General features: G+C 38.3%; 1 protein-coding gene across 1 annotated transcript; it reads left to right on the forward strand.

Annotated features, from left to right (window-relative positions):
• The first annotated feature begins 16,308 nt into the window (after window positions 1-16,308).
• Window positions 16,309-48,444, forward strand: LOC145773988 (uncharacterized). The gene is made up of 10 exons (XM_082585117.1): window positions 16,309-16,443; window positions 22,966-23,018; window positions 23,351-23,501; window positions 27,505-27,594; window positions 29,316-30,641; window positions 31,187-31,273; window positions 32,713-32,781; window positions 47,564-47,826; window positions 48,058-48,243; window positions 48,332-48,444. Exons 1-10 carry the CDS (start codon window positions 16,368-16,370, stop codon window positions 48,392-48,394), a joined length of 2,364 nt encoding a protein of 787 aa, XP_082441243.1. The 5' UTR covers window positions 16,309-16,367; the 3' UTR covers window positions 48,395-48,444.
• The last annotated feature ends 23,645 nt before the right edge of the window (window positions 48,445-72,089 follow it).

A 72,089-nucleotide genomic window follows, 5' to 3' on the forward strand; every position in this document is an offset into this window, starting at 1 on the left:
TAAAAGGTTAGATTTAAAAGGCCAAAAGCGTTAAGGTCAAAGCTATAATCTATAAAACTTAATTTACAACTACATGAATACAGCACGACAACCTGTCCTATTGGTCACAGCGGTAAACCATAATCTCTTCTTGGGAAAATTTTAACATAAAGTTCCCGAATCCGTTCGTCTGTATATAATGACCGAAGAAACACACACTTGAACTTCTTTTCAAACAGTGTATTTCTGTAAAATTAGCCCACGGCTACCGAAAACGAGGGGGTGCAACGCCTTACACCACTGAAAAACTGTCACTACAGAACAGATTACTTGGATAAAAGACGGAACCTTTGTCCAGCTAGCAAGCACTAAGCCAACAGTTAAAAGTGCGGCCAACTTTCAAACAATCATTTTACGAATGACCAGAATAGATAGCAATATCTCAAATTCACGTATGCAGTACTGTGACGCAATAATGAAAGACAATTATGAAGTCATTCCAACAGGTGTTTAAAGCTGATGTAATATTTCCTGTTTAAACAGGCCCAAACAGGCCCAAACAGGTTTGACACAATTCTTATGAACGCTGGTGCAATTTTGGCATATGTTTTAGAAATTTCCATGACGTAATATTCAGTAGACTTGAACGGTTTTTATATGACGTTTGATTTGGTGAAAATTGTCGGGAACATAGCGGCCCCTAGTTATGACAGTCTGACATGGCATAACTAAAAAAGAATTGACGACAATTGTGAGCCAATGAATAAAAACACATGATACACAAATTGTTTGAATCACTCACGTTTAAGTTAATACGCAAATACAAAGGGCATGCAAAGAATGAACAACAACACGGAATAATACACGACGATACATGAAATTGGTACCATAGGTACACGCTAAAATGACGCTATATACAATTGTTGCGATAATAACCGACTGTTCTGGGCTCAGACAAGTATCGGCCACCGCAGACAAAACCAGGCTCAAACCCTAACACTTAGGTGTTCTTTACGGGGGCGAGGCACGAAATATCCCTCAACACGTAGTCTACTTTTACTTTCCCCGTACTCTCATCATAGTTGCAGACGGCAACTTTGGCTCTACGAACCACAGGCTTCCCTTTCCTAATTTGTGGAACTACCTCATGCACCCTCCCAAGTTGATACTTCCCACGTTTACCAATGTCTTGGAGAGAACCTACCACTACAAGTTGACCAGGCTCCAAATTCTCGGCCATTTTTAGCCATTTTTTCCGGCCCTGAAGACCTGGCAAGTAAAAATCGATCCATTTACTCCAAAACTGCTGAGAAAGTGACAAATTGAACCGATAATCCCTTCTTAATTGGTCACGATCATGTGGTTGCCCAACAGCACAGTATGGGTCTAAGTATGGGGTCAAAAGTGAGGCAGGGGTGATGACAGTAAAATCCCTAGGGTCGTCACTCAAAGGTACCAAAGGGCGTTCGTTCACGATCCGAACGGCACTGCCTGTGTACGTAAGCAGTTCAATAAAATTGGGCTTACGAATCGAAGAGTCCAAAATGTGAAAAAAGTACTTGGTCATATCGGCCACGAAACCAAATCTACCAAGCCGAAATCTTGCCAAGACATCTACAAGAGAGTTAACAAATCAGGACCCGAAAACATTACATCATTAACACAAGTTCCTCGAAATTCAGATTGTTTTAAAGCCTTGTTCCTTAAAGCAGCAGCTCTATCTGACGCCAACACAAAATTGTTAGGTAGATCAATATCTTCCTTCAACGGAACAGGCATCTCAAATCGACCATCCCCCAACCCAATATTCGGTTCGACAAGTTCTCTAGCCAAAATATCATTGCGAGACAATTCACAGGTTTCATTTTGCAAAGTCAAATCCTGAATGACTTTATTCAGGTCTGCTATTTCCATATCACGAGACTCAATTTTACGCTGAAATCCAGAGATGACATCCGACTCTGAAGACGTCTGCACTCTGCACACTTTAGCAACGCTTTCAACTAAGGGTGACTTACCACCACAAGCCAACCAACCGAGAGGAGTGAGTAAAGCATGCGGTTCACTGCGATTTTCACCAACACGTTCTTCTTTTGCCCACATCAAATAAGCGTTGTCGTTGCCAATCAGTACATCTACAGTACTACAATCATTCAAATGAAACATATTCACGTCATGAAAATGACGGAAACCACTTAAATCTTGTTTATGGGGTAAAGTTTTAACATCGTCAGCCCAAGCTGGGTTAACCACCGAGGTTATATCACAAAACAGTTCATCAGTCTCTAACGACTGGATGTTGAGTTCAACAAGGTCAGCACAAGTAGGTTTCTGACCAGCCAGAGTATCCATTTTAAACGACGCTTTATCATACGGTTTAAGACCAAGTTCGCACACCAAGTCACTCGAAACAAAGGTCAACTGCGAACCAGGATCATGCTGACAATACACCAACTTCGATTTGCCAGTCATTGGATTCAAAACACGAGCAGCAGTAACGCGGTTAAAGGCTGCTTTAACATTTCCAATCTTAACATTACGCACAGGAACTCTGGCACCAGCCTCATCTTTACCGACCAAATCCAGAGAATCACGTGACGTCACATAAAAATCATGCAGAAGAAAATAGTGTTTCCTATCGTTGGTAGGTCCACACTTACGACAGTTATTTGCATGATTACAGTCTCTAACCATATGCTGGCGCAAACAATTCAAGCATTTGCCAGCTTTCACAATGACATCTCTCCGATCTTTAGGTGTCAAGCGCAAAAATTCTTTACAATTAGACAAAAAATGATATTCAACTTGACCACGTGACGAACAACAAAAACACGCCGGTATGTCACTATGTCTGGCCACACCGCCGCGCGGTGCGCCAACAGCAGTCGAGTACTGCGAACTCCCTGAAATCACATTATCATGGGGTTTTACCGACGTCTGCCTAACCGGACATGAAGGCAATTTTCCTTTGCCAAACTTTTTAAAATGCTGCGACTCACCAGAATCGCCCATTAGCATAATGCTAAAATCAGTCGACTTGCGCGTTTCCTCCCGTACTACAAAATCAAACAAACTCTGAAAAGTAGGTTCCTCAGTGCTACCATACTGATCACCTAAAAAGTCAAGATAACGCTGCTTAGCGTCAAACGGGAGTCGTTTAGCCAAATCCAAAACAAAACGTCCTTCTAATTTATCACGCTGACCATAAGCTTTCGCGTAAAGCAAACACTGCGACAATTCATCTTTAAACTCTTTCAAATCACTGGAAGAGATAGAAGTCAATTTGCTACCATAGCGATACTTTCTAATTTCTGGTTCTGCGAAAAGACCTCCACGAACTCCAAAACGTTGGGACAAGCGAGATAACGACATTTCTATCCTGTCTTCCTCTGACAAGCCAGGAGTGTCGGAAACCAAATTAGCAATCGTTTGTGCAGCTGTTCTAACACAAGCTGCTTGCAACAAAGTCAAACGAGTTCCCTTAAAGGGCGAAGCTGCCATCAAGGCCATAACACGATTTTTAAAGAAGACAAATGGCATATTATTACCATCGTAACCAATCAAGGCCGCCTTATCGAAGAACGTCCTACTATTTTGGTATTCAAAAAAGCAATCCTGCTGTTGAGAACTCGATTTAGCGGGAGAAGACAAGCTATATCCCTTAATGGGCTGAGTGGGCTCAGTCACATGCACAGCCCGATCACGATCCTCACATACGTTAAAATCAGGAGACACGATACGCCTCTCACAACCACCCAAATTACGTGTAGCTGGGCGATCAGCAACTAGCGGCGCAGAAAACTTTGAAGGGGGCAAAGCATTACTGCTAATGGCGGCCCCGTGACCTGTACGCTCTGGGGGAGGAGTTCGGTTGTAATTTGCAGACCTTGGCTCTACAGCCTTCGGAAGACCCTTAGCCGCGGCCCCGAGACCTCCTGAAACAGCTGGAAAACATGTGGATTGTACAGGTCCACTTACAGATTGAACAGGCGTCTGGAAAAGGTTAGGTAAATTAAACTGCGATTGATGTTCACTTCTGGAATGCCTAGAAGAGCCCTTCCTAGAGCTACGCCGGGAGCCCAACTCAGAACGATATTCAGCTAAAGCTACCTCCTTACGTTGTTCAGCCCTCAACTGTGCGTCTTTGAGTGCGAACTCAGCAGCTCTCGCTTCGGCTCTCGCGGCGGCCTCAGCAGCTCTCGCTTCGGCCTCAACTCGTATGGTCTCAGCTCTCGCGGCGGCCTCAGCAGCTCTCGCTTCGGCCTCAGCAGCTCTTGCTTCGGCCTCGGCTTGGATCTGGAGCTCTTCTCGTCTTAGCTGTAGGTTAATTTGTGCAACTATCCGTGACGAGCTCTCAGACATCCTAGTGCTTACATTTGAGGCGCTATCCTCAGGATGTATGTCAGCATCTAACCTATCTGAGAAATCACTTTCTTTTTGTTCGAAGTTATTTTTTAACGAGTTAAATTCGGGATCTACCCTATCACGAAGTTCTGCCAAGATTGCAGAGTTAACAATTTTACTCAAAAGAGCATGGAAATGCCTTAATTCCTCTTCTAAAGTAGATAAGTTAGATCTAAAAATTAACAGTTCCTGCTTATCACTCAAAGAACCTAGGGCCACAGAAAGTTTCCCAATTTGAGTCAAAATATCCCGTCTAAGATGCCGGGCCTCTCGAACTGACTTAGCCTCATCGTTAATGGGTCCCTCCCCAGAATGGCCTGCCCGACCGCAAAGAACATCATCAGGCTTAAACTCAGTCGAGTCGACGGCGGTCGAGTCCCTGTCACCACCGAGTGTAGACATATTAAATGTTAGGGCTAAATTTAACAATTAAAAAATTAAGTTACACAAACACACAAAATTACAGTAGTTATAAAAAACTTAACTGCAAAGACCGTAAAAATACAAAAAAGAATTTAAATGCACGATACCGTAGCTGTACGAGTAGGCTATGTGAAGTCCAAACGTCCACAAAACTTGCTTGGATTCTTCCACTTGAATCTTCAAGCACAGATGGATTGCCTTTAATCTTCTTTCTTGCCAATAAATGTCAAAGTTATTTTTCTTCTGTACCAAACTGAGAAGAAATGTCTTTACTTTTTAGCTTAAAGTTCTTCAGTTGCCTACCGAGAAGAAATGTCTTTAATTTCCTTTGCTTCTTTAGACTACCAACCAATAAGATCTTCTTTTATTATTTCTTTGCTTCTAAGTGCTTCTTAGCCTACCAACTACAAACTTCGTCTTTTATTTTTTTTGCTTCTAAGTGCTTCTGTGCCAAACACTAGACAGAGAATCGTCTTTTATTTTTTTGCTTCTAAGTGCTTCTGTGCCAAACACTAGACAGAGAATCGTCTTTTATTTTTTATGGTCACAGCGGTAAACCATAATCTCTTCTTGGGAAAATTTTAACATAAAGTTCCCGAATCCGTTCGTCTGTATATAATGACCGAAGAAACACACACTTGAACTTCTTTTCAAACAGTGTATTTCTGTAAAATTAGCCCACGGCTACCGAAAACGAGGGGGTGCAACGCCTTACACCACTGAAAAACTGTCACTACAGAACAGATTACTTGGATAAAAGACGGAACCTTTGTCCAGCTAGCAAGCACTAAGCCAACAGTTAAAAGTGCGGCCAACTTTCAAACAATCATTTTACGAATGACCAGAATAGATAGCAATATCTCAAATTCACGTATGCAGTACTGTGACGCAATAATGAAAGACAATTATGAAGTCATTCCAACAGGTGTTTAAAGCTGATGTAATATTTCCTGTTTAAACAGGCCCAAACAGGCCCAAACAGGTTTGACACAATTCTTATGAACGCTGGTGCAATTTTGGCATATGTTTTAGAAATTTCCATGACGTAATATTCAGTAGACTTGAACGGTTTTTATATGACGTTTGATTTGGTGAAAATTGTCGGGAACACCTATGCCATAACATCCACAGTCAAATGAAACATTTCAGCATCTAGGGTTAGGCCTACATTCAACTCAGAAAAAAAAGAAGCTAAAATACAATAACTTTTACAAGAACTGAAAATAAGGAGACATCTTGATCGATACTACAGGAAGGCCTACCATCTGCGCCGTATAAGAAATAACACTAAACAAAAATGCCATAACACCCAATAATACCTTGTGCCAAAATCTCACAAAAACTACAAAGAAATAACATTATAAACGAACACCTCAACTCAAACAAAACACTGTGTGCACTCTGCTTCTGTTCTAAGCAGAACAGTCAGAAGTCGCCAAAGACTTTGAATCTTTGTGCATTGATGCAAAAAAATTCTTTGCAGTTTTCATCTACGCTTAGCTCATCCAAATACACTTAATGGACATGGCACATGGCAATGAAATTGAGTCTTGAAGCAGTCATTGTGCTTCGGAGCCATGTTTTTAAGCGGCGGAGCGAGCTAAACGATCTTTCAGCTTCTGCAGAAGAAGGGCCATTGACCAATATCAAATTTACAAGTTTTTCCACACTGGCATAAAACTCTTTGACAATAATAGGCCTAAGTCCCATTAACTTGTTTGGAACATCGCACACATACTTGATCGGCCCAAATTTCTGATGGAAGTGGCTTAAATCTTGGCCTAAAATTTTCACGTCGAAGCCATATCGTTCCAACGCTGTAACAGCACTGTCGTTGACTGTGCCAGATACTAAAACTTCAAGCATTCGGTGACTTTTAATTCCTTCGCCATTGAAGCGGTGGGTGAGGCCTTGCTGCACTATGCTGTCAATAGATGCACAGAACTGCCTTCTGTAATGAGAAGCGAGGTCATGGGAAGCACTTTGCTCACAGCGCTTTCTTGAAATTTGGACTTTAGCTAAGCCTAAAGCTATCTACTTGCTGCTGAAATTCCTTGTATAACTGCATAAATTGTTCTTCATCTCTAAGATTCTGGTAATTAACTTTTGAGTTTTCAACCAGCTCCATCATGTCGCTGATGGTATAAGACTTATCTGCAACAGGCCAGTTATCTTTTCAAGTGGTTTGAATAAAACTTGGCAAAACTGCAATGCAAAGTATGTGTTGCCTTGCAATAATTGGGAATAATGGCCTAATGATTTCGCATTGTTGAAATTTTGAAGTGTGTTTAGCAATGCTCGTAGTTTGATAACACTGAAGAAATGGCCGGTACACGTGTCAGCCATCTTGTTTGGCACAAAGTGTGCAAGCCATGGTGGGATTCCTCCTGCAGGGCGATTTTGAACTTGCCAGACTGATTTTGCAAACTACTTAGCTCCTGAACAATTCCCATAGCATTATGCACATGCAGGTCTCTATTGCATATTTGCGTTGTCTTGCGAGTCGGAGTTTCCAAGCAAACAACTAAAAAGTTGTGCAAAAAAAAAAAATGAAAATAAAACACAAAAGTAGAAAAAATATAAAAATTAAATTTTTATCTCTACATTAGTGGGGGGGGGGGGTAATTTTGCATTAGTTACCCCCCACTCCAATTGGTGGGGGGTAATCACCCCCGCGGCCCCCCCTCTAACGGAGCTCATGATTTCCATATTGGCCAGTTCATAAAGCTCGCTAATATTGTTACCACATAAAAACAAACTGGATTCATCAGCAAACATTACAGATAATAATTAATCAATAATTTAATAATCAGCATGTCAATATCAAACACGCGCAGTCTACCCACAGTCTCTATATTACTAGTCTGGAAGGCTAACGAAAAAGGCAGTTGTCGTCGCTCGTGAAACAGCGCTCCTAGTGGTGGTAGGGTATATTATGAAAGCAAAGCACCAAAGGTATGCAAATACAAGCATATTGTCAACTATCAATGGTGAAATTGTGCAAGATATTGTGGTTGCAGACTTGTTTTTAACTAATGTAGAATGTTTAGGATGTTAGTTCCAGTATTTATCTAGAAAAATTCGTTTGGTTTACTTTTCTGAGGCTTAGGTTAGCATGATTACAAGTAGTTAAAAGATGATGTGAGTTCAAATTATTAAGGAATTGAATTTTGGCTTCTTCAGCAGAAGACCAAAACATAGGTTGTTGAAAGGCTGGTTAGTAGATAAACTTTTCTGCCAGGAATATTAGGCACTGGTTAGTTAAAAGGAAGGCACTTGTTGCCAATGGAAATTGACCTAGACTCAAGATGAAACAGTAGGCTACTTTTGTCTTATTCAAAGTCTATAAATATATATATATGTACTGTACACTGTACAGGTAATTAATACTGAAGAATTTTTAAAAGATATTAATTACATTATGTAAATATCAGACATGTGCAAATTATGATGCACTGGTCAAGTCTATACTTGTCACAATCAACAATTTTGCTGTTCATTAAGAATATGTGAAATACAGTCAAAATTTTTTCCCATTCTTGTGGCTAGTTTTCTAGGTTAATAGGCCCAATAAGTTTATTCTAACTTGCCATTGAATATTTATTGTTTGTCAGTTTACACTACAGACTGCAGATGTTTTGGCAAAAAACTTGTTTGTTTACTACTGATAAAAATATAAAGTTACGTATGTTATCTTCTTTCTTGTTCCACTTAAGATATTTTGCACCAAAATGAAGAAGTGCATTTGACATGACACATTTGTAGCCTATATATTATGAGCCTATATACTATGAGTATATTATGAGTGACTTTGTCGCTTTAAATTACTGAACCTGCATACTTACCAGTACCGTACTTAAAATTGTCTTGCTAATGCTCTTTGTTTACAAATTATTTTTGGGAGTGACTATTTTGAGTGCCACAGATTGAAACATATCAACTTTTTGTTGTAGGCCTATCACTAAATAAAACAACTTTATGCACTTTTTAAAAATAAGTGTCAACTGAATTAGTTGATCAATCAATGTTTTTGGAAATGATGCTGGCTAAGTAGCATCTGCCAATTACGGTACTAATTTCAAGCCTACTTCAGCTTAAAGCTTCCACAAATATTTAGTAATTATAAACCCTTCAATTATTAAGCTGCTGTATATACTTTAGGGTGGCCAAAAAAAATTGAATTTTTTATTTTTGTTTGCACACCCTCTCATTTGAGGAGGATTCATGAAAAAATGACTCTGTGAAAATTTGAAGTGAATCCGACAAGAGGAAGTGCTCTCCCACCGACCTCAAAGTTTGCTTTTATTGGCATAATTCGTCAAAATTCCTTGAATACCGTATGTGACGTAATTTTTTTTTGACTTATCTACATTGCAGTTGCAGCATTTTTGTTTTAACCATTGTTTTACTCTGAATTTATGATACAATAAGTGTTTCCACATGCAGAAAAACATAAATAATGCACAAAATAGATCACATTAACAAGCGTTTGGTATGAAATTAAATGCACTAAACTTTAGCAAAAACCGCATAAAAGTACGTTCACCAGTCACGATCGCAACGCTTTAGGTGACAACACATTGCCCAGAAATTGCAAGAGAAATGTTTGTAAAGAGTCAAGCTATTGGTTGACTTTATTACACTTGTTGGAAGCAGCTTTCTGTGGTGTTCGACCACTTGATAGAGGAGTTGGCGCTGTTGTTCATTTTTTGTAAGGACTTCATTGAAGTCAGTAGCTAATTTGACTGCCCAGTGCCCGCTCTGCACAATCATTGACGGCTTTGAGATGAAGCCAAACTTTGCAGGCTTCTTCATAATCATCACGATCACGCCATGTGTCGACAGAAGCAGTGACTCGAAAAGGTTAAGTGAATGCTGGGTTATAAACTGTGCCAAAGAGAGACGTTGAAACTTGACAATTTTGTTTGGGGCAACACGACGAACATCTTCAGGAAATGGGTCTTTCTTAAGAGCATTAACGATTGCTTTCTTTTCATCATCTGTGTTATTATCATTGAATAAAGGTAGTGCAGCAAGATCCTCACTGATGTACCACAAGCGCAACCTCAACTTTTTTCTGAGAAATTGCATTGTCAACCTCTTTATAATCCTCTGTGAGCTGTAACATTGCTAGGTCATTTGTAGGGGCAGATATTGATGAAGGTGCTGCAAACCAAAAAGTGGCATAGATAGTCAGGCTTGTCCATGGGAATGGGATTCCCACGGGAATCCCATGGGAAATGTCCCATGGGATGGGATGGGACAGCACGAATTGCATTTCCCATGGGACAGTAGCTAGGCATTTTTATTTAAAAAATGATATGAATTGTCATAGATAGACAACTTTTCTGAACTTTAAAGTTAACAAAGTCAATAAATTTTGTCGTTTTGTATCTCTTTTTGTACATTTAGTCCTATCTAGTACACATTAGACTTAAATTTCCATAAATTTAATAAAATTTATTGAATTATATTTTGATGGGAATCCCATGGGATGGGATGGGACAGGCATGAATTGCTATGGGATGGGACAGAAAAAAATGTCCCATAAACAAGCCTGTAGATAGTAGTAGTTAATATTACTTCATGTGCAACTGTACTGCACGCAAGTGGCAGTGTAATCTTATTGATCTTCATCTCGTAGCAGAGACAGCGAAGAACCACACTCCATACAGGCAGCTGACATGGCCCCTCAAGACAGTCAACAAATGGACACCCACTCTCTAGTGTTGACTCTCTTGAGGGGCCATGTCAGCTGCCTGTATGGGGTGTGGTTCTTCACCACCTCTACTACGAGATGAAGGTCAATAAGGTTACACTGCCACTTGCTTGCAGTACAGTTCTTGTGGGTGAAAGCTAATATCGCTACCACTGCAAAGACTCACGTTGTTACCAAACTAAAACGCATCCATCAAGAGCATATAGGAGAATCAAAGCACAAAGGGAGGCGAAATTCAGCTTCCTAGCTGAGGACCCAATGCATCGCAAAGCTGCTGCAAAGTATAGAAAGCGCAAAGATGATGAACAAAGACGCAACAGAAATCGCATTGATCCAGTACCATCAAGTGCTGCTGCTTTCTCATCTGAAAATGATCAGCAGATGATAAAGATTCTTCCAGTGACCCACTATTTGCACCACAAATCCAAATAACAGCAAAACAAAAGAAAACTCAGTAGGAGCAGCCATTACCAAAACGCTGCATTATCGATAATCCACTGTTTAATGCAGCACTGAACAGAACTATAACATCAAGTCGTCAAGCAATGATGATCATCACTCCTGATCTTGCTGCAGCTGGAATTGATGTAAATGAATTGACAATGTCACATTCCTCTGTCATGAATGCTCAAAACACCTCACGTGAAAGCCTTGCAGCTGCAGTGCGGAAAAAATTTAACCAACAGTTCCACTTGTTGCTCATTTTCATGGTACCATTTGACTAATGTCACTGGCACACAGTGCGACTCTTTGGCCATTGTAGTTTTTGGTATGCATGTTGAAATACCGCTTGGCATTCCGAAGCTGCCTATTGGAACGGGATCACTAATGGGCCAAAAAGTAGTGGAATTCATACACGAGTTGTAGCAGAGCATTTAGCTGCACTTTGTTTTGACACAACATCAAGCAATATGAGAATCCACACTGGAGCTATCACTGTCGTGCAGCAGGCATTTAATCGAAGGCTGCTATTTCTTGCATGCCGTCGTCTCAAAGCCGTCAATGATTGTGCAGAGCGGGCACTGGGCAGTCAAATTAGCTACTCACTTCAATGAAGTCCTTACGGAAAATAAACAGCAGCGCCAGCTCCTCTATCAGGTGGTCGAGCACCACAGAAAGCTGCTTCCAACAAGTGCAAGTAAAAGCCAACATGCCAACATCTCCATTAAATAAAATCAATGGCTTGACTCTTTACAAACGTTTCGTTTGCTTTTTCTGGGCAATGTGTTGTCACCTAAAGCGTTGCGATCGTGACTGGTGAACGTACTTTTATGCGGTTTTTGCTAAAGTTTAGTGCATTTAATTTCATACCAAACGCTTGTTAATGTGATCTATTTTGTGCATTATTTATGTTTTTCTGCATGTGGAAACACTTGTTGTATCATAAATTCAGAGTAAAACAATGGTTAAAACAAAAGTGCTGCAACTGCAATGTACATAAGTCAAAAAAGAATTACGTCACATATTTAAGGAATTTTGACGAATTATGCCAATAAAAGCAAACTTTGAGGTCGGTGGGAGAGCACTTCCTCTTGTCGGATTCACTTCAAATTTTTACAGTGTTATTTTTTCATGAATCCTCCTCAAATGAGAGGGTGTGCAAACAAAAATAAAAAATTTCAATTTGTTTTGGCCACCCTAATATACTTGGTACATTGAAACTTATGAACTTTAAAGACCACTACTTCAAACTATAAAGTAATCAATTCCTTAGCAATTTGAAAACTCACATCATATTTTAACTACTTGTAGTCATGCTAGATATTAACTGTAACTAACATCCTAAACATTCTACATTAGTTAAAAACAATCTGCAACCACAATATCATGCAGTTTCACCGTTGATAGTTGGCAATATGCCTGTATTTGCATAGCCTACCTTCCAAGCAGATTCTGTAATTTGACCACAGTCTCCATATTAAAAACTTAAGACCAACTTAGATGGATAATCTGGTAATAAGAAAAAATAGCCTAGGCCTATTTAGCGGTAATCTGCAAATAAGAATTTAGCCTACTAAAAGTTAAAACAACCTGCAGTTGACATTACTCGGCTAAGCCTACCTAGTGCCTATAGACTTTTGGCTACGACTTGCAAAAGTACCCTACCAACACTTGAGGCGCTGTCTCAAATGCAAAGACACAGCCTTGCCTAGCAACGCCATTGAGTTTCCAGACTAGTATTATAGAGACTGTGGTCTACCTACCTTCTCTTGCCATTTTTGCTTATGCTTTCTTGAAACCATTTCTACGCTTGAGTAACCTACGTCAAAGGTAGCTGTAGATTACGCGCCATCTAGTAGATGAAAGATTTCAGAGAACACTTCGACTACTGGATACTTCACTCGTTGGACGGGTCTTCGTCTGTGGTTCAAAGCTCACTTTGTAAATGAAACTGTCGTGATTAAGTTTTCAAAGAAGCTTTTTTAGTCTAAGGGTAAACTGTTTACTCGCTAACCAGACATGGAGTCGAACCACGATCCACCAGAAGCGAAGTTGGTTGCCTGGGCTGGAAAGTGGCGAGGGTCTATCTCAGTGGTTCCATCAATGGTCATCAGCAATTGTGACGTCACAAGAAGGTTTAGCGACATCATCATCATCGAAATCATCCACAAACAATAAAAATCAAAATAGTTTAAAAATTTGTTATATAATGTAATGTGTTTTCATATATGGTGGTGCTGTATCTATCCAGATATGCGTTGCTCCTCAGCGCTTCAAAAATCAGACAGTGTCAGCGCAGTTTGGAGAGGCGCAGCCACAAGAAGGCGTCAGCCAAAATTTACTCAACTTTTACGATGAAACTTTTAAACCTATATTAAAATTTTAAAGAACAATCGACTATGATTTTAATGTTGGCGACAGTTACGGTAGTTGGTTCATAAAAGTTTCAAACGAAAACTTCACTCGGTAATTATGTAAAGTTCCTAAACTTGTAAGATGTCGAAACATGAAACCATTGATTTGCCAAAATAACTGGACATTTTTGCCCAAATTCGCGACGTTTTTTTCAGCGAGGAGGTGACCGCCCCCCTCCCCCCCATCTCCTACGGCTATGATCATCCGATGTCAGGTTGGCAATTTACAAGAACCAGTGTTATCAAACAAACAGTTTAAAGTTCGCTGTATCTAGTCCTGGCATCACCCACATTGTTCGTTGATATGTTGCACAAATTTATCTCATCATGAGCCAACAGTTTGAAGAACTTTCCACTTAGCAAAGTCACAAATTGTTTGCACTTCCACGTCGCCGACCGTTTACCGAGCTATTATTGTCCCGCACAATGCTACATTGTTGAGATCATAAGTGCCCTGCAAACAATGAACAAGCACTTTGGAAGATTTTAGTTACGATAAATTAATCATGAACAAACAATTTGTAAGATAATATACCCATAGCGGAGTTATTGATATTTGCGCTTGGCGGAATCAAGTTAGCTAAGTTGTCATTGTCGTTCTGAATGATTTGCAGTAGTTTGAATTCCCACACATGGAAGCCTAGCAATACTGCCATGCTTTCTATTTATATGAATAAATTAAATACAATTTGAACCGATTTGTTCATAAAGATAGGATTATGTCTAACAGTTTGATGGTTGGCAATTGAAGGATTTAATTTTATCCGGTGTCGTATTAAGACTGCACCACACAATTACAGTGTTGCATGTGCGGGGAAGATTTCTGTTTTAGAATTTACAGCGAATTGCAATCGACAACGTCTTTTGATGAATAATTCCTTTCAATTTTGACAATGCTTAATGTACAGTAACACAGGAGCCTTTTACAACCTGTAGTGCGTCACAATGGCCGACAATATAAATGAAATCCATCGTCATCTAATCCACTCGTCGTCTTCGTGTGAGCCTCTGGGGACGAGGGTCCATCCTTTTACCACCCTAGATTCACGATGATCCATCCTGTGAGTACCATCTGCACATTAGCAGATGAGAAACGAAACTTGCCAACAAAGAACCTCCAGTCCTCCACCCGTATGGCACAGCTGCAAGGGGAAACTGATAAGTTCAGACGCCCACCATTCTACAGCTCAACATAGAAGGCTACACAACAAGCAAGATCAAAGTTGTGGAGCAACTTGTCCATACCAACCGAGCACTCGTCATCTAATCCACTGAAGCTTCCCCAACATGATTCTATCCCATTGTTTTAATATAGAGACGAGCTCATCGTGAACTCAACTCGGCTCCAACGTGCTAGGAATTCAAAATATCTTGGTTCCTTAATTCTTCCTGTTTCACCAGACTTATGACCGGTGGCTGAATATTTTAATTAAACGGGCGGGAAAGAAAAGAAGCCAATATAAGAACTTCTTTCAATTGTGAAATGCGTCATGTTCAAAGAATCGTTTAAATTTAAGTTAATCTACTTCTAATTTTATTCAAGTTACTTTATGACAAGAGTTTTAATTTGTAAAACTTGTTTTGAAATGTGTTGACCTAACACGAAGCTTCTTTGCAGATTAAACCCACGTGACTTGCAACAGTATCTGTTTACCTCCTTTAGTTGTTCAAGTATGCTTTTGCTGAGTACCTAAAGCAGATAATAATCTTACCATTGGGCTACAATTTGTAAATTATCTTCCACAATCACAAGGCCTGGGTTAATGTAAGGACACACAACGCAAATCTGATGTAGTATGTGGTTGTACAATGTAAGCAGCAAGCTGCAATACATCAAGAATGCATCCCAAGAATGTGAGTACAAAACAACAATACAATGAAACGAGATGTATTTGCTAGAACTTGTGTCACTAGTGATGATGGTTGCAAACGAGACAAGCTCGAAATTTCTCCCATGAGGGAATCAAAGACACAAGGCTATTGCACGAAATCAATGTTGTGGCAGTGAGTATTGCGACACCAAACAAGAGCATAGTATTGTTTTTAAATATATACAAAGACTAGGATTGTTGTATGAAGTGTATCAGCCCTCGTACAAACTGCGTCAATTGTTGTGTCCACTCCCTTGTGCTCTAAAGACTAGCACACCACAGTCAACAGCCCTTTACTCTTTATCGCTAGTTTGCGTTCAATAATAACGACATGCGATAAAAATTCATTTTCTAAAACATGGCTTAAAACTTTATATTGTTTTATAAATTTTATATGTCAACTATATTCTACAGGCACCATCCCTTGTCCTTTATCACTAATTTGTGCTCAATAGTAATGAGATGCAATAAAATCTGTGTTAAAATTTTGTATGTCAACTATTTTCTACTCTCCCTCGAAGTGAAAGACTGAACGTGCAGACTGCAGATGGCATGCAAAGGCAAAAAGTAGTTGACTCTTTATCAAGCAAAATCTTAATATTTTTATTTACGTTGATTCAACATGTACCAACGATGTAACGCAATCAACTTATAGCTGGAGGTTTGCTGTTTCCCACAAAGAAGTTCCATTTTTTCTGTTTACGGTTTGCTCACGTTACGACCATTCCGCTGTACTATAAGTTTGAGGTCTGGGACTGGGTTGTAGCCAAATGAAAGTCAAAACAAAATAACCGAATTAAACTGTGCTGTTTGTAGTCTTGGTGATGAAAATAAGTTTGAGTTAGAACAATTCCGCGTGGATTAGATTGTATCATTTGTTGACAAGCTGGCTTGTAGCCAAAAAAAATACGAAAATTGATATGTGTCAGTGGAAACTATTCTTGAAGATAATGGTTTATGTTGGCTTGCTCACTGGAATTTGATGATTGCTTGATTCGCAATGTTTTTCTTGAGGAAAGCACCATTAAAATCAATCACATTTGCGTTTTGCAGCATCAACTACAGATACTTAGTTTTAACCTGTTCTTTTGTCAAGTTTCTTAAACTAAATACAAAATGTCTCACAAACAAACCAGAACAGTTGTTCCGAATAATGAATTGGTGGATGAAGGTGACTTGTTAACCAATCTTGGTAAGTTTGCTTGTGGGGTTTCTATGATATGTAGATTAGTCTACTTTGATATTCATAACTTTTTTGACTTTTTTACACATAAATATCACATTTTCAAATTTGTTGCTACATTTTACTGCAAGAGAACAAAAAATTTCAACCACTGTGATTCTAGCATCAAGTTGTGTAGGCGTCAAATTTAACTCTATAATTACCGGGATTTTTGAGCTGTTGTAAAGAAAGGTACTAGGTAGTTACGTAATGAACTTATTTGAGCGCAGTTTGCATTGTAATTGAAATACTTGAAAAATTAAAAATATACATACTAAGGGTCAGTGGCGGCTGGTGAGCTGTGAAAGCTGTTGAGCTGTGAAATGGTGGTGCTGCGGACGGGCGCAGCCCGGCTGCGTCTTCGCAGAAGGCGAGTAAAACGGCGGGGGGACTGGGGGGCCTCCCCCAGAAAATTTTGAAAAATGACACTTAATTTGGTGCATTCTGTGCGCATCTTCAGCTCTAAATTGTAATGAAAAGTTAAGATAAAACTTTCGCGATTAGAACTTTATCATGCAGATGCAAATGTAAAAAAATTAAATTTCTGCACTTGGCATGTCTATAATTGGCTAAATTGCTGCTAGGCTGTTAAAAATTACGGATGCAACCTAGTTCGTACCATGAACAGTTCATACCGTCAGTTCGTACCTTGAAAAGATCGAGAAAAAAAAACAAAAAAAGCCAAAGTCGCTGATCGCAGTTTCCGCAATCATTTTAAAATTTTCCCCCTGAAAAGAGCAAGAGAAAAAATAGCACAAAACCGAAGTCCGCTGATTGCAGTTTCCGCAAACATTTTTCCGCAGTTTCCGCTAACCCTAACCATAGAGTAATCTATGCTCTAACCCTAACCCTCGCTGATTGCAGTTTCCGCAAATTTTTTTCTGCAGTTTCCGTTACCCCTTATCCTAATTTCTAACCATAGAGTAATCTATGCTCTAACCCTCGCTGATCGCAGTTTCCGCAAACATTTTTCCGCAGTTTCCGCTTTTACCCTAAGTAACCATAGAGTAATCTATGCTCTAACCCTCGCTGATCGCAGTTTCCGCAAACATGTTTCCGCAGTTTTCGCTTACCCTAACTCTAACCATAGAGTTATCTATGCTCTAACCCTCGCTGATTGCAGTTTCCGCAAACATTTTTCCACAGTTTCCGCTAACTTTCACCCTAACCATTGAGTGATCTATGCTCTAACCCTCGCTGATCACAGTTTCCGCAAACATTTTTCCGCAGTTTCCGCTTACCCTAACTCTAACCGTAGAGTAATCTATGCTCTAACCCTTGCTGATCGCAGTTTCCACAAACATTTTCCCGCAGTTTTGCAATTACCGCTAACCACAGTTTCCGCTGTCCCTCGAGTTTATTTCAAATTGTTTGGGGAAACTCCGATCAGCGACTTCGACTTTGTGCTATTAAACTGCGATCAGCGACTTCGGCTTTTTTAATTTTTTCTCTCGATCTTTTCAGGGTACGAACTGACTGTACGAATGGTTCAAGGTACGAACTAGGTTGCACCCAAAATTACATACATACAGCTCTGAAAAAGTTAATGACTTAGATACTTATTAACATATTCCCTGGCTAACTTCCTTTTCTCTTCTATATAACCTTGTGATATGTTGCGTATACTGTAGCACTATATTAAACAGAACGCCAAAAAAGGAAAAGCAGAACATATGAAGAAAAATAGAAATTTATTGTTGCAGATCTTCTAATTGTGACAGCACTCATTTTCACAGTGAAATACAGTGTTGTTTATGTCTTAAAAACGTCTTGTAAATAACTCTGGAGAGTGGAGACGTAAATGAATAGAACGTAGCAACTCTGCACGGTGTGACTCTAGTCTAGAGCATCAAATCGTTAATACATTACAGCGAACTTGGTGAGTGCTCACACTTTCAAATCCACATAAACCAAATACACCTCGTGACCTCTATATAACTTGTTGTAAGCAACTTTAAACTTTCTTTTCGATTTAACAGAGACATTGGTCCATAGGTGTGCGTTATAAAGAGGCATGCAATAAGCTCGAAATATAGCTTGTTTTACATCCACACTACAATGTTTGACAAACGAAGGCACATTATAAGCGGCACAATACAAAGCTCTGATTTGTCTTTTTACATCACTATTGTCATACAACATGTAATCAATAAGCACACCAAGATATTTGGTTGACTGCACAAACTCAACGTGTTGACCTTGAAGGGTCACAAGTCACAACAGAATCACATTATAAGTTCATGCGTTTGTTACTAAAGCAAATGCAATGTGTCTTTGATGCATTAAACATAATATCATGAGATTTAGCATATTCGGAGCAAAGTGACAAAATAGCTTGGAGACCTTTCAAACTCTGGGCAAAACAACACATATCGTTAGCAAACATAAGATTGTTTAAACATACATGACCGATGTAGCAACCTATTGATAATGCATTTAGTTGCTTTGTTAAGTCATCTACATAAACAGCAAAAAGGGCGTAGGATTTCACCCTGTCTGACGCCATGAATAACTGTACAGTGTACATGAATTAGGGAAGGTAGATCCCCAATGTTGTATTCGCATGTACTGGTTGTGGAACCAGTAACTTACATGCAAGTTCTACTGTACAATACAAGGTATGGTTTGTGACGGTGAGTGCATTAGGTAGGTACATGTACATTGTACATTCACGCACTACGTCCTCAACATCAAGTTGATATCTTTTCTTGCTTTCAGTTTGTAATTGAGAAGGAAATCCTGATACGCACACTCACTCAGACGCGAAAAGAAATAAGAATGCGAAGAGCTTTTCTGTTGTTGCTGAAAAGAATCTCTCTAATCCAGAACTGTGGAAATATCAATTCCTCCCATAAACTTTTTAAATTCCTCCTTGGTTACGTTTAAGTATCACGGTGGTATTCGGATACTGTATTCATGATTCCGATATCCATTTAACTTCCAAAGTTCTTGAATTCACTCCAAATCCAGAAAAATTAGTATGATGGCATGCGTGTCAAGTTATTAGCATGTAGGCCTACTACGGTACATCTATGAAAAATAGAGAAAATGTTAATGCATATTGAAATTGTACAGCAGACCAAAAACGAACCAGAGTTTTATCAAAATTTACTGCACAAAAAAATTGTTTCTTTTGTAAGTCCTGTATGTTTCGATTATTATTGCAGCCCCTATTGCCTACCCGTCAACCGGGGTGACTTTGTTCACAGGGGTGACTTTGATCAGCACTGTTTTAGCTTTGTAATCGCCAATTTGAGTAACTGGACTTCGCTCAAATTCCAAGGATGGGGTCTGAAGTACTTGAGCGAAGTCCAGTTACTCAAATTGGCAATTACAAAGCTAAAACAGTGCTGATCAAAGTCACCCCGGTGAACAAAGTCACCCCGGTTGACGGGTAGCTTATAATACAATTTATGAACAGTTGAACAGCTTTGTGACCGGCATACATTAATTTAACAAACAATAAGTTCTAAGTTTACTTGCCACATATACTGTACAAAACACTGTATGACAATAATAGCTTAATCTGCTGCTCAGCTTTCGTATCAACTCTAGCTAATTAGGTTGATCAACCTTAAAATTTACAGTTTAATCAACAGTGGTTTAGCAGCCTAATGTTTTATATTAAGCTAAATTGTTACTGCCGAATGCAGATACTGGTAAATATTAAACTGCTATGGTATTGTATTCTGCCATCTAAAAAAAAACACTGTATTCAAATTCAAGTAGGCTTATAACGCATATGTACAAGTGAAAATGTCCTTCGCTGTACCACTAGGCCTACCTACTGTTATTACATATGTTTGGCGAGAGGCTCATTTTCAGATACATACGCAATATCTGTACCGGTTTGTAGATCAATGCATCATCACAGAATTTATTTTTTTCAGGTTTTCATTAAATTTTATATAAATGGCAGCTCAGTCATAGAGCTGAACAGTTTGGCCACAGAGTTCAAGTGTGCCCTGTCTCTAAATAATTGCCCAACCGGCTTACTCACCCCAGCAGTTTGGGATATGCGCTTATGCCCATTGCCAGACTATCCACAGTAGGCCATACGTAATACATACTTTTAATTTAATACTTTTTTTCCATTAAGCTGTACTGCAGGCTGCAGCCAATAGGTAAATCTCGAAGTGTTGGTTTGGTGCTGAATCGAGGTTACCAGATGTTTTTAAAATTCCCAGTCCAAATGCTACTGAAAAGTAGCCCTCACAGGAGATGAAACAAGCTCAAAAGTAGCCCCAAATATAACAAATTCGCGCAAAATGTAGTCAAAATCAAAAAAAATTGATAAAAATATAACAAAACCAAACAAAAAAACACAACTGCTAAAATTTTCCCGCGACTCCAAAACAAATATAATCCAATTCCCCGGGTAAACCGTAGAACTGGCAACTCTTGGAGCTGTGCTTACACAGCTCCAGGATCATCCCATCTTTGCATTCTAAGGCAGCCAAACTACGTCATTGTCACATGACTTTCATTTGGTTTGTTTGCTTTGATGACATCGGGGCCTTGGAGCTGTTTTAGTTTTTGAGCCAGCCAAAGCGTCATCAAAAAGCAATCATGTGACCAGTGGCTCTGATGTGACAATGAGGTAGTTTCCCTATCTTAGAAAGCGTTTCCCGTTAACAGAGCGAAAAGGTTGGAAAGATCTACAAATCTAAACAGTAAACAGATTAATAAAAATAATAAAAAATCACAACGTTTGCTACATTTCTTATAACGGGAAGAACGAGGGAAAAATTTGGTGGTGCTGCAGCGCCACAGCACCATTACATGAGCCGCCACTGCCAAGGGTCAAACAATATTCTGTTGCATGCATCAAATGCTAAAGTTAAAATTGAAAAATTGTTGCCAAATAAGGCATCTCTCCTTATTGTATCCACTCTTAGTCGCTTTTGTTGTTGGTTTGAATCTTTATCATCGGACTGACAAAACCTTCATAGGGTATTCCTTGCAGTTTCGCATACTTGTAGGGGCTTTGAACCACTGACGCAAGCTTGATTACCGATATTGACAGAGTGAAGTTACCAATTGTTGTTGCCTGTGAATTATTCCGTTTATTAGGTGCCGCTGAATGAGAGCAGTTTTTTTGTTGCTCAAGCGCACACCCCTAAAACTGAACCGCCCAGGGTCGTAGCGAGACCGCAGAGCAAGGGGGGGGGGCCAACTGTTTGTTAGGGGGGGGGGGGGGGCGAAAAATTTTGAATGATGTTGGCATTTTAACCTCTTAAATACTGGTATCCACAAAAATTGCAATATATCAGATTAATGTTAAGACCAACACTGGTCTCTTATTTTATCCGCTAGTTAAATTACGGCAACCATATTACAATGACCAACATAACACAGCAATTGTTGACTTGTTGTATAAATAGCGGTACTTGTTATGAGTAAAAACTTTAACTGGCTCGAAGAAGCTAGTGCCGAGGATTTTGATATATATGATTACATTCCGCCTGTACTCCCGTGAGCTAGTCTATTGCAATTGCAGTCGCGGATGTTTGGATGCAAACCGTCTCACAAACAAGTCTAAATCGATAGATTTCGATACAGAATGTTCAAAGGCCATAAGCACCAAGTTTGCCTGTCTTGGTTGTAACATGCTCCGTCTAGTGGGAGCGTCAACCCTTGTTAACACTGAGAATCCACACTCACAAAGGGCAGTGCTAGATCCAAATGTAGCAATATCTTCTGCAAGGTTGAACACTTCACAGATCAGAAAACTAGAAACAAAATTTATTTACACTGATTGAATTGAAGAGAAAAAATAAACACTGCTTAAAAGATTACGGGTTTATATTTTGTATGCGTTGTCTTCAAAAACCACTTGCTTTGTCACTGCACATTTTGCGATTTATCACTGCACAAATTTGATTTATCACTGCACTAATTGGTTATCGCCGACCCTTAAAATTAAGTATTAGCCTAAGTAGGCTATGGTGTACCGAGAATAGCGACAGCTGATATCAAATAGCCTAATTTGTACCGGTTTGTAGGCCTGCTGGAAAACCATTCCCTCTTTGTTAGGTTATCATTCTTTCCCAAAACATTTCTATTTTGCACAGTTTCTGACAATTTTTCTACCAACCTAACATGTGTTAGCCTTGGTTGAATTGAACATGTTGAGGTTGCCAAAGGAGGGGGTAGGGGGGAGGGGCGAAATTGTTTAATCATCTTAATTCTTAGCTGTTGACTAAACTAAACAATTGTAGTTAATTGGGCCTAGGTTGGAGCTCTGCAACGGGAAAGATGGGCAAAATCATTATAATTGTAGCTGTTGCTCGAGAATGTTGGGATTTTGCCAGGGGGGAATTTTTTCAAGGGGGGGGCGAGGCCCCCTGGCCCCCGGCTGGCTACGGGCCTGGAACCGCCGCAGCTTGATCTTGCATTTTTCCTACACAACACCGGGCGCTGAGCTAACGGGGTGGACAAACCTTGAAAATGTTCATACCTGTTGTCTACTGTACATTGTTTAATTTCCAGATACTATGGAGATTCACAACCTGGAAGGCCAAACTCAGAGCAGAAATGCTGAGGTGAGTCAACATCAGTAACAAATCGTTGCTCACTAAATAAACACAATGTCTGTGTTTTTTGGATAATAATCATGCAGTTAGCGGTGGCCGCTCGATGTTGTAGTTTGTACAATGTGGCCCCACGCCCCCCTTGTGACTTATTCCAAACCTTTTACAGTAGCCTATGTGGTTGTTTTGAGAAATTGCTTTGTGCCGTCACAAAGATTGAATTTTTATATCCCACATGGAAAAACTGGATGAGTTTTGATAATTTTGTTTTGATTGGCTATTTTTTTAACTGCTGATATGTTTTCAACTGTTTAAACAGTTTCTTCCAAACTCGTATTTTTCAGGAACTGCCGGTGGCATCTGGCAGTGGTTTGTCTTCTGGACCATCAATTCATGTCGGACAAGTTGAAAACAGCATACTTTCAGCTGGAATGGTTGTTCAGAATCCAATAGACAATCGATCTTATACCGTAATCCACCACCATCATCCGCCAGGTGAGATGTTTTTTTTTTCCTGAGACATGTTTTGCAAAGAATACCTTTTATATTATAATTTACTTTTGTAGCCTATGTATTAACACTAACTACTGTACCTGTATTCGCACAACTATGCACAGCCACTTATAACCTTAACAACAAAGATTTTTCCGAGATAAAATTATGCCAAGTCACATAAAACCTAACAATATAGCTCTTCGCAGATTTTAGAGGATTATTCCCAAAAGCATAAATTCGAAATATTATCAATACAAATAAATCTAATTTCACGAGAGTCAGTGCAATATCATGCGGCTGAACAAGCGATTTCGATCTTGTTAGATCAATTCTTTTTAACCTTTTCTTCTTTTCTTTAAAACATTTTTTTTACTCAACATTTCTTCAAACTCTCATGCTCCCTTTCGAACAGATGCTGCTATTCCATAAACCTTCGTGGTTGACGAAATAATCAGCCGACTTTTTAGGAAGACTTACAAGTGTGAAATATGAAAACGTCAAACCAGAAAAACTCAAATGTGAAGCGACACTTTTTCCAACAAACATGCAATAAACTTGTGCTACATAGTAACCATAGCCACCTTGCAATTCTTTACTTAGAAAAGTTTTTGGTTTTTATAAAGAGTAGTGGATTGATGTCTTCCTACAATTCTTCCCTCGCTCGCTCTACTGTCGCACACATAACTTTGTTTTTCGATTTATTTGAGTCTACGATTGGGGATAAAAACTTAATTTTTCACCCAGTTTTATAGTTAGGCTATAAATCAAACTAATATCACAAATCTCTGGGAAGGCGTTCTCTCTTTCTCTTGCTTGCTAACGAATATTACTGATTTTCCAACACAAAATATATAATCGTAATGTCGCCTATTTCATACCAATCAACTAACCCACGTCTTGCTGCTGTTTATAAGGGTCTGCTACTATTCGGCTAGTCCGATTCGGCTGGTCCGATTCGGCTGGTCCGATTCGGCTAGTCCGATTCGGCTGCAGTCTTTTTCGGCTGGTTAGTTAGATTTACAGAAGGATTTTGTTGTATCACAGAAGTATTATGGTTGGATTTTCAAAAATTTGGCGAATAGGGAACTAGCCGAGAAAGACTGTACCCGAATAGGGAACTAGCCGAATCGGACTAGCCGAAACAGGCCATTCCGGTTTATAAAAACATAGAAATACAATGAATATATAGATTGTAAGCTAACTCTGTGTTAATTAAATTGTTAAATTACGTTTACTAACTTAAAGATTGCATTAAACCAAATTAAAATTTTCATTTTTACAAACTTGGATCATTAGATTGTAAAATAAAACAATCCCCTTTTTTTTTATCTTTTACCTGGTGGGTAGAAAATAAATTAAAAATGAATTTCTGACACTATTCAAACTCAAAACTGGATCCACAAATGTTTGGCTCACGATAAGGCGCCGGAATTCACTCTTCTTTCACAAACGATGCTATGTTAAATTTAAATAAATAAAATAAAATCTTAATGAATAAATAATTTTCTTTATCAAACGCTATGAGGCTTAATTGGTATCGCGCGGTTTGATGTTGATTCAATGTTTAAATGCCATTATGTTTGTCAGTGATTGTACAATGTACTGTAAGCACCTGAGTGGACTACAAATCTGTCAAAGCTTTGCTGCATTAGGAGTTGACTTGTATGCAGTGCTGTATTCGAGGGTATACGGCGGTATACGCAGTATAGTCTCTGCTTTTTCGAGCAGCTATAGTATACCCTCTGGTTTTCCAAAGCGAGTGCCTATGCTATCATTGCTATCCTTACTGATTCTTGACAACTACTAACTAACTACCGTACTTAACCCTTTGAGGACCCCTGACAGTGTTCACTGGTCAGCTACTGGTTGATATTGCTAACTTGAAACCTGAAAAAATGATAGAAAAAAATTTGCGTCATGGAAAAGCAGAGGTGAGAGCAACTTGTAGACACATTGACAATTACGAAATGCAATCAATCCAAGGATTAAGAGACTTTAGTAAAAAAGTTAAAATTGTGCCCAATAATTTGAAGCCTCTTTTGACAGCTATTTCAAGTTTACCTTGTTCCACAGCATAACGTGAACGTGGTTTCAGTTTAATGAGCAATATTATCACAGGTTTAAGAGCATCTTTGCTTATTGATAATGTGAGCTGTTCGATGTTTATTAATTGCAATGGACCACCTGTGGCTCAATTTACCGCTAAAAATATGTAAGATCTTGGCTGCTAAACCACCGATCAGCTAAGGATATTAGATCCCAAATTTGTAAAGAGGATAAAGATATAGATTCCTCTCGGCAGGCTGTTTGGAATGCCGTTTTTTTTTCTCGCTGAGACTCTTCGGTCATTTGTCCGAAATGACTTGAAAAAATTCGGTTATTGTTTATTTATTTCGATCATTTTTGGTCATATATTTTTTCGGATATTTTGACCGAATTGACTACGGTATATATTTTTTTCTGACGATTTGCTAAAAAATCGGTTAATGACCGATAAATGATCGAAAAAAACCCAGTTGGAATATATTCATAGAAAAATAAACAATTTTGTACCTCTCGTCCAATTTTGATGTTGATAATTCGATCATGTTATGGTAAAATAAATATTATAATTTTGCAAGTGGTGTACCGGTAGCCTATTATTTATCACTTTGGCAAATCTGACAGTATACCCTGTGCTTTTTTTACGAATAGGCTACTGCACTGCTTGTATGGAAGTGAAATTTTAAAGCAAGAAAGCTTAAATACTGTAAACGTTTATGTTGAATGATTAACCTTAGAAGGACCAAGTTGGTCAAATGTTGAATGATAATAAATTGATATGAGGAGCAGAAATCATATTAGCTGAATAGAATCAGTATAATGTATAATTAATTAAAAAGGGGTTTGACACATTTAACCTTAAATAAACGTAAAGTTTTTAAGGGATCCACGTAAAGCAGATACTTATGCGTCGAAAATTATCGTGTTGCAGATCGCGAATCTGCAACTGCAACACGATAATTTCAAGCTGGACCAGAAAAACTTTGAAAACTATTAATGCTTTAGTTGATCTCACATGGAAGTTTAGCAAATAAATTCTTGTTTCTCTTTGAATTGACTTGTACTCTACAAGGTGGACGTTAATATGTTAAGGTATTCTACCTATTTTTTTCTTAATATATAATTACAAGATTTCTATTTTGAAAGTGTATTAGATAATCTGCTGTGTGCAGTAGCGGATCCAGGAAGGCAATCAGCCACATGCCACCCCCAAAAACAAAAAAGCTACAACACTTTCGATTGGATAAATTACAGTAGAAGTTTTTGTTAAAGCTTTTTGTTTCAAATTTAGAAATTGAATTGTTCAGTCAGATGACGTCACAACCAAATCTAGACGGCCGTCATTTTGACGCAATAAAATAAGTAACCGGTTTTGTTTGTGAATCTAAGGATGGAAGGTGGTGGCAAACATTGTTCATGTTCTCTTATACAACTTTTACTCCCTTGAAACTGCAATGAATTTGTTTCTAGCTTCCCTGCTGCGTCTGAACAATTAGTGGCAACTACTGAGCCACTGTTAATATGATATCTGTCAGACAAAAGTTGATTTGAAATCTCAATCTTGTTGAATCAGTGTTAGTGTTACTGTCCGTTACTGCTTCTGAATATAGAAATGACATTGTTTTACGCCTTCATTTTATACTAAACGTCTTTGATATCTGGATTGGGTGAAAAATACTTGTCACTACTCACCATAAGAACCTGATGTTAAATCAATGTAAAAGTAACGGATTGTGCTGATTAGAATTTTACATTGATTCAGCGTCTGCAGACGTTGAATTAATGTAAAAACAACAGGTTTTGCTGATTCGAGTTTTTACATTGATTCAGCATCTGCAGACGTCAAATCAATGTAAAAGTTGTAGATTCCACTGATTATAAAGAAGCATAATGTTATTCAACCGTCGCAGATAATATAATTGCAGTTTCATTAATTAACTTTGATCACATGTTAATAAAGGTACATTGGAAGCAACTTCTCACAATGAGCATTATGAGCAAACAACACCGAGATCAACTTCTGCATCTTCTCACCCCTTGCATCGACAAAGTAGGTTTAAACGAATCTTTATTTAAGCTTCACCATTAGGGGCTGTCTATAAAAAACGTCCGTCCAGTCCCCAAAGACCCTCCCACCTTCCCCCAGTCAAGGGGAAGTTGGGGGATTACAAATTGCCTCAAGCCTCCAGCAGTAGATTAGAAATGAGCAGAAAACCATGTTTGTTACAGTCAGTATCTCCTGGAAATAGTTGGAGGTTATAATGACTCTTGTTGTGGATCTTAGAGATCTAACTGGAAAAATTTTTGGGAGGCCGTTTCCTACCGGCACCGTACCTTGTAGTCCATATCTCACATAAACTTTATGTTCCTAGTTCAGCAAGTATAACCGATTGATGCCATGAAGTTTGGCTCCAAAAGCAGCAGGGGCGTATTTAACAAATTTGTTCAACCCGGTAACCAGAGCTGTGGAGTCGGGCGAAAAATATACGATCCCGACTCCTTGGTTTGTAACTGGCCCAATCCGACTTCACTGTTTCCAGATTTATGAAGGTTGCCAGATTTTTTTTTTCATTTTCAAAAAAGTTGATTTCACTTAATTTGTGATAGAAATTGCAACGGCGACTTGAAATTTTATTGTAAATGGTTTTGTATAAAGTCGGTCTTTCTTAACAACTCCGACTCCGGACACGTCAAAATCCTTTCGACTCCTCAGTCCTGCCTGTAACATCAGCAAAAATATTGAAGCCACGTATATGTTCTATATGTCATAGGCAGAGGTGGGCAAAAAGTAGCGCCTCTCCCGCTACCGCTACTTTTTTGGTGAAAGTAGCGGTAGCGGCGCTACTTTTTAGTTGGAATAATGTCTGCAGTAGCGGCGCTACTTTTTTTCCAAAGTAGCGGTAGCGGGAGAAGCGCTACTTTTTGCCCACCTCTGGTCATAGGCGAAGATGACTAGATTAGGCCAACATGTATTGCATGCAGTCGAAAGAGAGTGTTGTAAAGAAAAGAAAAGTGTGGTATAATAATCCAATTTTGTATCAAGCTTTTTCAGCTTTGAACTTCGTGAGGATCAGAAATTGTTGACTACAGAAGGTTTCTAAACCACCACTCCAGTTGAAGTAGTATATTGTATAGTCTCAAGCAAGCAATACAAGTTGATAGAACTACCATGGCCACTTACACTTCGGAGATATCGTAATCCGCACGGACAAGTAAATCTGACAAGACAAGATATCGGACGGACAAGACAAGACAAGATATCGTAATCCGCACGGACAAGAGATATCGTAATCCGCACGGAGATATCGTTATCCGCACGGACAAGGAGGAAAGGGGTTGACACAATGTGGAAATGGAAGGAGGGGGGATATTTTGCAATTTTATGAGAACATGTTTTATGTCCCTTGTGTCAAAACCATTCATACATTTGCGGTACGCACTTCATCTGTAGGCATTCTGGACCAGATCTGGGTAGAAAGCGTTGCATGCTGTGTAGTGTGTGCGCATCTTTTGTTTATCTTATGTTCCATAAAGATAAGTTTACTAACAGCTTATTAAAACCTAACAAAAGGTGAATACTAATAGATGTGTTTTCTTACAATACATTTTCAGTTATATAATTTTTTTTTTGATTTTGAATATTTTTTCCGCAGTTGTTACATCTGTAGGATGTGCGGGAAAAACTGAAAGAAAAAAATTGAAAAACGTCAAGATCCACGTTTGCTACTTTTTAATGCAAAAATTTAACAAATTTGATTTTTTGTTTTTTAGGCTCAAACATCGGAATAGAAAAGCTGAAAGAAACAACCCTCAAGCTGTATGATCCTGAATATGACGTCGACCTGTGCCATTTTAACGTCTCATCGGATGGTTTGCCAGAAGTGTGTGCTGAACTTTTTTTGGTTCAATTTTACGAAGGAAATCTTGTTCCCGATGACAACAAATATGATCCTAAAACCCATGAATTTAAACTAACAAAATCTGACGAAAAAGTTGACTTTGATAAATTAGTTTCGGATGCTCAAAAGAACGATTTTGTGTCAGTAATTGGATATCCTGGGGCAGGGAAAACTATTCTGTCCAAGCGCCTGGCTAGGCATCTTTGTCAGTGTGGTGATCTTGTTGTTTTAAGGAAGCTTTTCATGAACATGAGCGACTGTTATGAAGACACATTCACTTTGCAACAATTTTTATTGGGAGATAACAACTATAACTTAAACCATAACGAAGCTACTTCTGCTTTTGAATGGATCAAAAACAATCCAAAAAAAGTTTGTATCATTCTTGACGGATTTGATCAAGTGGAATGGAGTATCATAAAAACTGTAAAGCAATACAACATCAACAGCTCTCTTACTTCTCAGGAACTAGTTTCATGCCTTTGCCAAGGACAATTTCTACTTCACTGCCACCTCATCTTCACTTCTCGTCCACACGCGATGCTTTCCGTTCCTAAAAACTGCAGACCAAATCTTATTTTCTTTCTTCGTGATTTAAATTCTTTAGATATGAGGAAACTGTTTAATGCTTTAATAAATAACCAGAGTAAAGCCAACGAACTCTGGGAATCTTTAACCAGTAAAGCACCCCAGCTAGAATCATTATGCCACAACCCACTTATGTTACAACTTTATGTCAGAGCTTCATTGGGTTTATCTGGACAACTGAAGTGCATTTCCACAATGACCAAAGTGTTTCATTCTGTGCTTAAACATCTTAAAGCGTCTGACCATGCAGGTTCTTTGTCGGATGAAATTGTTATGAAATTGTCTGCAATCGCCTATAAAGCGACAAAAGAGGGTACAGTACTTATTGATGCTAGAACTCTTAGACAAAAGAATCTGACCATCAGCGAAGTTCAGGATTTTGTGGTACCTTTATTAGGATCCAACAAAAAATGTCCTCTGCTGGAAGGTAACCATCAATTGTATTTCACACATCAAACCTTCCAGGAATACTTCTCAGCTTTGTATCTTTGTCATCACGTGCCATCAAGAGAGTTCGCTTCCTTCGTCCAAAACAATCTGCTCAATGATCATTGGTCCATTGTTGTACAATTTCTATGCGGTCTTTTGCTGGATCCAAGCACAGGAAATGGTAACTTTACGATTGATAAAAAAATCATTGTTGCAAAGAGCTCACTGTTTCTCATTTTCCATTTTTATCTTTGATTTGCATATCTATAGTTATAATGCTGAAAATTAACTCTTAAAATTTGTTTAGTTTTTGTGTTTCTTAAACACAGCATTCAGCATGACATAAAATAAAATTTGTAAACACTTTCGGCTGTACATCTAGCGCTTGTTAAACCTTTTAAAAAATAACAAGTTAGGCTATGTATTGCTCACGTAAACACTAACAGGGTTAAAAATATACAGTTTTGCGCAGAAAAAAAAAGACTTAAAATTAGAGAAAACTACAAAATCGTAAAAAATATGTTATGCAGTAAAACGAATCAAGCATTTGAAAAAATTTTCATTGCCCAGTTAATCACAGCACGTGTTAAAAACTATGAGACTACGCTGGCAATCAATTGTCTGTCTAGCCCTGGGTTGGAGGATTAATAAACTTCATAAAGTAAGCTTTGAGTAACTTTTAAAATCTATACTTTAGCGATTGCAAACCTGTTTTCATTTTTATAGATTCTTCAACCATCCAGTTCCCTTCAGAAGAATCCGTTGCTTTACCACGCCAAGAACCTTCCCAGCAAACACGACAACCTTCGCCAGGTAAAGTATAGGATACTTGACATTTGTGCGAAAATTAGGACTTTAACAACACTATATGAAGTAACTTAAAACACAGGCTACTTTATTTCTTCACTTAGTACGCTGAAAAGTTCATTTGCACACCAAGATTGTTGATTAATTAATTAATGATTTAAGTTAATAATAGATAAAATTTAACACTTTCACTGCCGGCGTTTTGAAAAAATAGGAGAAGTTTTCCTCCTCCTCTTGTTACCATAGTAATGAAAAAATATGTTGCCAAACGATTGAAACGCACTTTGTAATTTTGGAGCAAAATCGGTGTTGCAATTGATCGTTGAAATGACTATTGCATTTACAAGCACGCCAGTCAGCTAAACAGTTTTTTTTTTGCATTGAATCAACCTGTTCAGACGTGAAATCACTGTAAAGAAAAACAAATGGCCAACTGAGTGATTCAACGTATTCAAACATTGAATCAATGTAGGCTAAATACGAACTGCTAGGCTAATTCGGTTCTTTGAACAAATTGAATGGCTTTTGTAAATGTTTTTCAGTTGCAACCTATAGCTAGTCAGCAAAAGTTACCTTTTTACACGATTTCAACGTCTGGCGACGTTGAAACGATGTAAAAATGTTAAGTTTAGCTAGCTGGTAGCTAGGCTACTGTACCAAAGTTTAACTTAACCAATTAGGCGGTTGCAAACATATTTCCTTTCGATGAAACCTATAGGCTACCACGTTTGGTTAGCCTTTACATTACATTCAACAGTTTTGTTGACAGACATAGCATGGTCATGGCCTATGTTCATAAGAAAATGTTTGCTTGGATTTTTTTAGCTACTAGGTTTAGGTAGCCTACAGGACTTCTAGCTAGTACCGGTAAGCAGTTTAGTGACCCTAAACGAATAGGTAAATTAGTCTAAACCTTAAAATATAATAGAATATTTCAATTACCTTGCTAGATAAAAAGTAAGCTCTTTTACATGACCTATGTGCATTGATCAATACACTTTTTTTGACTAGTAGCCTAACTTTATACTAGTAGCCTGGCATCATAGCTCTGGCATCAGACTTAGAAGTTATTGCTGAATTTCAAGCTTCACACTGATTGGTGTTTTGATTTCTATTTAATTTTTAAAGATTTGACGGGGAAATGGGTTAAAAAACGTTTTTTTTTAGTTTAAAATTGAAGCAACCTGTCAGGCTCCAGGATTGGCAACACATCAGGATTTTTGGGGCATTATGATGTCATGGGGTGAACAATTACATCACAAATGACTAGATATCTAGTCATTTGGCAGTGAAAGTGTAATAAAAATTTCAGTAAAGAAATTATTTTCTGAACTTACAATGATTCATTGATAAAGCTAATGTGCTGTTTGGCAATGGTGTGGCTGTGCGTCAGCAAAAGTGATGATGGCAAGTCGTAATTTTCATTTGAATGTAATTTCTTTCAGGTGAAAAATTGCAAAAGCGGAAAGTATTTATTTCAGGGCTGTACAAGGAAACTCGAAGAGTTGCTGCAAGTAAGTAAATGTTTTTACCTGTGGTACGATAAGCCGTTAGTAAAGATGGAACCCACAAGTAGTAAATTTCCTGCTGGAATCTGTCCCATCATTGGCTGACTTGACCAGACTCTGGAATAGTTGCACTCAGGCATAGAGCAAACTTCTGTTATGGTTATGCATGTCCCACAACCAGCAACAGTAGCATTTGTAGCAGTTTGGCAGACTGGTTATGACAGTTTGGCAGACATGGTTATGCATGTCCCACAACCAGCAACAGTAGCATTTGTTGCAGTTTGGCAGACCGGACAAATCTTGAACAATTCCATCAGCTTCGTAGCAAATACAATGTACTTCTTCTCGTCAATTGGAGAAGTGTTTGACGAGGAACTGGAAGATCTAAACAGTGCAAGTGAACTGTTTTAGATTATTTTACAGCAACACCAATGTATTGGTGACAGCAAGCAATACAACTCAAACTACACAAAAACTTCTTATCAATGACATTATTTTAAAGAAAAGATTGAGCCCTTCCGCTTACAGTATGTGTGTGTTTCCATACATCAGGATGCATTCATAAAATATCTATAACAGATAACAGTATCGTTGTTTACAAACTTATCCCGGCTTTCCACTACGTTCATTGGTAGACACCTCCGAAAATGTATGAAATGAGAAATTTGGATCGTGCATTTCATTGTCGTCAAAAGATATGTCTTGCAAAGCCATTCTTGCTTTTTTGGGAGTGGAAGTAAGGTAATCTGGTGAACTTCATTTCTTTCTTGCAAGTTGCAGTTCACACCTACAGATTGTGTTGATACCAGGGCATTCGCCTGAGATGCTGCAATAAACATATTTCAAATCAAGCAAAGCTACTTTTACAGTATTATTTGGCATCACTTCTCTTTCCAAAGCTATTAAAATGTACATTACTGTTATTTCATAATATGTTATACAGTATATATTTTAAACCAGGTACATTAAGATAAGGAACTATTGAGCAACATAACTCAAAGGCAACTCAAATTTCTTGAATACATTATCAATATAATATATGGCATTGAATAATTGTTTTGTTTAGATGAATTAAGATATTTTCCTGAAGAGGGCAGAAAGTTTTGCCGAAAACGTTCGAAATTATGTATCTATTTCATTTCTGTATTAATTTTGAATTATGCAATTCAATGTTATTAAGTTGTTATCGATTGTCTGTCTATGGTTTTTAAAAAGTACCTCTCTACCAAAGCTATATTATCAGAAAAGAAGATTTCGAAAATCTCTGTTTAAGCGGTCGTCTTCTCGGGAAACGTGCTCGTGGCAGACAACGAACAACATTTATATCTAATTTCAATACATTAATCAGCCAACCAAGAACACTTTGGAACACTGCGCGACAAAGGGAACATTGGAAAACCTTACGAACTGAGCAGCTAGTTCATCAAAGGTCGCATCGGCTATGATACTGTTGATGATTTTATAGAGTTACATTTCTTACCTTTCGCCGCACTCCTTGGCTTCAAGGCAGCTTGGAATCCTTTTGATGAACAAACACGGAAATCTAACACGTCATATTGTGTTGCAGCATCACAAGTAACCATTTCTGTTTGGCATGACACATTAGAATACCGGGACAACTAGAAACGAAAGAACGCACAATAGCACATTATAAACAGCACAAAAACAGTAACAAATAAAACCCACATTTATACACTAAACATTACCATTGCATCTTCCTGCAATTTAGTGTGTTCAGCTTCTTCATTGTCAACACTCGTGCTAGCCAGTAACTGAAAAAGAAAGCAACAATGTATATGAAGGACTTTTTTTGTTAATGCACTTAATGAATTAATTACATGGGACGTTTTAAAGCTGCATGTAGCTGGGAATCATTATACCAGCAGGCAGCATACATATTGTAAAGTGTATAGAAAACAATTTCTCAAGGATGCTACTTCACTACTTATGTACGGTACTTTATAACAAACATGTAGTAATATAATTGCTAGCTTAAAATTACCTCAACAACTTGACGCTTCCTAGCAGCCGGTCGCATCGATAAAGTGCAATTTTGTTGTGGAGTTGTCTCTCCACTGGACTTTGAATACAACGGTTGCAAAGTTGAAATGTTTTTGCTTGGAAAAATTGAAGGGCATGCAGTACGGTTTAATTTGAGATGTGTGGCATGACCCATGTCAAATTGAATAAGATTTTGAAAATCTGTTTCCTTGAAATGGAGTCGACATATTGTGCTGGACTCTGTTGATCCTGGCCACACTCTTGTGGTGTTTACAAACTTGTTCCATTTCTTTTTTATGGTACGATTTTTTCGGAAAATGGAACAAAGAAATTTTATCAGTAGAAGAACCGCCAGATGAACAGCCATATACAACACACCGATTTGGCATGATGAGTACCGAATTGTTACACTTTTAGCTTAGTCTACTCACACAGCACTGGGGAAGAATGCATATTGAAATAGGCTTGCTGTACTTGTTTAGCCAATACACAATCACAAATTGACATACATGAGTAAATACTGAGACTGGTAGGTAGGCCTATCGTGCACACAGCACTGACTAATCATGAAGTAAAAAATAAATGCAAATCTCTGCAACCCTTGACTATCTGAACCTCTTGCTGTTAAATACCATCAAAACTCTGCAAACTCTGCAAGGTCTAGCCCAAAATGTTTAGGTTAAACGTCCAATAAAAAGTTTAGTGTAGTATGTAAAATGATGTCAGCTAGCACCAAGGCTACAATAAACTAAATCTGAACTTCAATTGTAACTTGGAATAATCTTATCCACTGCTGCAAACTCACGCCACACCTCAAAAAAGCAAACTATTTGCCCAGCAGTTCTCTCATGACGTCACCCGAGAATTTTTTTTATTTCGACAACAGTTGATGCGGTGTGTGTTCGAATTGCAAAACCAAAACTTTGTTTTTAGGATTGCGTGAGAACAAATGAGTATTTTTTCATAAAAACAAGTGCAACGTGTTTTTGAATATCCCCTTTATGTATTTCAACTCTCAATTTGCATTTGAAAATGGACTTGTCTTCCCCTTTAAGGTACGCACCCAAGTGAAATAGCTTTTTAAAGTTTCTTTTTCTATTCCAGCCCGTGCGAAAGTCCCTTCAGTTGTAAAGTTGCATACAAGATTTCGGCAATACATGTGTTTTACAACACTTGGGTTAAGGCAATTTCCTTGGTTAAAAAAAAAATTAAAAGGTTATGTCCCTTTTTCATTATTAACACTAAACTTTGCCTTCGCACCCGCTCTGGTTCCCGTTTTCAGACGAAAACTCAGGCCCGGGCTCCGCTCCGAGTTCAGTTGAAAACAGCCGAACTCCGCATTCTTTTACTCCGGAATTGCGGCTGCTGCTCATCTCTGGTGGCAACCCATCGACTAAAACCCTTCAATTTTCTGAGAGCTATGGTCTACTGAAATAAGAAAACGTTCAGTGTTATGACAATAAATTTCAAAAAATGGTTTAATCCAAAGTAATTTCAATAAAATATCCAAACAATGAATTTGGCATAAATTGCTACATAAATTTGTTGGTAAATCAAATGTAGTTATTACTATCTGAAGCCTTTACAAATTGTTTCACCTAACGGATCATCAGAAGGTCTGTAAAAACATGTAAACAGTAAAGAATCGATAATTCTGAAAAGATATTAAATATTACAACTGTAATTTAATCTGCCAAAAAAATCTCTAAACCTGTACTTCCTGAGGAGATATTAAATATTACAGCTGTAATTTAATCTGCAAAAAAAACCTCTAAACCTGAATTCCTGAAAAGATATTAAATATTAATATTAATAAATATTAAGATATTAAATATTAGATATTATATTTGATGGTGGCCACCTTTTGAACAAGCGTTCGGAACTGGTCGGCAAATGTCGTCATAGAAACAAATTTAAACTCAAGTACTTCAAAATAAAATAAATTCCTTTTGATTTTCACAGGTTTTTAAAATTTCATTTGATTTTTACAGGCTATAAATCTCATTTAATTTTTACAGGTTTATAAACAGATTTTATTTCATTTGTTCAGGACACTAGTCACTACAGGTTACATCATCACAATTCCTTGGGATTTTTACAGGTTATAATTTTGAAAAAATTGAATTTCATTTCATTTTTACAGGTTGTAAATCTCATTTAATTTTTACAGGTTTAAAAACAATTTTTGTTCATTCTGTTCAGATTACTACAGGATGCGCCGATCATAACAAGCATTTTGCTTCTTTGTGATGTCATAGATGTTGCCATCAATGTTGCTTGGTTTCCATTGGGACAAATTGATTGAAACTTTATCGTGGCGGATGGAGGCTGTCCTTAGTAATTCTGGAGTTTTTTTTCTGCAGATTGGACTACGGTTATAATTAGAGATGTACCGATATATCGGTATCGGCATCGGTATCGGTGATATCGGCCATTTTTTGAGTATCGGTATCGGCAAAATTTGGCCGATACTGTGGCCGATACTAAACATGTAATCAAAAGGCGTTTGCTGCGAATTTTCTGCAGAAGCAAAGATATAGATTTTTTAAAGTAATAACTAACGTCACATTGATGAAGAAAAATAAAAACCTGTTCAAATTTTTGATACCTCACACTCCCATGACTTCATGCGCACACCTTTTGGCATTGTTTGCTTACAGTGATTCTTTCACTCAAACAAAACGTTTTGTTTCAGAAGTTTTGCGTTGTTCGATTCTTAAGTTGTGAAGGAGACTCAATTTTAGAGATGTACCGATACCAATATTTTGGCCGATACCGATCCCGATACCGATATCACTTTTTTAGGCCGATACCGATACTGATACCGATATTTTGGCCGATACTTTGGTGTTACAAAAAGAAGCAATTTTGGTATTTGCAAGGAATTATATCAAATGCTAAGTTTTACCTTATTTGCATAAAACTCTTAAAAAAAGCTTTCAATTGGCATAATTCATTAAAGATTCAAGAATCCAATCTCAACCGCATTGCTGTGTCATAATAGTAGGTTTTAGTAATGAAAGGCCACCGTAATTGAGGATTGGGGTATAAGGGAAGAAACATTACCGTACGCGTACATCATAAATGGGGTTTCTGAAAAAAAGTGTTTGCGCAAACTCTTCAAATAGGCTATCATAATTGATACTAAGATGTAAAATGTAAACCAAGTGATTTGTGTAGTTGTACAAAAACTATTTGACAAGTAATGTGCAACCTAAGGGCGATTTTCGTTTGGTTGAAAAGCTTTTGCCAGGCCAAGACTACCCAGGTAGCAAAAATGCACAATTCTGCATCGCTCCCACCCCGCCAAACGCTCAAAAAACCCATGCAACTCGGCTGCCCCCAGCAAGCCGGCTCCACCAGTCGGCGAATTAACTTCCACCCTTAGCCGCAACAAACTCACCAAGCCCAAACAATGTCACGGCAGAATAAGTAGGCCCAAAAAGAAAGCAATGGGACCACGAATCCTCACCAAACCAATTAAAATGGTCCCGTTGCGCCCAAGATGATAACCTCATTGCGAAAAAAGAGCGTCCCCCCCGGCCACCAGCACAAGGCTGAGCACTCACCACTCACCAGCACAGCGAGCTGCCGTGACCCGCCAACCACAACGGTGCAGCTTCCACACTAGCCATTTCAATTCTTGTCGATGTCAATTCTTGCTACAAAACGGCTGCCGAGAAACATATAGTTGATTGGATGGTCTAAATGGCTAGCGTGGAAGCTACATCGTTATGGCCAGCGAATCGCAACAGCCCGCCGCACCAGTGAGCGCCCAGCCCCATGCCGACAGCAGGGAAGGACACTCCCCCCTTACAATGAGGCCGCCATCCCAGGCGCAACAAGACCACTTATTGATTAGTTCAGTGAAGATTTGCAGTCCCACCGCCCCCACCCCGAGCCCACCCACTCCGCCACGACTTTGTTCAAGCCTGGTGAGTCCACCACAACGAAAGGCGGAAACCAAATCATAAACTGACAGAACCAGCCCACCAAAAACAACCAAGCCACACGGGTCCCTCAAACGTCCAGCAATGCAAAAACGATGCAAAACTACAAATTCCCGCCACCTGGGTAGTCTTGGCCTGGTTTTATCCTCTGCAGAGAAAAAAGAAACACAAATGATAAATATTGGAGAAATTGAGTCTCCTTCACAACTTGAGAATCGAACAACGCAAAACTGCTGAAACAAAACGTTTTGTTTGAGTGAAAGAATCACTGTAAGCAAACAATTCCAAAAGGTGCTCGGCACTGCGCGCATGAAGTCATGGGAGTGTGAGGTATCAAAAATTTGAAAAGGTTGTTATTTTTCTACTTCAATTTGATGTTAGTTACCACTTTAAAAAAATCTATATCTTCGCTTCTGCAGAAAATCCGCAGCAAACGCCTTTTTTTACGTGTTTAGTATCGGCCACAGTATCGGCCAAATTTTGCCGATACCGATGCCGATACCGATACTCAAAAAATGGCCGATATCACCGATACCGATGCCGATACCGATATATCGGTACATCTCTACTCAATTTCTCCAATATTTATCATTTGTGTTTCTTTTTTACTCTCAACAGAGGATAAAACCAGGCCAGGACTGCCCAGGTGGCGGAAATGTGTATAATTTTGCATCGTTTTTGCGTTGCTGGACGTTTGGGGGACCCGTGTAACTTGGTTCTTTTTGGTGGGCTGGTTCTGTCGGTTTGTGATTTGGTTTCCGCATTTAGTTATGGTGGACTCGCCAAGCTTGGGCAATGTCGTGGCGGAGTGGGTGGGAGCGGTGAGACTGCGAGTCCTCGCTGGGCTGGTCAATAAGTGGTCTTGTTGCACCTGGGATGGCGGCCTCGTTGTGGGGGGAGCGTTCATCTCGGCTGTCGGCGCGGTGCTGGGCACTCACTGGTTTGGCGGGCTGTTGCAATTCGCTGGCCATAGCGGTGTGGCTTCCACGCTAGCCATTTAGACCATCCAATCAACTATATGTTTCTCGGCAGCCGTTTCGCAGCAAGAATTGACATCGACAAGAATTGAAATGGCTAGTGTTGAAGCTGCACCGTTGTGGTTGGCGGGTCCCAGCTGCTCGCTGTGCTGGTGGGTGCTCGGCCTTGTGCTGGTGGCCGGGAGGGGCGCTCTTTTCTTCGCGGTGGGGTTGTCGTCTTGGGCGCGGCAGGACCGTTTTGATTGGTTTGGTGAGGATTCGTAGTCCCATTGCTTTCGTGTTGGGCCTGCTAGTTATGCCGTGGAATTGTTTGGGCTTGGTGGGTATGTTGCAGCGAGGGGTGGAAGTTGGGTCGCGGACTGGTGGAGCCGGCTTGCTGGGGCAGCCGGGTTGCATAGTTTTTTTGGACGTTTAGCAGGGTGGGGGCGATGGGGGATTGTGCATTTTTGCTGCCTGGGTGGTCTTGGCCTGGTTTTATCCTCTGTTGAGAGTAAAAAAGAAACACAAATGATAAATATTGGAGAAATTGAGTCTCCTTCACAACTTAAGAATCGAACAACGCAAAACTTCTGAAACAAAACGTTTTGTTTGAGTGAAAGAATCACTGTAAGCAAACAATGCCAAAAGGTGTGCGCATGAAGTCATGGGAGTGTGAGGTATCAAAAATTTGAACAGGTTTTTATTTTTCTTCATCAATGTGACGTTAGTTATTACTTTAAAAAATCTATATCTTTGCTTCTGCAGAAAATTTGCAGCAAACGCCTTATTACTTTCGCAGCATATTACTTGTCGAATAGTTTTTGTACGACTACACAAATCACTTGGTTTACATTTTACATCTTATTATCAATTATGATAGCCTATTTCAGGGTTTCCCGATTGGGGGTGCTCGCACCCCCAGGGGGTGCGAGTAGCTATTTCTAGGGGTGCGAGAATCCACCGAGGAAAAAGAGCTATACCGTATATGGAGATGAATTTTTTTTAACGATGGAGGTGGTGCTTATCTCTTAGAGCATTCTATGTTGGCCTATACAGCACAATGCACAACAACAAGAAAATACCACCCGACAAGTAACAAAAAGGCCGTGGTCCGAACGTCGCTCGATTGGTGAGGGATAATGCGATAATATTGTGTCAGCAATTTGCTCATTGTTGGCAATTTCTTATCATACGCATTAGGAAAGAACGCATTTTAAACGAGAACGAAGTTTTTCACGTTATAGACTGTGGATTGACTTACGAAAAGGAAAGTGTCAGCTACTGGTTGAACAGATAATTTCGTAAAGGCAGGAGAAAGGTCATAGATCTCGATTAACGTCATTGTGTTCTCAGTTTGTGTTATTTCATTATTTATTTGATTTTGCATTTTGTGCTGTGGCGTAGCCAAGGGGGGTTGGGGGTTACAACCTCCCCTTTTGGCACGCGTGTGACGTCACGATATTGAAAATGATGATTTCAGTCTCTTTATGCTTAAGAATGATGCTTTGAGTCTAAAAAAAAATTGCCTAATTTTAAACCAAACTGCATTAAAATGAGCGAGTTTTGGCAATACCAAACATTCAAACATCTCAGCCAGGAATTAGCAACATGAAAACATAGAGACTTAGCTTTATTTCCGAAAAATGCCGAAGAAAACATGATCTTATCCTTTTGCTATGCCACCTGATAGCACCATTTTACAGGAATATTCATACCCACGTTTTTGTTTAAAATGCTCTCAGAATGCACCAAATTCAAAGTACGTTTTCAAAATTTTCTGGGGGAATCCCCCCAGCCCTCCCGCTGCTGGGTGCCGTCTTACACGAACACGCCGTCGGGCTTCGCCCCCAGTCTTCAAAAAGCCCCCTCTCAAAATTCCTGGCCACGCTGCTGATTTTGTGTGATCGTGTTGTTGAAGGCTGCCCTTTTTCCTATTTATTAGCCATATAAAGGATGGTGAGCTGCTTTTCTGCGTGATCTTTGTACATATTTTGAATTTTTTCTCAGAAACACTCCGCTTCAAAACAGGGGATGCGAGATTGGCTTCATCAATCCCATGGGGTGTGGGGTGATAAACGAATCGGGAAGCCCTGGCCTATTTGGAGAGTTGGGTCTGCTACTATTCGGTGAGTCCGATTCGGTGAGTCTGATTCGGTGAGTTCCTAATTTCTAACCCCTAACCTTAACTCCTAACCCCTAACCCTAAAACGGCAATGATAATTAGGCTATTGTACCAGATAATTTAAAAAAAAAATTGAAAAAATCCCCCGTTAAGAGATCGGACTCACCGAATCGGACTCACCGAAACGGGCCATTCCGTGGAGAGTTTGCGCAAACACTTTATTTAATTTTTCAGAAACCCCAATTATGATGTAATGTTTCTTCCCTTATACCCTAGTCCTCAATTATGGTGGCCTTTCATTACTAAAACCTACTATTATGACACAAAAATGCGTTGAGATTGGATTCTTGAATCTTTAATAAATTATACCAATTGAAAGCTTTTTTTAATAGTTTTATGCAAATAAGGTAAAACTTAGCATTTGATATAATACCTTGCAAATACCAAAATTGCATCTTTTTGTAACACCAAAGTATCGGCCAAAATATCGGTATCAGTATCGGTATCGGCCTAAAAAAGTGATATCGGTATCGGGATCGGTATCGGCCACAATATTGGTATCGGTACATCTCTAGTTATAATATTTAATATCTTTTCAGGAATTCAGGTTTAGAGGTTTTTTTTGCAGATTAAATTACAGTTGTAATATTTAATATCTCCTCAGGAAGTACAGGTTTAGAGATTTTTTTGGCAGATTAAATTACAGTTGTAATATTTAATATCTTTTCAGAATTATCGATTCTTTACTGTTTACATGTTTTTACAGACCTTCTGATGATCCGTTAGGTGAAACAATTTGTAAAGGCTTCAGATAGTAATAACTACATTTGATTTAATTCGCTCTGCTTTGCCTTTTTGCTTGGCATTGAGCACTTTTTGTAGTATTAATAGTTTTCATTGTTTTAAATTTGTTGGTAAATAGTATTTTTATTTTTGGCAACACCACTCAGAAATCCCGCGCAAAGCTGCAGAGGACAGTTTTGTTGGTTGGTAACAGAGTTGCCAACTTGGCAGTTTATCAGCAAGCTCATCTTGCTTTTTTTAAGTATATATGGGCTATTTTTTGCAACTTACAACTTGTTTGTCATTTTCAATTTATTTTTGATAAAACCTGAAATTATTGTGTGTTTTTTTCAAATGGTTCAGCTTTACAAATTTACTGTTTTCGCTTTAATTAATTTTTCCAATTGAATTTGCTTGGCAACCTTGCACAAAACTCCCGCCCAAATCTGGAGATGACAGCCATTTTGTTTTCAGTCGTTGAAGAGAAAGGATCAGGGTTGCCAGATTGGCCTTTTTACGGCCAAATTTCAGAAATTTGGCCTTTTTGCAAAGTGTTTGGCTGGACAATTTTTGTTTGGCCGCTTGGCATTTGTTTGGCCTTTTTTTCTTTTGGTTTTCATAGTTTTTTTGGTTATCCCTAGCAACAGTGAAAAGTTTTGGTGTAGCGTTTTACATCATGCCCATTTCAAAGACCTTGCTAGCTATGCTTTAACATGTCTCTGCATCCCTGTCAGTAATGCAGTAGTAGAGAGGATTTTTTCATTACTTACTGCAGTGAAAACAAAACCACAAAACAAAATGCACTAATGCAGACTGAGCTTTTGGAAGCGATTTTGCGAATACGAACGGACAATCGGACATGCCGCTGAATGGAAAATGTTGCACAAACTTTAATGCCAGTGCCATAATGATAAGGCTTTTCACATCTGATATTGTTTATGGTGAAACTAGCAGTAACGAAATGGCAGAGGTGCTAGCATTCCTAGAATAAGGAGTGCTCATTGTGGAAGGATGTTGGACATAAATGCAATTGATTTCTCTGATTTTGCAGTGTTGGGTGTTTAATGTAGCCTACAAGTAATTGTATTGGGTATAAATATTGTATATATATACGGTACCGTATACGCAGTGTTGGGCGCGATAACTCATTTTTCAGTTAAGCGATAACGATAATCGATAAACGAAAAATGCCTAAAGCGATAACGATAAACGATAAATCAAAAAAAAGTTAAGCGATAACGATAAGCGATAAATTATCGCCGATAATGTCGATAACGATAATTTTTTTTCTTGATTAGCGCTGCCCCATCTCATGCAGCACGAACTGTTTTCATCAACATGACAAAAAATCGAACATAATATACTGCAAAGGGACAAAACAATCACAACAGCGGCAGTAGGTATCGAATCTTCAACCTCTTGATCCAGAATCAAACCACTGAGGTAACCGCCGTGCTTATAATTATACCTTCAGATACCAGTTGGATGCTTTTATCAATTGGGCTACACTGCCGCTTACGTGCAGTAGGAAAAATAATTAAATCAAATGAAAATACCATAAAAAATTCCAAACTTTGTATTTTGCTTTCTGCTTAAAGGGCTGTTTACAGCAAAGTCAGCAATAATTGAAAAAATTCCAAAAAACGCAAATTGCTTGAAAATTTATTAGTAGGCTAATCTTAAGCGTTATTAGTAGTAAAAATATGCATACTGTGAAATCCATCAAGCTTGTCAAATTAGTCGTGTTTGTTTAAGAACAATAACATAATTATCGTAATTTAGCCTAGGCCTACTGATAATTTCAGATAATTTTTTTTGTTTTCTTTGTGAACACCATCATTAAGGCAATGGCAGAACGCTCGCCTTCGCCTTCGTATGTCTAAATTCTATGAAATCGGAGACAAGACTTCTAACACCAAACAGAACGCTGAGTTGTTGAGATAAGAATTACAATATAGCCTAGGCACTGTATTAGTGGGAATAAAAATATTTGATTGAGGTAGGCTAGGTCGCATAGGTAAATGAGAAAGGTTATACTGTATTTAGCATAATTTTACCACGCAACTCGATGCGCCTATTGTCATGCAAAAACTACTACAAAATGCAAAAAATGTGATGTCGGTCTGCATGTCAAATGCTTCAAGCAATATCATATTCCGCAATGACTTGTTTCAGTGATATTGTGTTAGGCTACTTTGCTCATTTTCATCTTATTTTTTGAACTTTTATTTTAATAAAATGCTCGATGACAATAATGACATGACAAGACATTTCCCATTTATCACTTTGAGCGATAAGTAAAATGTAATAACGCTTAAGCATTACGCACAAGAAACTTGTGAAATTTGATAACGGATTTGCCTAGCGTCTTATATATAGGACGGTTTTTTTCTCAAAAAGTATAAACACAATTAGGAAAAAAATAATTGTGATATGTTCTTTAAGTCATAATTATGCAATATTTATATTTTCCGAAATTTTTTTTGAATCTTTTCACTTTCGGCACAAATGGGTTAACTTTTTAAGTTAAATGGCATTTACGAATTTGGTTATTATTTTTGGATTAAAGTTATACCGCCAAGCTAGAAAAAAAATCGATCTTATAGTCTATAACCGATCTTGTGTTGTTATTGTGTGTGAATTTTGTCTTTTAAACTGAGTTTGTGACGTAACCGCACGTCTCAAGGCAAGTTCTTGCAATTTTAGTTAATCTACTCATCTAAAGATTTAATGCGCTTAAAACAATAAGTTTCAGGTTTTGATGAGAGGGATTTTATTTTTTTACGGCAAGTACTAAAAACTAGCACTTCCAACGAAAAAAGAAAACACAAGAATAAAATAATTGATCGTGAGGTGGCGCGAAAGACCATGTTTCCGATGTAAAAGCGGCATCGTATTGCGACACTTTCACAAACCACTTGCCAATTTCTTTCGCTTCGCTTTAAAGGAATCTGTACCGCCCGTGCGCTTACATTTTAATTGTAAAATTCACTCGCGATTGCCGATTGCAGCAAAACAACAAGAGACTTGTTGCATGCATTTCATTGCATTGCAATTTGCAACTCTAAAAATTATTGTGTTGTCAGGGCCGTCGCTGCAGGGGGGCGTGCCCCCTCCCTTGACAACGACTTGTGCACATACACTTCAGGCACTGAAGAAGAACTGGTTTTAATTTTAGTTTCATTAACTAGGTGGCTAGTAAAAATATTACTTTTCATGGTCTTTCCACGTGTGTTGATCCGAAATAAAATTTATCGGCGATTAATTATCGGCGATAATCAAATATTGCCTTTGGCGATAACGATAAACGATAACTGAAAAAATAATTGAGCGATAACGATAAGCGATAAAAATTTATCGCCGATAATTATCGCCGATAAATTATCGCCGATAATGCCCATCACTGCGTATACGTATATATATACGGTACCGTACTATATATACGGTACCGTACTATTTCACATTGCATTAAGTGATATGCCAATATTAAGTCCTTCTTACTAGTCAGCAGGGTCTCACTGGTGGACGTTAATGGCTTTTTAGTCTACAGGATGATGCTTAGCCTAATGTTGTATACATATTTCAGTTGGTTTGTAATTGTTTCCATACCTATCTGTTTGTATTTTATGGATTGCATTTTTTCAGGAATTTTACTAAGCAATTATTCTTTAACAGATAACATGTAGAACAATAGAAACTGGGTAAAAATTATCTAATTTGTTCTTAAAAATAAGTGCAAAAACACCACTGATTTCAACAAAGAGAACAAAACCTCATGTTTGGCCTTTTTTTCTATAATTTGGCCTTTTTTGGGGATGCATTTGGCCTTTTTTGTTTTATCAATCTGGCAACCCTGGAAAGGATCAGTTTTGATTCAGTTGCAGCAAGAAAAAGTTGGTTCAGCTTTCAATTCTGTCATCATTCTGCTTGGGTTATCAGACAAATGCTTTAAAGTTTGTTTCTGTCCGTGTCTTCTGAGTTTGAAGAAAGCATGAGCTTGGATTGAGCTGCAGCAAGAAATGGCTGATTGGGAAATTTTCGTGATCAACTTGTGAAGTTGCTTTGAAGATTTATCGAAAAAGAAATCAAAGTTTATTTTATTGAGGAAGCTCTGGTTAGTTTAATGTTTTAACAAAAGTTTAGTTTCCACCTGCAAAGCTAGTCTAAGTATTTTGTCCTAATTTGATAAAACTTCGAAGTCGTTGAAGACAAAACTTGTGATTTTGTGACCAGCTAACAAAAGTCTACTCAGTTTATTTTGAAATTAGAACTTTGAATGAAAGGAAAAATATATCGGAGCTGTGTGCGGCCTGCAATGCTATATGGTAGCGAGACATGGGTATTGAGAGAGAGTGAACTGGCAATCCTGAGAAGAACGGAAAGGTCAATGGTGAGAGCAATGTGTGGGGTGAAAACGAGAAGGGAAAAAAGGACTGAAGAATTGTTGGATATGCTAGAGATGAGAGAGACCATAGACCAACTGGCAAGGGCAAATGGAGTAAGATGGTATGGACATGTGATAAGGAGGGAGGAAGGAAGTTTTCTTAGAAAGGCACTAGATCTAAAGGTGGATGGGAAGAGGAAACGCGGTCGTCCAAGAAGAACGTGGAAACAACAAGTGAAGAATGAATTTAAAAAAGTGGGACTGAAGGAGGAAGATGCAAGGGACAGGGTGAAATGGAGAGAAGGGATTAGAACAATTGCTGCGCGGAAACAATCGGCCACCCCCACTAGTGGGGAACAAACCGACGATGGATTATGATGATGATGATGATGAACTTTGACTCAAATCTGAAAGTTTTGTTCAAAATAATTTGTTTATATTTTTGTTTCGATGTAAATGAATTAATGTTTTGTTCTTTAGTTAACAACTTGTGTTCAATGTTTGTTTATTTTATGGTTAGAACGAAACTGGTTTTAGACTACAACCTGGTTAGCCGAGCTAATATTGATTGATATTATTCCTGCATTGTTAGATCACGATGATCGTCGCTTCATCATCGCCATCTCAAAGATCCTGCGGGAAGGCAACGACTTGGAAGTGACAGTCACAGCAGGACGTCATTTTGATGGAGGGTGGATACGGATGTTCTCCGACACTCAGAATGACATCCATGCAGTGACGTCATTCATCAAGTCGATGCCGACGCGACTTGGATTCCTTAATCTGTCCGGATGCTTCATGAATTCCAGTCAATTCCTTCCATGGAAGGAGGCGATCAAATCGATGCCTGGATCCGTGAGTCATGTTTAACTTTTATAACCAACACATTGATTCATGGTCAGTTGTTACGTTGATTCAACGTCGCATTACGTTGTTTTAACGTCTAAGTTTCACAAAGTAAGTTCCAGTTTCCAATTTTAATCATTTTCTAACAATTCTTGTAAACATAAAATAAATAAACAAAAAGTCACAACATAAATAAATTGTTTATGTTTAATTGTTGCGTCATAATTAATTTGTGTTTAGATTGTTCGGATGAATCTCCAATTCAACCACCTATCTATCGATGACGTCATCGAGGTGTTGCACAAGATTGAGGAGGAAGTTGAGATGTGGTATTCCCTCGATGATGGAGATGGGAGGTGGAGGAGACCTCCGAACATGGAGGAAAGATCCAAGCTACAAGAAGCATTGGATCGGTTGGACAATAAAGTGAGAGTTGTTTACGTTGTATCAACGTTATAACAATTAATTGTGTCAACATTAAATCAACGTCAATTATTCGCTTTGTCTTTTACAGAAGTTGAAGATCAAGGTTGGATGGGATGGCAATTATATTTACTTCACCCACAAGGATCGTTGATGTTTTTATTTATTTGTTGATGTTTACAATAAAATTATGTCGTCCACTGATTTTGTTTGGTTGAGTTAAAAATACAACAAACTGCTTGTTTACATCAGGTGACGTAATATCAACAAAAATGTTCAACAATCAACAAAAGTAAGTTTGTTTCTTAAACTTATTTATTTTTATGAAATAATTTCAATAAAAATTTAAATCAAGTTATTTTTTAAAAGTGTTGCCAGATTAGATGAATGTTTTTGTAACTTTGATTTGAGTAACCATAAAAAAGTATAACAATATAAAGTAACCATCGATATGAGCCACATTGTAGGTGAACTCAATTCATTTGTATACAGTGTTGCCAGATTAAATTGCTTTTTTTTAAATTTAAATCAGAGACCTGCAAGCGTTTCTTCTAAATACACATTGTCAGGGTTGCTAGATTCGTTTGAACTAATTTACTGATTAAAGTTTGGGTGAGGGTAACATTATGATTCGATAACAGAAGTACCGCGCTGCTACCAAGAAGTGCACTTAAATACTTGTCAGGGTTGCCACTTTCATTCGGACTAGTTTCGCCGCTTAAGGTGAGTTCAAACATTATGATCCGATACCGTTTCAAAATGTTTGCCAATCCCTAAAAGTGCCGACAATGCTTGACAAGTTTTTCAGGGTTGCCAGTTCTGCAATTTTTACCTCAAAATTTGCCCGACTTTTAATAAATAAATACTATTTGTACTTGAATACATCCTGCAACACTGATAATAGGTATTTAGAAGTAGTAGGCTACCCTCCTCTTGCAAGTTAATTTTAAGATTAAACAAAGACAGCTATTTTTCTTAAATGTGTAACAAAAAATAATAATAATCTAATCACAATTTCTGTAACAAAATACATATCATAGACTAAACTCGCCATCAGAATCAAACAAGTTGCGGTTCGTTAGCCTGGCTATAAAGTGAAACGACACAAGTAACAAAGAACAGTTTTGCCTCGCAAAGCATAGGCTACATATGGAAAAAAGCATCTAGGAATGAAAAGGAGGCACGGCAGCTGGATGCATTTTTGCATCTTAATTTGCAAGGCAAAACTACACTAACGAGAGCTCGAATATTACACCAGATAAAGGACGTTGTGGGTGAGCCACTGGTTAAAGATGGATACGATCTAAGTTGACTTTGATGGCAATCACATTTCACTCAACAAGGATCCATGTTTGAAAGATGTTATTGGTTTGGTTTTGAATCTTTATCCTCGGACTGACAAAGTTGGTTATTCTTGATAGTTTCGCATACTTGTAGAGGCTTCTGACGCAAAACCGGTTACCGAGATTGACAGAGTAAAGCTTCTGATTGTTGAAAATGCCTAGTATTCCATCCACTACGTGCCGCTAAATGAGAAACAGTCCCGAAATGCAGTGCTCAAGCACACACCTCCAGAGCCGAACCAGCGCTGCTTGATCTTCAGTCGGGCGGGCAACCACTGATCTAACGGAGTGTTAATTATTTAATGTTATTTTATAATAAATTGATGTTATCCGTAAATTGTTCATTACATGGTTGGCTTGTGTGACGACGACAAAGTATCAACGACAGACGACGTTGTATCAACCTAAACTTCAATGCTGGCGATAACGAAGTTTCAATGTGCTGTTAGCAAAGGATTGTGACGATCCGCTTAGAGGCCAAGTGGGGATCGCCTTTGGCTCAAATACTGGTAGATCTGAGATCGATTCCAGGTCGAGTCAAACCGAAGACTTTGAAAAGTGTAGCCCACCAATTGTGTTCTTGTATAACGCAGTGAGAATAAGTCGCGTAATAATGCGATGACACCGTAAACCTGATATAAAATTAAGAATGAGCTCGGTCGCTAAAAGACTTTACCTGTTGTAGAGTGACAATAGCTTTAACAAAACCATAACATTATTGCTAGGGGAAACTCGTGTAATGTGGGCCCCTTAAGCAAAATCTGTGATAATAACGAAAGTCCTTGATCGATTTCTTCCAAACTTCACTTGTTTATTTACATACATGAAAGCAGTGGCGGCTCGTGGTATTTATAGCAGGGGGTGCTGCAACCGGAGGTAGCCTATACGTGAAAGAGCGAGCGCGAAAGGCGCGATGCCAAGGGGACTAGGGACAAGACCCCCATAAAATTTGACCTTATTTTAGTGGTATTTCATGAATTCTGAGGCTATTTTAGCACTCAATTTCCTGATGTTCAACACGTTTAAATAGGCTGTTTTAGCATGTGACCTTTGGCCTTAACTTATTGTCGTACCGGTAAGTTAACAATGAACCTAGGTAAAATTTAATTTAACAACAATAATGAAAACCTAGTCTAAGCTTTATCTTTTCGTGCAGAAAGTAAAGCACATTAGTCTAACCATGTAACAGCATCAGTCGCAGCCACCTAATATCGTGCTTGAAAACAACAGTGTTTGCAACAGTAGCTGGCCTGACCACGTGACCAGCAACTGCAAAATTTGCAGTTCGAAATTGTGGGATTTGAAGCAACCTCAGCCAAAATATGACGTCACAATTTCTCTTTGTTCTTCTTTTATAAGATCGCAACTGCAGGGCTTGCAGTTCAGAGCTGCCAAATACAAAACTTAAAAAATCATAATATTTTTTAAAATCCAGAAATTATGAAACTTCTAGTCAGTAGGATCTATAGAGAAAATGAGAAAAAAACGTGAAATTAATAAAAAAAATAAAATTCTGAAATGTGCAGGGGGTGCTGCAGTTCTGCAGTTTCTATAGACGAGCCGCCACTGCATGAAAGGTGGCCTACAACATAACGAAGTATCGGGCTTAAATCATTTAAACTGCAGGTAGCACTGCCAAATTTAATTTTTTCATGTGAGGGTCCAATTTACACAACCGTTGGGTAAAATGGACCCCTTCAATACCCGGCCAAAACATACTACCGGTACTTAATATACAATTTTATTCGGATAGCACCTAACATCACTCTATAAGTTTCTAATTCAATGGCATTGCAGGTAAATAGTCAATTTCATCTTTTTCAAATAATTTTTCATATATTTTTCCAATTTACACAATGTGTGATTCTGATTGTGCAAACTGGACCCATCGATAACTCACAAAAATAGAACATCCCATGCACAAGTTTTTGTTGCAAAAACAGAAACACACATTTTTGAACAGTTGTCGCAGTAACAATACTTGAAATCTTGAATATCAGCACACGTTTCATGGGCCCAATCCTTGCATTTTTTACACTGAATCCAGTCTTCATCTGTGGAATCTCCACACACCAGGTAGATGGAATTTTGTTTGTTGTCTGTTTTTCTTCCCCTCTTCTGTTCAGTATTTTGCACACCACCTTTCTTCCTTTTAGGTGTTGCAATTGCCATATCACTGTCTCTTGTTTTCATAGTGTTTTTAGGAGGAGAACTTGTCAAAATTGTGGCTTTTGATGATTTTTGCCGTTTAGTATCAGGATTTATACATCGGAATCGCTTTGGTAGAGGGCTGATATCTGTTACAGATACATATCTGCTAACATACCTAAAGTTTATTACCCCAAGAAAATAGTTTATGTTATCTGCCTCCACGTGTAATTCTGACCCCTGGGTCCAAATTACACATTTTATCGGGGTCCATTTTACACAACCCTAAACTAAAATTTCTTTCAGGCTCATCGTCACTAACATCTCAAACTGAGAATCTAATCTACAGTATCTGTGAATGTTGTAGTTGTCTTGAAACGCTTAAATTCTTTTCCTACCTGCCTCTGACCTCCGATTATATCGAAATAACGCATGAACCAAAATAAGATCAAGCACACAAATAGTTCACTTGCATTTTCGCAACTACGCCACAAAAGAAATGAGATCAAACGCAACTGCTACCACGTGGCCTTGCCAACCTCTTCCATGTCACGTGATGTTCGTGACGTCACCTACCGATATTAGTCTCAAATCAGCCGGGGTCCATTTTACACGAGGGATCCAATTTACACCACTTTCCCCTATTAAGGGTTGGGGGAGGGGTAACCTGTACTTAAAGGTTTCTTCTACTAGTCTCTTCAATGACACTTAGTGTTGTATATCAACGCACCCTTCTTCATGTTTTGGATATGGACAGCTTTGTCTGATGCAAATAAATATCATTTTCAGCTTGCGGGCGTAAGAACATCTATAAAAGTAAAGTTTGTGTTGTAATTTACATTACTTTACGTAGTAAAAGTGATTAACGAGTAAAAGTGTTGATCAAAGCTGCAAGGTGAATGGTTTGCCGCTGAATGTAGAGCAGTCCTTAAAATGCGTTGCTCAAGCGCACACCCTGAGAGTCGAACTAACGTCGCTTGATCTTAAAGCTTCTTCACGAAGTCATGCGTTAACCAACTGAGCTATCGGGGCGGACTTAAATGATTTTATTCTCATGCAGAATCAAAATTGTCGATTATTCAGTCTTCATTAGGCCTACATAAAAATAATTGGGAGATAATCGTGATAATCAAGTCTGCCATTTTTACGTCGATTCAACGTCAATTAAGATTGAATCGATGTAAAAATAGCAGATTTCTAAACAATGTGACAGTAGCGTGGCAACCCAGTTAGTAATTGGTTTGGTTTTGAATCTTTATCCTCGGACTGACAAAGCCTTGATAAGTTATTCCTGGTAGTTTCGCATACTTGTAGAGGCTATTGACCAGGGGTGCCGGAACCATTTTTGACTGGGGTGCAGGATTATGAAAAAAGGGCATTTTTTAAGTTTTAAAATAAGATATAGCAATAATGCTGGGCAGTTCGACAGATGTTTGACTGTTGAGTTCGACTGTTGAGACTGACTGTTGTTGAGTTCGACTGTTTGACTGTTGAGTTTGGCGGTTGCATTGTAGTCAATTTCAGTGGCAGAATTTCGACTTGTTAAAGTGGCTACCGTTGAGTTCGACAGTTGAGACAGATGAAGATAAATGAATGAAATATATTGAAATATTTTGAACATGAAGAAACGAAAGATAAATTTCACGTTCATAGCGTCACAATCTGCTCATTCTGCTGCAAAGTATAAAATGTGTCCACGGGATAATTTGTATACTGTATATAGGCCGACAGTAGACAAATATCAAACCAATCCAAAGTACATTTTACGCGCGCCGGTTGCTCAAATGAGTTTATTTGTAACAGCATTTAAGTCAATGGTGTCTATCACCTGTTTGTGAATAGTTGCAAACAGTCAGTTGTTTAAACTTTTGTCTGTCATTGTGGTACGAAGCCACGTTTTTACATTTTACACGCCTCATGGCGCTAAAACTACCTGCAGAATTCACCTTTCCTAATTCGACGCTATATCATAACGGCTTACTTACACTTTTTCTTCTAAAATTTTTATCTTCCAGGTTCTCACACTCTTTGCTATGCCAAGACGTTTATAGGTTACTATCCTTAACTTTTCTACAATTCTATATCACTCAGATCTTTTTTTTAACTTTTTTTCAGATCACTAGGAATATTTTTTTTCTCATAAGTCAGCCATCAACAATACCCGGCCCTACGCAAAACGGTCGTTAGTGGTGCCTCGAATCATTGGCGTTTGATTTTCACGGCTGGTGGTAGCACCAAACATAGTTGTGACAAAACCGTCTTTGAAGAAGCATAGGAGTGGTAGAATTGTAATAAATTATGTTTGTGAGTTGTGACCTACACAATAGCATCAGCGTTTCTCAACCTGGGGGTAGGGGGTCGCGAAGGTCATTTCAAGGGGGTCGCAAAGATATTCATAAAAAAATTTGGTATACATTAATGTCGTAGCAAGTGACTGATTGGTTACACTGTTACGAAAGAGAACGGGTAGCTCGGTTGTAGGCCAATTTATCATCGTTTGTTCAAGTAGAACGATATTTCTCTGAACTCAAAGAAAGAGATGCCGCGTTTGTACGAAATCCATTGTCTACTGCTTTGGATGTTGCTGATATTCCAGATGAATTAAAAGACCAATTTTATGATCTTCAAAAGGATTCTTCCGCATGTGACGTTTTTCATGCAATGCCACTCTCTCAGTTTTGGTGTGCTATGCGTAAATCATACCCACAACTATTTGAACTAGCTTTTCGAATATTATTTTCATTTGCCACAACATACTTCTGCGAAAGTGCTTTTTCTGCTCTTGTCCATATCAAAACGAATGCAAGAAATAGAGGGAAAGTTGAAGATGATATGAGATTGGCGATATCAAGTACTCAACCACTAATTTCGAAGTTGGCCAAGCAGTTGCAGAGTCAACCGTCGCATTAAAAGTTGTGACATTCACCAGTTCTTTGAAATTAAATGTTATTGAAATGTATATTTGTGCTAATTTGTATATCTATAGAAAACCTATTAGGAAGGCCGGAAGGGGGTCGCAGGCTGTATTAAACACCTAAAAGAGGTCGTGAACCAAAAAAGGTTGAGAAACACTGTAGCTCATTATCGAGTAATGATGCAAGAACTACATACTGGTGTACAAAGAACAATGACACGGAAGGGCATCATGCTACTGTGATACAGAATTTTGTTTGTGAATATTATTTTGAGGCAAAAATGAAAGATTGTAGGCTAATTAGGCAAAAAGCGAATAGCAGAAATTTTTATTGGAAAATGTGCACTGTGCAGTAGCTCACACAACCGAAACCGATCGAAAAAAACCCAGTTGGAATATATTCATAGAAAAATAAACAATTTTGTACCTCTCGTCCAATTTTGATGTTGATAATTCGATCATGTTATGGTAAAATAAATATTATAATTTGCAAGTGGTGTAGCCTATTATTTATCACTTTGGCAAATCTGACAGTATACCCTGTGCTTTTTTTACGAATAGGCTACTGCACTGCTTGTATGGAAGTGAAATTTTAAAGCAAGAAAGCTTAAATACTGTAATCGTTTATGTTGAATGATTAACCATAGAAGGACCAAGTTGGTCAAATGTTGAATGATAATAAATTGATATGAGGAGCAGAAATCATATTAGCTGAATAGAATCAGTATAATGTATAATTAATTAAAAAGGGGTTTGACACATTTAACCTTAAATAAACGTAAAGTTTTTAAGGGATCCACGTAAAGCAGATACTTATGCGTCGAAAATTATCGTGTTGCAGATCGCGAATCTGCTACACGATAATTTCAAGCTGGACCAGAAAAACTTTGAAAACTATTAATGCTTTAGTTGATCTCACATGAAAGTTTAGCAAATAAATTCTTGTTTCTCTTTGAATTGACTTGTACTCTACAAGGTGGACGTTAATATGTTAAGGTATTCTACCTATTTTTTTCTTAATATATAATTACAAGATTTCTATTTTGAAAGTGTATTAGATAATCTGCTGTGTGCAGTAGCGGATCCAGGGAGGCAATCAGCCACATGCCACCCCCAAAAACAAAAAAGCTAAAACACTTTCGATTGGATAAATTACAGTAGAAGTTTTTGTTAAAGCTTTTTGTTTCAAATTTAGAAACTGAATTGTTCGGTCAGATGACGTCACAACCAAATCTAGACAGCCGTCATTTTGACGCAATAAAATAAGTAACCAGTTTTGTTTGTGAATCTAAGGATGGAAGGTGGTGGCAAACATTGTTCATTTTCTCTTATTTATACAACTTTTACTCTCTTGAAACTGCAATGAATTTGTTTCTAGCTTCCCTGCTGCGTCTCAACAATTAGTGGCAACTACTGAGCCACTGTTAATATGATATCTGTCTGACAAAAGTTGATTTGAAATCTCAATCTTGTAGAATCAGTGTTAGTGTTACTGTCCGTTACTGCTTCTGAATATAGAAATGACATTGTTTTACGCCTTCATTTTATACTAAACGTCTTTGATATCTGGATTGGGTGAAAAATAATTGTCACTACTCAACATAAGAACCTGATGTTAAATCAATGTAAAAGTAACGGATTGTGCTGATTAGAATTTTACATTGATTCAGCATCTACAGACGTTGAATTAATGTAAAAACAACAGGTTTTGCTGATTCGAGTTTTTGCATGGATTCAGCAAATGCAGATGTCAAATCAATGTAAAATTTGTAGATTCCACTGATTATAAAGAAGCATAATGTTATTCAACCGTCGCAGATAATATAATTGCAATTTCATTAATTAACTTTGATCACATGTTAATAAAGGTGCAACGGAAGCAACTTCTCGCAATGAGCATTATGAGCAAACAACACCCAGATCAACTTCTGCATCTTCTCTTACCTCGCATCGACAAAGTAGGTTCAAACGAATCTTAATTTAAGCTTCACCATTAAGAGCTGTCTATAAAAAACGTCCGTCCAGTCCCCAAAGACCCCCCCACCTTCCCTCATTCAAGGGGAAGTTGGGGGGATTACAAATTGCCTCAAGCCTCCAGCAACAGATTAGAAATGAGCAGAAAACCATGTTTATCACAGTCAGTATCTCCTGGAAATAGTTAGAGGTGATAATGACTCTTGTTGTGGATAATAGAGATCCAACTGGAAAGTGGTTTTGGGAGGCCGTTTCCTACCGGCACCGTACCTTGTAGTCCATATCTCACGTGGACTTTATGTTCCTAGTTCAGCAAGTATAACCGATTGATGCCATGAAATGTGGCTCCAAAAGCAGCAGGGGCGTATTTAGCAAATTTGTTCAACCCAGTAACCAGAGCTGTTGAGTCGGGCGAAAAATATACGATTCCAACTCCTTGGTTTGTAACTGGCCCACTCCGACTTCACTGTTTCCAGATTTATAAAGGTTGCCAGATTCTTTTTTTCATTTTTAAAAAAGTTAATTTCACTTAATTTGTGATAGAAATTGCAACGGCGACTTAAAATTTTATTGTAAATCGTTTTGTATAAAGTCGGACTTTTTTAACAACTCCGACTCCGGACACGTCAAAATCCTTTCGACTCCACAGCCCTGCCTGTAACATCAGCAAAAATATTGAAGCCACGTTTATGTTCTATATGTCATGAAGGAAGATGACTAGATTAGGACCAGGGATATCTATAGAGAAGGGGATATGAAGGCTCGCAGCGATTGCCTTATTCTCTTGACACTAAATCGTAGAAAGTTTTGTAGTGCAGCTGGTAGAATGAGTTACAGAAGACAGTTAGCAAATGTTACGTAGAGCATATTTAAAGAATACTTGTTTGGAAAGACAGTTGAAAAGTTACCAGTAAGCTGCTTTTCTTAACAAAGCCTTTGCAGTAGGCTAGATGTAAAGCAAGTATATGGGTAGTTGAATTAAGAAGCAACCATGAGCATGCTGTGAATATCCAGGTCTGATGCTAATAGCGCAATGCAAGTTATCATAACAAAATTTATTAAACTACTATCGGTGCCAATTGTCATTTTACGATAAACACAGATTATTTACGATAAACAAAAGCCCTTCTATTGTCAGGCGTAATAAAAGCCTTCGTATCCCCTTCTTTAGATATCCCTGATTAGGCCAACATGCATAGCATGCAGTCGAAAGAGAGTTTTGTGTACAGTACTTGAAAAGTGTGGTATAATCACCCAATTTTATAAAGCTTTTTCAGCTTTGCACTTTGTGGAGATCAGAAATAGTTGACTATAGAAGGTTTGTAAACCACCACTCCAGCAGAAGTAGAATATGTACATTGTATAGTCTCAAGCAAGCAGTACAAGTCTATAGAACTGCCATGGCCACTTACACTTCGGAGATTTCGGTAATGTTTTCCGCACGGACAAGAAGGAAAGGCTGTTGACACAATGCAGAAATGGAAGGAGGGGGGATATTTTGCAATTTTATGAGAACGTGTTTTATGTCCCTTGTGTTAAAACCATTCATACATTTGCAGCACGCACTTCATCTGTAGGCATTCTGGACCAGATGAAGTGGCTGTCTTTGGGTAGAAAGCGTTGCATGCTGTGTAGTGTGAGCGCATCTTTTATTTATCTTATGGTTCATAAAAATAAGTTTACTAGCAGCTTATTAAAACCTAACAAAAGGTGAATACTAATAGCCTAGACGTGTTTTCTTACAATACATTTTCAGTTATATAATTTTTTTTTTTGATTTTGACAATTTTTTTCTCAGTTGTTACTTCTGTAAAGATGTGCGGGAAAAACTGCAAGAAACAATTGAAAAACGTCAAGATCCACGTTTGCTACTTTTTAATGCAAAAATTTAACAAATTTGATTTTTTGTTTTTTAGGCTCAAACATCGGAATAGAAAAGCTGAAAGAAACAACCCTCAAGCTGTATGATCGTGAATATGACGTCGACCTGTGCCATTTTAACGTCTCATCGGATGGTTTGCCAGAAGTGTGTGCTGAACTTTTTTTGGTTCAATTTTACGAAGGAAATCTTGTTCCGGATGACAACAAATATGATCCTAAAACCCATGAATTTAAACTAACAAAATCTGACGAAAAACTTGACTTTAATAAATTAGTTTCGGATGCTCAAAAGAACGATTTTGTGTCGGTAATTGGATATCCTGGGGCAGGGAAAACTGTTCTGTCCAAGCGCCTGGCTAGGCGTCTTTGTCAATGTGGTGATCTTGTTGTTTTAAGGAAGCTTTTCATGAACATGAGCGACTGTTATGAAGACACATTCACTTTGAAACAATTTTTATTGGGAGATAGCAACTATAACTTAAACCATAACGAAGCTACTTCTGCTTTTGAATGGATCAAAAACAATCCAAAAAAAGTTTGTATCATTCTTGACGGATTTGATCAAGTGGAATGGAGTATCATGAAAACTGTAAAGAAATGCAACATCAACAGCTCTCTTACTTCTCAGGAACTAGTTTCATGCCTTTGCCAAGGACAATTTCTACTTCACTGCCACCTCATCTTCACTTCTCGTCCACACGCGATGCTTTCCGTTCCTAAAAACTGCAGACCAAATCTTATTTTCTTTCTTCGTGATTTAAACTCTTCAGATATGAGACAATTGTTTAATGCTTTAATAAATAACCAGAGTAAAGCCAACGAACTCTGGGAATCCTTAACCAGTAAGGCTCCCCAGCTAGAATCATTATGCCACAACCCACTTATGTTACAACTTTATGTCAGAGCTTCATTGGGTTCATCTGGACAAGTGAAGTGCATTTCCACAATGACCAAAGTGTTTTATTCTGTGCTTAAACATCTTAAAGCGTTTGACAATACAGGTTCTTTGTCAGATGAAATCGTTATGAAATTGTCTGCAATCGCCTATAAAGCGACAAAAGAGGGTACAGTACTTATTGATGCTAGAACTCTTAGACAAAAGAATCTGACCATCAGCGAAGTTCAGGATTTTGTGGTACCTTTATTAGGATCCAACAAAAAATGTCCTCTGCTGGAAGGTAACCAACAATTGTATTTCACACATCAAACCTTCCAGGAATACTTCTCAGCTTTGTATCTTTGTCATCACATGCCAGCAAGAGAGTTCACTTCCTTCGTCCAAAACAATCTGTTCAATGATCATTGGTCCATTGTTGTACAATTTCTATCCGGTGTTTTGCTGGATCCAAGCATAGGAAATGGTAACTTTACGATTGATACAAAATCATTGTTGCAAAGAGCTCAATGTTTCTCATTTTCCATTTTTATCTTTGATTTGCAATTCTATAGTTACAATGCTGAAAAAAATTTAAGGTTTTAACGCTTAAAATTTGATTAGTTTTTGTGTTTCTTTAACACGGCGTTCAGCATGACATAAAATAAAATTTGTAAACACTTTCGGCTGTACATCTAGCGCTTGTTAAACCTTTTAAAAAATAACAAGTTAGGCTATGTATTGCCCACGTAAACACTAACAGGGTTAAAAATATACAGTTTTGCGCAGAAAAAAAAAGACTTAAAATTAGATAAAACTACAAAATCGCAAAAAATATGTTATGCAGTAAAACGAATCAAGCATTTGAAAAAATTTTCATTGCCCAGTTAATCACAGCACGTGTTAAAAACTATGAGACTACGCTGGAAATCAATTGTCTGTCTAGCCCTGGGTTGGAGGGTCAATAAACTTCATAAAGTAATCTTTAAGTAACTTTTAAAATCTATACTTTAGCGATTGCAAACCTGTTTTCATTTTTATAGATTCTTCAACCATCCAGTTCCCTTCAGAAGAATCCGTTGCTTTACCACGCCAAAACCATTCCCAGCAAACACGACAACCTTCGCCAGGTAAAGTATAGGATACTTGACATTTGTGCGAAAATTAGGACTTTAACAACACTATATGAAGTAGTAACTTAAAACACAGGCTACTTTATTTCTTCACTTAGTACGCTGAAAAGTTCATTTGCACACACCAAGATTGTTGATTAATTAATTAATGATTTAAGTTACTAATAAATAAAAATTAATAATAAAAATTTCAGTAAAGAAATTATTTCTGAACTTACAATGATTCATTGATAAAGCTAATGTGCTGTTTGGCAATGGTGTGGCTGTGCGTCAGCAAAAGTGATGATGGCAAGTCGTAATTTTCATTTGAATGTAATTTCTTTCAGGTGAGAAATTGCAAAAGCGGAAAGTATTTATTTCAGGGCTGTACAAGGAAACTCGAAGAGTTGCTGCAAGTAAGTAAATGTTTTTACCTGTGGTACGATAAGCCATTAGTAAAGATGGAACCCACAAGTAGTAAATTTCCTGCTGGAATCTGTCCCATCATTGGCTGACTTGACCAGACTCTGGAATAGTTGCACTCAGGCATAGAGCAAACTTCTGTTATGGTTATGCATGTCCCACAACCAGCAACAGTAGCATTTGTAGCAGTTTGGCAGACTGGTTATGACAGTTTGGCAGACATGGTTATGCATGTCCCACAACCAGCAACAGTAGCATTTGTTGCAGTTTGGCAGACCGGACAAATCTTGAACAATTCCATCAGCTTCGTTGCAAATACAATGTACTTCTTCTCGTCAAGTGGAGAAGTGTTTGACGAGGAACTGGAAGATCTAAACAGTGCAAGTGAACTGTTTTAGATTATTTTACAGCAACACCAATGTATTGGTGACAGCAAGCAATACAACTCAAACTACACAAAAACTTTTTATCAATGACATTATTTTAAAGTGCCTCTGACAGGAAAATAAATTTGCTAAATTTACCTAAGATACCAAAGAGATGACACTAACAAACTTTCCTGACCAGTAAATCGTAAAAAATATCAACAGGCTACTAAGTTACACGCTTGCAAACTTTTGTTCACTTTCGGCGAATCTGGCAATCAGTCAATTACGAAAATAAAAACGGCAACACCGCTGTGACGTCACAGTAAGCGGGAAGGATACATTTTTTCTCTGTGGTGACTTGGTAATTTATAGTACGGCTACTGCAAAACGTGAATGTGTGGGGCTCTGTAGGTCTAAAGCATGTGCAAATTAAGAATTACCGAAATGAAAAAGCGAACTTATTATTACTATCAGGTTTCGATCAAATAGGTTGAGTTTATTTTTATCAAACAGCATCTCAATTCAATTGAAATTGCAGTTTCATAGGGCTACAATTTTGATACTTTTTTATTTGTCCTAACCTGGCTATAGCCATTTGCAGTGTAACAATAGTATATCCCAAACAGTAGCCTACCTTTAATTTATGGTTGAGGCAATGCCTACAAATTGCTGTTTATGTGACAGTGTCAGTGACAAAGACCGTGTGCTTTCTTTTCACGCTTTTGCACAAAACAAGGTGCTGAGAAGAAAATGGTCAAAGTTTTCTTCAAGTGTTCGAAAGTGGGATGGGCCATACAAAACTAGTCGTATTATGTTCTCTTCACTTCAATGAAGATGGTTTTGTTAATACCACTAAAGTAAAAATGGGCTTGAGCGAACTTTACATTTTGAAAAAATCTGCCATACCATCTATAAAAGTAAAGATGCAACCAGTTGCTGATGATGATTCCAGCACTTCTAAACAACAACGTTTACAAAAACGTACCCTTGCACAGGTAAAGTAGGCTTTTACATGTATAGACTCTGCTATGTACGTAACTGTATAACTAAGATTTTGTTAAAACTGGCACTGACAACTTGCATTGCGCAAAGCTCACTGCTTGCAGTTTTCAGTTTGATGCTCTCGGAAGCAACAATCGGATTGTGCTGCCGTCATGCATTGTTTGGTGAATCCGAAACAATTTTCTAGATCCAGATGGCCGTTACACCGAATTTCAATGGCCAACTGAAGGCACATTATGAGAGAGAGAGAGAACTTTTATTTATTTTTGAATAGTGATGATGAATTAAATATAAATGATGATTCGTAAATTTCTTCATTTTTCACTTCAACTATATTTTAGGTTTTGTAGGAACGTATCCAGTACAGTTTTATTAAACTGCAAAAAACAATAAATCTTCCAAAAAAACAACCGCTTGTACCAAATCCGACCAAACTGTGATCCACCATTTACATCTAAGAAGCGTTTGTTTCATCCGTCGTTAACGACGCCCACTTAGGATGACGTAATACCACCAAAGTCGTCCCAGAGCAGTGAAATATGAGTTTCGCCTGTGGTGGCGCTGCGGAACAGTCGTTTGATATAAATTACGCCCTAACCAGTCGAGCTACGAGGTTAAGATTAAAAAGTTCGCTAAGTATAATTCTGCGCTAGGAAATGCTTTAAAAAGTTACTATACTTGGATCCAACCTGTCAGGGGCACCTTAAAGAAAAGATTGAGCCCTTCCGCTTACAGTAGGCTATGTGTGTGTTTCCATACATCAGGATGCATTCATAAAATATCTATAACAGATAACAGTATCGTTGTTTACAAACTTATCCCGGCTTTTCACTAATCACTACGTTCATTGGTAGACACCTCCGAAAATGTATTAAATGAGAAATTTGGATCGTGCATTTCATTGTCGTCAAAAGATATGTCTTGCAAAGCCATTCTTGCTTTTTTGGGAGTGGAAGTAAGGTAATCTGGTGAACTTCGTTTCTTTCTTGCAAGTTGCAGGTCACACCTACAGATTGTGTTGATACCAGGGCATTCGCCTGAGTTGCTGCAATAAACATATTTCAAATCAAGCAAAGCAACTTTTACAGTATTATTTGGCATCACTTCTCTTTCCAAAGCTATTAAAATGTACATTACTGTTATTTCATAATATGTTATACAGTATATATTTTAAACCAGGTACATTAAGATAAGGAACTTTGAGCAACATAACTCAAAGGCAACTCAAATTTCTTGGTCACATTATCAGAAAAGAAGATTTCGAAAATCTCTGTTTAAGCGGTCGTCTTCTCTGTAAACGTGCTCGTGGCAGACAACGAACAACATTTATATCTAATTTCAATACATTAATCAGCCAACCAAGAACACTTTGGCACACTGCGCGACAAAGGGAACATTGGAAAACCTTACGAACTGAGCAGCTAGTTCATCAAAGGTCGCATCGGCTATGATACTGTTGATGATTTTATAGAGTTACATTTCTTACCTTTCGCCGCACTCCTTGGCTTCAAGGCAGCTTGGAATCCTTTTGATGAACAAACACGGAAATCTAACACGTCATATTGTGTTGCAGCATCACAAGTAGCCATTTCTGTTTGGCATGACACATTAGAATACCGGGCCAACTAGAAATGAAAGAACGCACAATAGCACATTATAAACAGCACAAAAACAGTAACAAATAAAACCCACATTTATACACTAAACATTACCATTGCATCTTCCTGCAATTTAGTGTGTTCAGCTTCTTCATTGTCAACACTCGTGCTAGCCAGTGACTGAAAAAGAAAGCAACAATGTATATGAAGGACTTTTTTTGTTAATGCACTTGGTGAATTATACATGGGACGTTTTAAAGCTGCATGTAGCTGGGAATCATTATACCGGCAGGCAGCATACATATTGTAAAGTGTATAGAAAACAATTTCTCAAGGATGCTACTTCACTATTTATGTACGGTACTTTATAACAAACATGTAGTAATATAATTGCTAGCTTAAAATTACCTCAACAACTTGACGCTTCCAAGCAGCCGGTCGCATCGATAAAGTGCAATTTTGTTGTGGAGTTGTCTCTCCACTGGACTTTGAATCCAACGGTTGCAAAGTTGTCGAAATGTTTTTGCTTGGAAAAATTGAAGGGCATGCAATACGGTTTAATTTGAGATGTGTGGCATGACCCATGTCAAATTGAATAAGATTTTGAAAATCTGTTTCCTTGAAATGGAGTCGACATATTGTGCTGGACTCTGTTGATCCTGGCCACACTCTTGTGGTGTTTACAAACTTGTTCCATTTCTTTTTTATGGTACGATTTTTTCGGAAAATGGAACAAAGAAATTTTATCAGTAGAAGAACCGCCAGATGAACAGCCATATACAACACACCGATTTGGCATGATGAGTACCGAATTGTTACACTTTTAGCTTAGTCTACTCACACAGCACTGGGGAAGAATGCATATTGAAATAGGCTTGCTGTACTTGTTTAGCCAATACACAATCACAAATTGACATACATGAGTAAATACTGAGACTGGTAGGTAGGCCTATCGTGCACACAGCACTGACTAATCATGAAGTAAAAAATAAATGCAAATCTCTGCAACCCTTGACTGTCTGAACCTCTTGCTGTTAAATACCATCAAAACTCTGCAAACTCTGCAAGATCTAGCCCAAAATGTTTAGGTTAAACGTCCAATAAAAAGTTTAGTGTAGTATGTAAAATGATGTAAGCTAGCACCAAGGCTACAATAAACTAAATCTGAACTTCAATTGTAACTTGGAATAATCTTATCCACTGCTGCAAACTCATGCCACACCTCAAAAAAGCAAACTATTTGCCCAGCAGTACTCTCATGACGTCACCCGAGAATTTTTTTTATTTCGACAACAGTTGATGCGGTGTGTGTTCGAATTGCAAAACCAAAACTTTGTTTTAAGATTGCGTGAGAACAAATGAGTATTTTTTCATAAAAACAAATGCAACGTGTTTTTAAATATCCCCTTTTATGTATTTCAACTCTCAATTTGCATTTGAAAATGGACTTGTTTGCCCCTTTAAGGTACGCACCCAAGTGAAATAGTTTTTTAAAGTTTCTTTTTCTATTCCAGCCCGTGCGAAAGTCCCTTCAGTTGTAAAGTTGCATATAAGATTTGGGCAATACATGTGTTTTACAACACTTATGGGTTAAGGCAATTTCCTTGGTTAAAAAAAAAATTAAAAGGTTATGTCCCTTTTTTATTTTTAAGTTATTTTGGCAGCCGATTGTAGCATCGAATAGACAGCGATAGACACATGTTTCGCCCATGAGGCTGGGCTCATCAGTATCGCACCGTATTCTTGCCACTTGAGTAATCGACCGCCGCTTTACCAGTCAGTTTAACTCTTATCTTTGTGGAAAGAAAGAGCCAACAAAACCAGCAGGTGCCAGGGGTAGGTCAATTGGAGGTCTCAATGGCTGGCGTGGAAGCTACACCGTTCTGGTTAGCGAAGCGTCACTGCAGCTCGCTGTGCTAGTGAGTAATCAGCCTTGTGCTGATAGCCGGGAAGAACGCCTTTCTTCACATCCCTTTTTTATTATTAACACTAAACTTTGCCTTCGCACCCGCTCTGGTTCCGGTTTTCAGACGAAAACTCAGGCCCGGACTCCGCTCCGAGTTCAGTTGAAAACAGCCGAACTCCGCATTCTTTTACTTCGGAATTGCGGCTGCTGCTCATCTCTGGTGGCAACCCATCGACTAAAACCCTTCAATTTTCTAAGAGCTATGGTCTACTGAAATAAGAAAACGTTCAGTGTTATGACCCTAAATTTCAAAAAATGGTTTAATTCAAAGTAATTTCAATAAAATATCCAAACAATGAATTTGGCATAAATTGCTACATAAATTTGTTGGTAAATAATATTTTTACTTTTGGCAACACCACTCAGAAATCCCGCGCAAAGCTGCAGACGACAGTTGTGTTGGTTGCTAACAGAGTTGCCAACTTGGCAGTTTATCAGCAAGCTCATCTTGCTTTTTTGAAGTATGGGCTATTTTTTGCAACTTACAATTTGTTTGTCATTTTCAATTTATTTTTGAAAAAACCTGAAATTATTGTGTGTTTTTTTCAAATGGTTCAGCTTTACAAATTTACTGTTTTCGCTTTAATTAAATTTTCCAATTAAATTTGCTTGGCAACCTTGCACAAAACTCCCGCCCAAATCTGCAGATGACAGCCATTTTGTTTTCAGTCGTTGAAGAGAAAGGATCAGTTTTGATTCAGTTGCAGCAAGAAACAGTTGGTTCAGCTTTCAATTCTGTCATCATTCTGCTTGGTTCATCAGACAAATGTTTTAAAGTTTGTTTCTGTCCGTGTCTTCTGAGTTTGAAGAAAGCATCAGCTTGGATTGAGCTGCAGCAAGAAATGGCTGATTGGGAAATTTTCATGATCAACTTGTGAAGTTGCTTTGAAGATTTATCGAAAAAGAAATCAAAGTTTATTTTATTGAGGAAGCTCTGGTTAGTTTAATGTTTTAACAAAAGTTTAGTTTCCACCTGCAAAGCTAGCCTAAGTATTTTATCCTAATTTGGTAAAATTTCACAGACGTTGAAGACAAAACTTGTGATTTTGTGACCAGCTGACAAAAGTCTACTCAGTTTATTTTCAAATTAGAACTTTGACTCAAATCTGAAAGTTTTGTTCAAAATAATTTGTTTATATTTTTGTTTCGATATAAATGAATTAATGTTTTGTTGTTTAGTAAACAACTTGTGTTCAATGTTTGATTATTTTATGGTTAGAACCAAACTGTGGTTTTAGACAACAACCTGGTTAGCCGAGCTTATATTGATTGATATTATTTCTGCATTGTTAGGTCACAGTGATCGTCGCTCCATCATCGCCATCACAAAGATCCTGCGGGAAGGCAACGACTTGGAAGTGACAGTCACAGCAGGAAGTCATTTTGATGGAGGGAGGATATGGATGTATCGCTCCCACAATCAGAATGACTTCCATGCAGTGACGTCATTCATCAAGTCGATGCCGACGCGACTTGGAATCCTTCGTCTGTACGGATGCGACATGAATTCCAATCAATTCCTTCCATGGAAGGAAGCGATCAAATCGATGCCTGGATCCGTGAGTCATGTTTAACTTTTATAACCAACACATTGATTCATGGTCAGTTGTTACGTTGATTCAACGTCGCATTACGTTGTTTTAACGTCTCAGTTTCAACAAGTAAGTTCTAGTTTCCAATTTTAATCATTTTCTAACAATTCTTGTAAACATAAAATAAATAAACAAAAAGTCACAACATAAATAAATTGTTTATGTTTAATTGTTGCGTCATAATTAATTTGTGTTTAGATTGTTCGGATGAATCTTGTTAACAACTTCCTATCTATCGATGACGTCATCGAGGTGTTGCACAAGATTGAGGAGGAAGTTTGGATGTGGAAATCATCGAATTCCCTCGATGATGGAGATGGGAGGTGGAGAGATCCGAACATGGAGGAAAGATCCAGGCTACAATAAAGTGAGAGTTGTTTACGTTGTATCAACGTTATAACAATTAATTGTGTCAACATTAAATCAACGTCAATTATTCGCTTTGTCTTTTACAGAAGTTGAAGATCAAGGTTGACTGGGATGAAATGAAAATGCATTATTGCGCAAAACGCAGCAAACACGCATTAAGCAAGACACAAACACGTGCAGAGAATTAAACGGCAATTAAAAACTGAAATTTCAATACAAAAGTAACTTGTAACTGTAACTGTTGAAAAAGTGCTAAAATAGGAACTAGTTACCGCGTTTCGTTACTTTTGGAAAATAGTAACGAAGTTACCGTTACAGTTACTCAAAAAGTAACTAGTTACAGTAACTAGTTACTTTTGTAACTAGTTACTGCCCACCTCTGTCAAGCACACACATCCAGAGCCGAACCAGCGCTGCTTGATCTTCAGTCGAGCGGGCAACCACTGATCTAACGGGGTGTTAATTATTTGATGTTATTTTATAATAAATTGATGTTATCCGTAAATTGTTCATTACATGATTGACTTGTGTAACGACGACAAAGTATCAACGACAGACGACGTTGTGTCAACCTAAACTTCAATGCTGCCGATAACGAAGTTTCAATGTGCTGTTAGCAAAGGATTGTGACAACCAGCTTAGATGCCGAGTGGTTATCGCCTTTGGCTCTAATGCTGGTAGATCTGAGATCGATTCCAGGTCGAGTCAAACCGAAGACTTTGAAAACTGTAGCCCACCAATTGTGTTCTTGTATAACGCAGTGAGAATAAGTCGCGTAATAATGCGATAGGCTTTGGATGACACCGTAAACTTTATATAAATTAAGAATGAGCTCGGTCGCTAAAAGACTTTACCTGTTGTAGAGTGACAATAGCTTTAACAAAACCATAACATTATTGTTATTAAGAGTTGGGGGGGGGAACCCAAGTAACAAAGATTGGCGTCCAGCCAGCTCCACGCTAGCGAAGTTATTGGCGACGCGCCAGCGATAATCGCCAGCCAGCCGCCACCGATCTGCTCATCGCATAGCCGGCGTAACGCTGGCGAAGTTCGACAATAAAGTCGGCTGTGCGTAAGCGCCTCGATGGCGAAAGTCGCTCAAGTTAGTTAACGGCGCGCTGTCTGTACGCCAACGAATTTCGCTAAACTTACTGGCACGTTTTTGCGGCTGCGCGCGCTGTCGCTGGACTGACGAATGTCGCCCTGCTGAAGCCCTATTTTTTCGGCCACCAGCAGCAGCTGTTGTTTGCGAAATTATCAAAACAAAACACTAAAACTTTTTGAAGCATTTTGTGTATTAATTGTATTTTTGTGGTTAAAGCGAGACGCCATTCAAGAATGTAAAACAACGAAAACAATGAAGATTTTTAATACACTGTCTTATCACAGCTCCATTTTCGTAACACAATGCTAAAAAATGTTTCAGTAATAATGAATGGCGGTTTTTCTGATCATTTGTAATACAAATAACAAAACAATTTACAAGTCCAAGCCATGTGAGAGCAAAGCTAAAGACTATAAACATGAGATTGAACTGAACTGAGATTATTTGTAAAAGCCCAGCAGCTGTTTAGTAAATTTTGACAGTTTTCGCGAAACAATAATTTTTAAGCAAAAAATTCTATTAAAAAAAACTTTCTTGGTTTTCCAAACTATAATGAGTTTGATTAAAATGTTTGCTTGCAAGATTTACCTTAGGCCTAGGGTAAGGGTAAGTAAAATTTACTCCCGGTTAGAAACCAATTGTGTACTACATACGACAGTATCATAATTTTATAAGCATATATGATAGGTATTCCAATACGTCAAAATCACTGCACTGGAAGAAAATACACAGGAACATCAAGAACACTAGCCTACTATTGTTTCCACTGTACTCTATGATGTAATAAAGATTAATACGTAGCCAGCAGGGAAATTCAAATTAATGAGTTTTTTGTGCTATCTGGCTTTGAGGGTTGCCAGCACGGCAACCACAATTATAGGGAAGGGCCGCCTGAACGACGACCATAACGCATTTTCGTTTGCACATCTGTTGTGGCTGTCATGCTGGCAACCTTCAAAGCCAGATAGCACAAAATTCAAACCCTCATAACATACCATTGCATGAAAAAAAATGTAAATCCACGTAGGATACATGCAGTATACCAACAATCATGAGTGGTCATTGCGTTCCGACATCCATTAGGTAAATATAAAAAAAAAATGGGAACAGGTCGTTTTGACGCCAAAAAGCTTTGGTTCGGGGTAATGTTAGGGATTAGGATTGGCGGCAAAACACCCCTCCAAAAACACGTTTAAATAACAACATTAAACATATTAATTAAATGATTAATAACATTAAACTCGACTTCACTACAAGAAATAATATTAGTGAATAGACGGCACAACAGTGTTTGGCAGTAGCTTGTTGGGATAAGATTGTTCCCAAATACAACTACTGTACGAAGGAAGCAAACCGAATTAAGAGGCATGCAAAAATAATAATTCGCAGCAAGATGTTAAAAGAGAACACAACAAACAATCAAAAAACAGATAGCGTTCATGTATCGTCCGAATTTTTATCTGCGTCGGAAGTTTTGTTTGCCCGGTTCTTTTTTTTTTCATTTCTGTCACTAGCCGCCTTCAAATACCGCTTCACTGCAGATTTGATAACTTTGTCCGTCGCCTTGGCTTGCCTTAGAATCACATCTGTAATAATACAATATGAGCTCTCTGTGAAAACAATTTCGCTCACAACAACAACTTAATTACACTACTAACTCATTATTAGGGATCGAACCGATGGCAAGTGTCCTTAACCTGCATGAGGACATGAGCGGAGTTCATTACAATTAAATGTACTGTATAAACCCCCCTATGACGTAGCAAGACGGGTAGTAATAAAAAAAATGTAATTAGGGAACGTTCAAATATTACGTAACGCCTGCGGCGGGGTGGGATATGTAAAGCGTTACGTTAGCGTCACATCGGTGGTGGAGGAGATTTAATATAAATCATCAGCGATAATACTCAGCATTATTGAAACATCTTTTGTGATAAGTATGCATGGTGCTAGTATGCATGTATGCACTAGCGTACGCAGGGGGGGGGGGCATTGGGCCATGCCCCCCCCCCCTTAAAATGTTTTAGTAGTTAACGACGTAGATTAAGGCATTTAATATGTTTTGGATTGCACTGTCAAAGCAATTAACAATGTTATTCTAAAGACTAAGCCAATACGAAATACATGGCCCAATCCAACTACCCCACCCCAGGTATGCCAATGTAGCATAGTGTTCTGTAAGCCTATTATAGTGAGAAAGAAGTGGATAAAGTGTAAGCTAAAACCATACTGGGATATCATGAAAACGTCTGGGATATCAAAGGCCAGTAGCGTAGCCAGGGGGGGGTTTGGGGGGTTATAACCCCCCTTTGGTACGCGTGTTACGTCACGATATTGAGAAAGATGCTTTCAGTCTCCTTATGCTTGGGAATGATGCTTTCAGTCTAAAAAAAAATTTGCCTGATTTTAAACAAAACTGCATTAAAAGAGCGAGTTTTGCCAATACCAAACATTCAAACATCTCAGCCAGGAATTAGCAACAAGAAAACATAGAGACTTAGCTTTATTTCCGAAAAATGCCGAAAAAAACATGATCTTATCCTTTTGCTATGCCACCTGACAGCACCATTTTACAGGAATAGTCATACTCACATTTTTGTTGAAAATGCTCTCAGAATGCACCAAATTCAAAGTAATTTTTCAAAATTTTCTGGGGGAGGCCCCCCAGACCCCCCGCCGCTGGGTGTCGTCTTAGGCGAAAACGCCGTCGGGCTTCGCCCGCCGGTCGTCAAAACCCCCCCTTTCAAAATTCCTGGCTCCGCTACTGTCAATGGCCCCCCCCTTGAGAAAATCCTGCGTACGCCACTGCATGTATGCATGGTGCTAGTAATAGCATGCATAGTATAGTATGCATGGTGCTAGCAATAGCATTGCAGCACTTATTACTGACGGTAGCTCGTCAAACTACGTAATAAATACAAACTTACCAAATAACACTTTTTTATTTTCAGATCAAGAAAGGCAGTTTTTTCGTTTTTTTCACTCCAATTAAACTGAGCGGCCAGATCGTCATTCATTAAAAGTCGCATAACTCTTCACACAGTTTCCGTACAATCATTTCCTCCAACCGTTGTTATTTTCCATCGCTGTTAAATGAACATCCACACGTTACTCAATAGTCAGTTTAGAACTGAACAAGGTAACAAGCGAAGTCTAGATCGTGAACTCAAACCAAACAAC

Source organism: Aplidium turbinatum, chromosome 7 (assembly GCF_918807975.1).
Source record: "Aplidium turbinatum chromosome 7, kaAplTurb1.1, whole genome shotgun sequence".
Lineage (NCBI taxonomy): Eukaryota > Metazoa > Chordata > Ascidiacea > Aplousobranchia > Polyclinidae > Aplidium > Aplidium turbinatum.

Coding starts and splice junctions, on each gene's coding strand:
- LOC145773988 (XM_082585117.1), top strand. CDS start 16,368: ATGTCTCACAAACAAACCAGAACAGTTGTTCCGAATAATGAATTGGTG. Junction 27,595..29,315: donor TCACCCCTTGCATCGACAAA/GTAGGTTTAAAC, acceptor TTTGTTTTTTAG/GCTCAAACATCGGAATAGAA. Junction 32,782..47,563: donor AACTCGAAGAGTTGCTGCAA/GTAAGTAAATGT, acceptor CTGCATTGTTAG/ATCACGATGATCGTCGCTTC.